The sequence below is a fragment of the Cervus elaphus genome, chromosome 2 (genome assembly GCF_910594005.1).
Source record: "Cervus elaphus chromosome 2, mCerEla1.1, whole genome shotgun sequence".
NCBI lineage: Eukaryota > Metazoa > Chordata > Mammalia > Artiodactyla > Cervidae > Cervus > Cervus elaphus.
The window spans coordinates 27,364,891-27,436,979 of NC_057816.1; positions in this window are offsets into that span (position 1 = coordinate 27,364,891).

The window sequence follows — 72,089 nt, forward strand, 5'->3', positions numbered from 1 at the left end:
AAAAAAAAAAAGAAAGAAAGAAAAAGCAAACAGAAGCCAAATAAACAAAGGGAACCGCTTCAGAAGGGACCGGTGCAACAGATTAAAATCCCTGTAGGTAACACCGACTACACCAGAAGGGGCCTGTAGATATCGAGAAGTGTAAGCTGCAACGAGGAGCTATCTGAAACTGAACTGAACCCACACTGACTGCAACAGCTCCAGAGAAATTCCTAGATATATTTTTACTTTTTTTTTTAATTAAAAATTTTTTTCTTTTATTTTTTCTCTTTTACTTTCTTTTAAAATTCTCTATTACTCCCCCATTACTCATTAACTTTCATTTTCATTTTCATGTATTTTTACTATTTTTTTTAATTAGGAAAAAAATTTTTTTTTCTTGTTTTATTTTCTTTCTCTTATTTTCTTTTAAAACCTCTATTACTCCTCTGTTACTCCTTAATTTTCATTTCCATTTCACTATAACCTTGCAAAAAAAAAAAAGGAGAAGCCCTATTTTTAAACTGAACTTCATATATATTTCTAAAATTTTTTCTGTTTTTGTTTTTGTTTTTAATACTGTATTTTTAAGAGTTTAACCTCTACTCTAGATTTTTAATCTTTGTTTTTCAGTATGTGATATCAATTTTGGACATTTAAGAATCCAATATTCAGTTCCCATTTTTATTCAGGAGTGTGTTGATTACTCTCTCCCACTTTTGACTCTCCGTTTTCTACCTTAGAACACTTCTATTTCCTCCCTTCCCCTTCTCTTCCCAATCCAATTCTGTGAATCTTTGTGGGTGTCTGGGCTACGGAGAACACTTTGGGAACACAGAACTGCGTAGATCTGTCTCTCTCCTCTTGAGTCCCCCCTTTTCTCCTCCTGCTCATCTCTATCTCCCTCCTCCCTCTCCTCTTTTTCATGTAACTCTGTGAACCTCTCTGGGTGTCCCTCATGGTGGAGAATCTTTTCACCATTAACCTAGAAGTTTTATTGTCAGTGCTGTATAGTTGGAGAAGTCTTGAGACTACTGAAAGAATAAAACTGAAATCCAGAGGCAGGAGACTTAAGCCCAAAACCTGAGAACACCAGAAAACTCCTGACTACATGGAACATTAAGTAATAAGAGACCATCCAAAAGCTTCCTTACCTACACTGAAACCAACCATCACCCAAGAGCCGATAAGTTCCAGAGCAAGGCATACCATGCAAATTCTCCAGCAACGCAGGAACATAGCCCTGAGCATCGACATACAGGCTGCCCAAAGTCACACCTAACACATAGACCCATCTCAAAACTCATTACTGGACACTCCATTCCACTCCAGAGAGAAGAAATCCAGTTCCACTCACTAGAACACCGACGCAAACTTCCCTAACCAGGAAATCTTGACAAGCCAATCGTCCAACCCCACCCACTGGGTGAAACCTCCACAATAAAAAGGAACCACAGACCACCAGAATACAGAAAGCCCACTCCAGATACAGCAATCTAAACAAGATGAAAAGGCAGAGAAATACCCAACAAGTAAAGGAACATGAAAAATGCCCACAAAGTCAAACAAAAGAGGAGGAGATAGGGAATCTACCTGAAAAAGAATTTAGAATAATGATAATAAAAATGATCCAAAATCTTGAAAACAAAATGGACTTTCAGATAAATAGCCTGGAGACAAAGATTGAGAAGATGCAAGAAATGTTTAATAAGGACCTAGAAGAAATAAAAAAAGAGTCAATTAAAAATGAATAATGCAATGAATGAGATCAAAAACACTCTGGAGGGATTGAACAGCAGAATAACAGAGACAGAAGAAAGGATAAGTGAGGTAGAAGATAAAATGGTGGAAATAAATGAAGCAGAGAGGAAAAAAGAAAAAAGGATCAAAAGAAATGAGGACAACCTCAGGGACCTCTGGGACAATGTGAAACGCCCCAACATCCGGATCATAGGAGTCCCAGAAGAGGAAGACAAAAAGAAAGGCCATGAGAAAATACTCAAAGAGATAATAGCTGAAAACTTCCCTAAAATGGAGAAGGAAATAGTTACACACGTTCAAAAAACCCAGAGAGTCCCAAACAGGATAAACCCAAGGCAAAACACCCCAAGACACATATTAATCAAGTTAACAAAGATCAAACACAAAGAACAAATATTAAAAGCAGCAAGGGAGAAACAACAAAGAACACACAAAGGGATTCCCATAAGGATAACAGCTGATCTATCAATAGAAACCCTCCAGGCCAGAAGGGAATGGCAGGACGTACTGAAAGTAATGCAAGAGAATAACCTATAACCTAGATTACTGTACCCAGCACGGATCTCATTCAGATATGAAGGAGAATTCAAAAGCCTTACAGACAAGCAAAAGCTGAGAGAATTCAGCACCACCAAACCAGCTCTTCAACAAATGCTAAAGGATCTTCTCTAGACAGGAAACACAGAAAGGTTGTATAAACGTGAACCCAAAACAACAAAGTAAATGGCAACGGGACCACACCTATCAATAATTACCCTAAATGTAAATGGGTTGAATGCCCCAACCAAAAGACAAAGATTGGCTGAATGGATACAAAAACAAGACCCCTATATATGCTGTCTACAAGAGACCCACCTCAAAACAAGGGACACAAACAGACTAAAAGAGATGGGCTGGAAAAAAATATTTCACGCAAACGGAGACCAAAAGAAAGCAGGAGTCGCAATACTCATATCAGATAAAATAGACTTTCAAATAAAGGATGTGAAAAGAGACAAAGAAGGACACTATATAATGATCAAAGGATCAATCCAAGAAGAAGATATAACAATTATAAATATATATGCACCCAACATAGGAGCACCAAGATATGTAAGGCAAACACTAACGAGTATGAAAGAGGAAATTAATAGTAACACAATAATAGTGGGAGACTTTAATACCCCACTCACAACTATGGATAGATCAACTAAACAGATAATTAACAAGGAAACACAAACCTTAAATGACACAATGGACCAGCTAGACCTAATTGATATCTATAGGACATTTCACCCCAAAACCATCAACTTCACCTTTTTCTCAAGTGCACATGGAACCTTCTCCAGGATAGATCACATCCTGGGCCATAAATCTGGTCTTGGTAAATTCAAAAAAATTGAAATCATTCCAATAATCTTTTCTCACCACAGTGCAGTAAGATTAGATCTCAATCACAGGAAAAAAATTATTGAAAATTAAAACATATGGAGGCTAAATAACACGCTTCTGAATAACCAACAAATCATAGAAGAAATCAAGAAAGAAATCAACATATGCATAGAAACGAATGAAAATGAAAGCAAAACAACCCAAAACCTATGGGACACTATAAAAGCAGTGCTAAGGGGAAGGTTCATAGCATTACAGGCTTACATCAAGAAACAAGAAAAAAACCAAATAAATAACCTAACTCTACACCTAAAGCAACTAGAGAAGGAAGAAATGAAGAACCCCAGGGTTAGCAGAAGGAAAGAAATCTTAAAAATCAGGGCAGAAATAAATGCAAAAGAAACTAAAGAGACCATAGCAAAAATCAACAAAGCTAAAAGCTGTTTTTTTGAAAAAATAAACAAAATTGACAAACCATTAGCAAGACTCATTAAGAAACAAAGAGAGAAGAACCAAATTAACAAAATTAGAAATGAAAATGGAGAGATCACAACAGACAACACTGAAATACAAAGGATCATAAGAGACTACTACCAGCAGCTCTATGCCAATAAAATGGACAACTTGGAAGAAATGGACAAATTCTTAGAAAAGTATAACTTTCCAAAACTGAACCAGAAAGAAATAGAATATCTTAACAGACCTATCACAAGCAAGGAAATCGAAACTGTAATCAGAAATCTTCCAGCAAACAAAAGCCCAGGACTAGATGGCTTCACAGCTGAATTCTACTAAAAATTTAGAGAAGAGCTAACACCTATCTTACTCAAACTCTTCCATAAAATTGCAGAAGAAGGTAAACTTCAAAACTCATTCTATGAGGCCACCATCACCCTAATTCCAAAACCAGACAAAGATGCCACAAAAAAAGAAAACTACAGCTCTCCGGGGTGAGGACCAGATGATCTGAGCTGTGCGCCTGGGTCTACACTTCATTTACTTCTTCACATGTGTTCGGTGAAGTTATGGTGGAATCCTGGTCCACGGGTCAAGACAGAAACTTGATATGCCCAAGAATAAAACCAACTTAAAGAAGAAGGGTGCTGTGAACTCTTTGGAGGTGCTTTCCAAACCTCATTCCAGATTTAGGGTCTGAAGATACAAAGGAAATGGCCTTTTCCATATTTCACTTCAAAAGATTTGATTGAGGCTGGATTTTTCCACTGGCCTGGTTGAGAGCTACTATACTTGCCGAGTTCTGAGAGCTTCCTTGATAGGAAAAAGGGCTGTATAGTTGGAGAAGTCCTGAGACTACAGGAAGAATAAAACTGAAATCCAGAGGCAGGAGACTTAAGCCCAAAACCTGAGAACACCAGAAAACTCCTGACTACATGGAACTTTAAGTAATAAGTGACTGTCCAAAAGCCTTCATACCTACCCTGAAACCAACCACCACCCAAGAGCCAATAAGTTTTAGAGCAAGACATACCATACAAATTCTCCAGCAACACAGGAACATAGCCCTGAACGTCAACATACAGGCTGCCCAAGGTCACACCTAACACATAGACCCATCTCAAAACTCATTACTGGGCACTCCATTGCTCTCCAAAGAGAAGAAATCAAGTTCCACGCACCAGAACACTGACGCAAGCTTCCCTAACCAGGAAATCTTGACAAGCCAATCGTCTAACCCCACCCACTGGGTTAATCCTCCACAATAAAAAGGAACCACAGACCTCCAGAATACAGAAAGCCCACTCCAGATACAGCAATCTAAACAAGATGAAAAGGCAGAGAAATACCCAACAAGTAAAGGAACATGAAAAATGCCCACAAAGTCAAACAAAAGAGGAGGAGATAGGGAATCTACCTGAAAAAGAATTTAGAATAATGATAATAAAAATGATCCAAAATCTTGAAAACAAAATGGAGTTACAGATAAATAGCCTGGAGACAAAGATTGAAAAGATTCAAGAAATGTTTAATAAAGACCTAGAAGAAATAAAAAAGAGTCAATTAAAAATGAATAATGCAAAAAAAAAAAAAAAAATGAATAATGCAATGAATGAGATCAAAAACACTTTGGAGGGAACCAAGAGTAGAATAACGGAGGCAGAAGATAGGATAAGTGAGGTAGAAGATAAAATGGTGGAAATAAATGAAGCAGAGAGGAAAAAAGAGAAAAGGATCAAAAGAAATGAGGACAGCCTCAGGGACCTCTGGGACACTGTGAAACGCCCCAACATTCGTATCATAGGAGTTCCAGAAGAAGAAGACAAAAAGAAAGGCCACGAGAAAATACTCGGGGAGATAATAGCTGAAACTTCCCTAAAATGGGGAAGGAAATAGCCACCCAAGTCCAAGAAACCCAGGGAGTCCCAAACAGGATAAACCCAAGGCGAAACACCCCAAGACACATATTAATCAAATTAACAAAGATCAAACACAAAGAACAAATATTAAAAGCAGCAAGGGAGAAACAACAAATAACACACAAAGGGATTCCCATAAGGATAACAGCTGATCTATCAATAGAAACCCTCCAGGCCAGAAGGGAATGGCAGGACGTACTGAAAGTAATGAAAGAGAATAACCTACAACCTAGATTACTGTATCCAGCACGGATCTCATTCAGATATGAAGGAGAATTCAAAAGCCTTACAGACAAGCAAAAGCTGAGAGAATTCAGCACCACCAAACCAGCTCTTCAACAAATGCTAAAGGATCTTCTCTAGACAGGAAACACAGAAAGGTTGTATAAACGTGAACCCAAAACAACAAAGTAAATGGCAACGGGACCACACCTATCAATAATTACCCTAAATGTAAATGGGTTGAATGCCCCAACCAAAAGACAAAGATTGGCTGAATGGATACAAAAACAAGACCCCTATATATGCTGTCTACAAGAGACCCACCTCAAAACAAGAGACACATACAGACTAAAAGTGAAGGGCTGGAAAAAAATATTTCATGCAAACGGAGACCAAAAGAAAGCAGGAGTCGCAATACTCATATCAGATAAAATAGACTTTCAAATAAAGGATGTGAAAAGAGACAAAGAAGGACACTACATAATGATCAAAGGATCAATCCAAGAAGAAGATATAACAATTATAAATATATATGCACCCAACATAGGAGCACCAAGATATGTAAGGCAAACACTAACGAGTATGAAAGAGGAAATTAATAGTAACACAATAATAGTGGGAGACTTTAATACCCCACTCACAACTATGGATAGATCAACTAAACAGAAAATTAACAAGGAAACACAAACCTTAAATGACACAATGGACCAGCTAGACCTAATTGATATCTATAGGACATTTCACCCCAAAACCATCAACTTCACCTTTTTCTCAAGTGCACACGGAACCTTCTCCAGAATAGATCACATCCTGGGCCATAAATCTGGTCTTGGAAAATTCAAAAAATTGAAATCATTCCAGTCATCTTTTCTGACCACAGTGCAGTAAGATTAGATCTCAATCACAGGAAAAAAAATTGTTAAAACTTCAAACATATGGAGGCTAAATAACACGCTTCTGAATAACCAACAACTCATAGAAGAAATCAAAAAAGAAATCAAAATATGCATAGAAATGAATGAAAATGAAAACACAACAACCCAAAACCTATGGGACACTATAAAAGCAGTGCTAAGGGGAAGGTTCATAGCATTACAGGCTTACATCAAGAAACAAGAAAAAAACCAAATAAATAACCTAACTCTACACCTAAAGCAACTAGAGAAGGAAGAAATGAAGAACCCCAGGGTTAGCAGAAGGAAAGAAATCTTAAAAATCAGGGCAGAAATAAATGCAAAAGAAACTAAAGAGACCATAGCAAAAATCAACAAAGCTAAAAGCTGTTTTTTTGAAAAAATAAACAAAATTGACAAACCATTAGCAAGACTCATTAAGAAACAAAGAGAGAAGAACCAAATTAACAAAATTAGAAATGAAAATGGAGAGATCACAACAGACAACACTGAAATACAAAGGATCATAAGAGACTACTACCAGCAGCTCTATGCCAATAAAATGGACAACTTGGAAGAAATGGACAAATTCTTAGAAAAGTATAACTTTCCAAAACTGAACCAGGAAGAAATAGAAGATCTTAACAGACCCATCACAGGCAAGGAAATCGAAACTGTCATCAAAAATCTGCCAGCAAACAAAAGCCCAGGACCAGATGGCTTCACAGCTGAATTCTACCAAAAATTTAGAGAAGAGCTAACACCTATCTTACTCAAACTCTTCCAGAAAATTGCAGATGAAGGTAAGCTGCCAAACTCATTCTATGAGGCCACCATCACCCTAATTCCAAAACCAGACAAAGATGCCACAAAAAAAGAAAACTACAGGCCAATACCACTTATGAACATAGATGCAAAAATCCTTAACAAAATTCTAGCAAACAGAATCCAACAACATATTAAAAAAATCATACATCATGACCAAGTGGGCTTTATCCCAGGAATGCAAGGATTCTTTAATATCCGAAAATCAATCAATGTAATACACCACATTAACAAATTGAAAGATAAAAACCATATGATTATCTCAATAGATGCAGAGAAAGCCTTTGATAAAATTCAACACTCATTTATGATTAAAACTCTCCAAAAAGCAGGAATAGAAGGAACATACCTCAACATAATAAAAGCTATATATGACAAACCCACAGCAAGCATCACCCTCAATGGTGAAAAATTGAAAACATTTCCCCTGAAATCAGGAACAAGACAAGGGTGCCCACTCTCACCACTACTATTCAACATAGTGTTGGAAGTTTTGGCCACAGCAATCAGAGCAGAAAAAGAAGTAAAAGGAATCCAGATAGGAAAAGAAGAAGTGAAACTCTCACTGTTTGCAGATGACATGATCCTCTACATAGAAAGCCCTAAAGACTCTACCAGAAAATTAGTAGAGCTAATCAATGAATATAGTAAAGTTGCAGGATATAAAATTAACACACAGAAATCCCTTGCATTCCTATATACTAACAATGAAAAAACAGAAAGAGAAATTAAAGAAACAATACCATTCACCATTGCAACAAAAAGAATAAAATACTTAGGAGTATATCTACCTAAAGAAACAAAAGACCTATACATAGAAAACTATAAAACACTGATGAAAGAAATCAAAGAGGACACAAACAGATGGAGAAACATACCGTGTTCATGGATTGGAAGAATCAATATTGTCAAAATGGCTATACTACCCAAAGCAATCTATAGATTCAATGCAATCCCTATCAAGCTACCAACGGTATTTTTCACAGAACTAGACCAAAGAATTTCACAATTTGTATGGAAATACAAAAAACCTCGAATAGCCAAAGTAATCTTGGAAACCAGAATGGAACTGGAGGAATCAACCTGCCTGACTTCAGACTCTACTACAAAGCCACAGCCATCAAGACAGTATGGTACTGGCACAAAGACAGAAATATAGATCAATGGAACAGAATAGAAAGCCCAGAGATAAATCCACGAACCTATGGACACCTTATCTTTGACAAAGGAGGCAAGGATATACAATGGAAAAAAGACAACCTCTTTAACAAGTGGTGCTGGGAAAACTGGTCAACCACTTGTAAAAGAATGAAACTAGAACACTTTCTAACACCATACACAAAAATAAACTCAAAATGGATTAAAGATCTAAATGTAAGACCAGAAACTATAAAACTCCTAGAGGAGAATATAGGCAAAACACTCTCCGACATAAATCACAGCAGGATCCCCTATCATACACCTCCCAGAATATTGGAAATAAAAGCAAAAATAAACAAATGGGACCTAATGAAACTTAAAAGGTTTTGCATAACAAAGGAAAGTATAAGCAAGATGAAAAGACAGCCCTCAGATTGGGAGAAAATAATAGCAAACAAAGCAACAGACAAAGGATTAACCTCAAAAATATACAAGCAACTCCTGCAGCTCAATTCCAGAAAAATAAATGACCCAATCAAAAATGGGCCAAAGAACTAAACAGACATTTCTCCAAAGAAGACATACCGATGGCTAACAAACACCTGAAAAGATGCTCAACATCACTCATTATTAGAGAAATGCAAATCAAAACCACAATGAGGTACCATTACACGCCAGGCAGGATGGCTGCTATCCAAAAGTCTACAAGCAATAAATGCTGGAGAGGGTGGGGAGAAAAAGGAACCCTCTTACACTGTTGGTGGGAATGCAAACTAGTACAGCCGCTATGGAGAACAGTGTGGAGCTTTCCTAAAGAACTGGAAATAGAACTGCCATATGACCCAGAAATCCCACTTCTGGGCATACACACCAAGGAAACCAGATCTGAAAGAGACACGTGCACCCCAATGTTCATCACAGCACTGTTTATAACAGCCAGGACATGGAAGCAACCTAGATGCCCATCAGCAGATGAATGGATAAGGAAGCTGTGGTACATATACACCATGGAATATTACTCAGCCATTAAAAAGAATTCATTTGAATCAGTTCTAATGAGATGGATGAAACTGGAGCTCATTATAGAGTGAAGTAAGCCAGAAAGATAAAGACCATTACAGTATACTAACACATATATATGGAATTTAGAAAGGTGGTAACGATAACACTATATGCAAAACAGAAAAAGAGACACAAATGTACAGAACAGACTTTTGGACTCTGTGGGAGAAGGCGAGGGTGGGATGTTTTGAGAGAACAGCATCGAAACATGTAAATTACTAAATCTATGGCTGATTCATATTAATGTATGACAAAACCCACTGAAATGTTGTGAAGTAATTAGCCTTCAACTAATAAAAAAAAAAAAAAAGTGAAACAGATCACCAGCCTCGGTTGGATGCATGAGATAAGTGCTCAGGCCTGGTGCACTGGGAAGACCCAGAGGGATCAGGTAGAGAGGGAGGTGGGAGGGGGGATCAGGATGGGAAATACATGTAAATCCATGGCTGATTCATGTCAATGTATGACAAAAACCACTACAACAATAAAGTAATTATCCTCCAAGTAATAAAAATAAATGGAAAAAAAAAAAAAAAAAACAAAACCCCAAAACCTGTGAGCCACAACTACTGAGCCTGTGCTCTAGAGCCTGGGAGCTCCGACTACCAAGCCCATATGCCACAACTACTGAAGCCCCCACCCCTAGAACCCCTACTCTGCAACAAGAGAAGCCACTGCAATGAGAAGCCCACGCAGAGCAACTAGAGATTAACCCCCATTCATTGCAACTAGAGAAAAGCCAGGAATGAAGGAATGCACACGAATGAGGACCCAGCATGGCCAAAAATAAATAAACAATTTTAAAAGTGAAAGGTGCTAAGTCGTGTCTGACTCTTTGTGACCCCATAAACTGTAGTCCATGGAATTCTTCAGGCCAGAATACTGGAGTGGGTAGCCTATCCCTTCTCCTGCAGATCTTCACCAATCACGAATTGAGCAAGGGTCTTCTGCATTGCAGGCAGACTTCTTTACCAACTGAGCTATCAGGGAAGCTCAAAATGAAAGTGAAAGTTGCTCAGTCACGTCTGATTCTTTGCGACCCCATGAACTGTAGTCCATGGAAGTCCAGTTTAGTGGCCAGGCTAAAACTACGCACAATTTAGCACATCAATTTGTAATAAACAAACTTCTAAAACATTTAAAATCTCTGTAGAAAAATTTGATAACCTTCCCATAATTTTTTTAAAACAATTGTAACCCAAGTTTTCTAGCTCACAATGTCAGATTGACTAGGAATCCCCCTGTAAAAAACATATGGATTTCCTGATTTCTCTAACATTTAGGATTCAAGCAGTTCTGTAAGAAGTTCAGCACACCCTAGTCACCCAGCTTGATGTGCTTTGAAGAACTGGACTTTGTGGTTTGGCCCTATTGCCTTTTGCTTTCTGCAAATGATACTAATATTGTGGGCAACTCTCACAGCTTCACTAAACACCCCAAGTAAAGGAGTTTCCAAGGAGTGAGTGACCAAGACTTTTAATTTTGACACTGCCTCATGCTCGCTAAGTTGTTCTTCCTAGAGCCAATGAGATGGAAGCAGAGTTGCACCAGAACATCAAGGTGCTCAAAGTCATAATAATAATAAATAAAAAAGCCTGTTATATATTTTAATAATAGTTGTTTATACACACCTACATTCCTTTTCCTGCTCAAGTGCACCCAGCCACAGTTGTGCTTGAGGCCGGTAGGAACTGTTTTACACAGAAATAGTGCAGAGATTAAGCTGTCCTTGGGAGTGTTTTTTTTTTTTTTAATGAAGATTTATTTATTTATTTACTGTATTTCACTTTATTAAAATCTGTATGCAGAGTTTTTTACATGAAACATGGAATTCTCTGTACTTCTTATATAAAACTGGGTGGTGATTTTCTTTTCTTTTTTTGAGTTTTTTTTTCCATTTATTTTTATTAGTGGGAGGCTAATCACTTTACAATATTGTGGTGGTTTTTGCCATACATTGACTGGAGCCCATTATACAGAGGGAGTGGTCTTTAGTCAATGAATGATTGATACGAGGGTGAAAAAACTCAACCCCTTAACCTCAGCGTGGGATCCACCTCTGCAGTACAGTTCACACTTTACTCTTCTCCTATGGAAGCTGACACAACTAAATTTCAGTTCAGTCCCCATTTTGCTCATCTTCTCTCACTCTGACTTCCTTGAAGTTTCCTTCAAAAAGCACCATATACACAAAAGAATCATTTGTAACAGAATGCCTATCTCACTCTCTTCTAGGAAACATAACCTAAGATATATATCTTGTTTGAACTAAACTGTGGGCAGAATGAGTCAAGTCTGGCCACCAAAGAGTTTGTTTAGAATTCACATTTTAATGCCTCCTCTTTCCGTACTAGATAACGATTATTATTAATTTCACTTTGTATCCCCTTTTCTCCTATAACATATCAGCAAGGCAACACTGGTATTATACAAGTAGATGCTTGACTATCTGGGATTGGTGTGACAGTTGCTTTAAGCATGCCAATCTCTCTGGCCCTACCAACGGGCCTCTGGGATTCCTAGCCTGCTGCTACCCTAGTGTGTTCAACAGAGTGTACGCTGAAGAGTGGGAAGTTGCTCTTGATCTTTTTCATATTCAGTGAGTTTATGCTTAGAAACAGTAAGCTACATTCACAGCTGTATTTGCTTAAGTAGACCACTCTTCTTGGCTTACAGTTTATGTTTACTTGGAGTGACTAGAAAACCTCATAAGTTCAGTGGTCTAGCCCTTCTTCACCCCATCCATCCTTTGGTGTATAATAGACTTAATTCTCTTTGTATTAAAGCCCAAATATTTCCTATTGCTTATTATTTTATCCGAACAACTGAACTCAAACCACACTCTATTTTAGTAAATCATCTCCTGTTTATCCCAAGTTGAGTCAGGTAACACCGTTTGGAAAGGAAAGCCCATGTCCAAGACCAAGCTGAGCATCTTCTCTTCCCTTGGGGTGAGTCTCTCCCCTGTTCTAAATGTTGTGTGGGTAATTAAGAAGAGTCCACCTCCCTTCCATTACCAGCAGTCTCAGAAGCCAGTCATCTTGCCCAGTTTTTTCCAGCCACTGTTTCACACAGAAAGCACATCAAGTTTCCACACCTACAAAATAAGTGTCCTCAGTTCCCCAGAAACCCATTCTAACGGCCCTGTATTCTCATAAGAGGCATGCACAAAAAGCTCCCACTGAGCACCTTCTACACAAAACAGCCCTCTTCTCTGTTCTCAGTCTAAATCATTTATATGTGTTCTATGCCTTTAAATCCCTTATAGCTCCTGTCATTTTGGTCCTAAGTGGTTTGAGTGCAAAATTCTCTTCTCTTAATTGACTGTGCCTTATGACAGGAAACATATCTTAGCCATATTTATATCCTCAGCACTTAGCAGAGTTTGTCCTCAGCAGATGTTGAATTTATAAATGGATGGACATTTGAGTGAATGAATGGACTTGACCTTTTATTCAAAATAGTTAAAAAATAATTGATGGTTGCCTCTTCCAAATCATAAGCTATTTAGAAATGAGAATTTCCAAATGAAGTGCTATTTTTTTTTTTTTCTAGCATGAAGATCTCAGGTCTTTAGGTAAAGAAACCAATAAGATTGGCAACTTATTCCCATTAAATGCATACACTTCAGAGTTGTTAGCCTTTACCTGGTAAGCGAAGTTAGGAGGAAGAAACACTAAGTTAAGGCCTGGGAAGGCAGCAGTAAATTACTGAGCACTAATCATAAATTACAGCAGCTCTGGGATTTGGAAATTAATGGTGATGGGTGGTTGGGGGGTTTAAACATGATCTGCATCCATTAGTGCAGTGCAGGCTTTTTATTGCCATTTCCCACCCTTCTTCTGAGAAAGCCTATCATTCAGGGACATTATAATTAGATTCCACTGCAAATGATGAGAATAAAAAAGGAGTTTCAGGAATTGCAGCAGCATCCTCTGCATATGATTGTTTATATTATTTTCTTTGGGCACTGTTTTTCCGGTATTATTTACATAATTTTTAAAGTGATATCAGATTCTGCTGCATTTGGGCTCTTGATGTAAGCCAAAAGGGCTGGTGAAGCAATCAATTACTCTTGACATTTCAGACCAGTAATAATTTTACTGGGTAAAATCCAAAAGATTAGAACAAAGATGTGCTTTGTTGTTCACAAATTGAAATGTGATGTAAGTGTTTTCTCCTGAAGTCAAAGTAAAGCCCAAAAGTGGAGCTTCTGATAGTTGCAGTGCTTCTGGAGTCAGATTTTGAAGTCTCTTTTCTATACTGTGGAGTCAGTGTCTCAATTGGAGACTGGAAAAATGAAGCCCTTTATTCTTATTACATATTCAACACTTTTTGTTTCATCTTTATTGTTCCCTTTTTGTATTTTTTAAATTTATGAACATATCTGTCCCATCCATTAACTTATTAGCTCCTGGAATAGCAGAAGTCAAGCCTATTTCACATGTAAACACATTTTAGAGGCCTTGGTTTATTAGCTGTGTAAGAGATGCATCAGATTCTAATTAAAAATGTACAATGTGCATATAAATGCTCAGTTTTGTATATTGCACCTATTCATGTCTTTAAACATAAAGCTCAATATAGAGCATCTACACTTCTTTGTTTTAAGCTTTGTATTGATTTTCTATTGTTGAATAACAAATTATCACAAAGAGTTAGTGACTTAAAACAACATAAAATTATTATCTTACAGTTTCTGTGGCCCAGGCATCAGCCAAAATATCCATTCACTGGATGTTTCTTGAGGATGTCCTAGTAGCAACTAATCAAGTTTTCTGTGCCCACCTATCACAGACCTGAGCTCCCAAACAAATTAGACCCAGGAATTTATTTTGACTGATGTTTCATGGTCAGAAATGCAAACCAAGTTTCAATACAATCATTAATTTTAAAAAACATTAAAAAGCACAATACATTTTTGAGCAATTGCTTTCTTATAGATTCTGTGCAAACATTTTACATACATTATGCCTTTTGCAAGATGAGGAAACTAGGTAGAAAGAGATTTCAGTATTTATCTAAGTCAGACAGCTAGAAATTATTAGAGTGCACATTTAAGTCTGAGACTCTCTGAAACCACACTTCTACTCTAGTGCCACTATTTATCTCTTATTATTTTCCATTTTGCTGAATATCAAAAAAACCTATTCTGTCATTTTGCATAGTCATGCCTAAGATTCTCAGTTATGCAATCAGATTAACTCCTGGCTAACTTGGTAAAGTGGTTGATCCCAGGGTCAGGAAGATCCTTTGGAGTAGTAAATGGCAACCCCCTCCAGTATTCTTGACTGGAAACTCCCATGGACAGAGAAGTCTGGCAGGATACAATCCATGGGATTGCAGAGTCAGACATGTCTGAGCAGGAAAACAAGTTTAGTAAATTAAAGTTGGATGCATTGATTTATACTTACTAGACTTTTCATTCAGGGACAGTATTGGTTATTTCATAAGTTTAAAATATTTGAACTTATTCATATTTTATGCATGCATGGGTGCATTCTAGGTTGCTTCAGTCATGTTCAACTCTTTGGTCATCTGATGCGAACAGCCAACTCATTGGAAAAGATCCTGATGCTGGGAAAGATTGAGGGCAGAAGGAGTAGAGGGCATCAGAGGATGAGATGGCCAGATGGCATCACCGATGCAATGGACATGAATTTGGGCCAATTCCAGGAGATGGTGAGGGACAGGGAGGCCAGATGTGCTGTAATCCATGGGGTCATGAAGAGTTGGACACGACTTAGTGACTGAACAACAATATATAAATAATCAGAACTTGAAATTAGCTAATAATTAAATTTCAATTTGACATTAAAATGCATATTATTTTTTATTTTTATATGTATAAATACATATATGAAGGTGGTTATTGCATATATGTGTGTATATAGCTATATATAACCACTATCATTACCAGCAAATAGAAGCTCTACTGTTTCAGATATGGTGCTCACTTTTACACACATTTTCTGATTTCAACTTCATAAAAACTTTCAAAATAAATGTTAGTAAGGCTCATTTCATTGATGAGGAAACCGAGACCTAGAAATGTCAGATATCTTACTGAAATTCCCATCACTGGTACATATTAGTGCTAGACTTTGAACATTTTGTACTTTTTTCATGTATGTCATGCCATCTTCCCAAATAACATATACTAGTGATTAACGGGCAGGGACCATGTTTTTCACTTCTTCCATATTTTATGCAGTGCTTAGCCTGGTTTGTAAATCCTAGATGACCAAAAAATATTTTCTGACTGAAGCTTAGAGGCTAAAGCGTCATAGAAATTAATTTTAAAGAGAAAGGAAACTAGAGAAGACTACAGAATGTTCCTATCATTTATCGCTACAAAGTGTACCCTGAAAAAATTTGGAGAATTCATTCCTGCAAAGATCATAAACATTACATAGGCAATATCAACTGTCGGTGTTGTCTTGAGGAATGAAAACTAAAATTTGCATTTGGAAAACTCTTTAAAATATTTGATGTATTTTCACAGATGTCTTCAATTAAGAAACAGCTTCTAATAATAAAATAATAGATGTAGCTCCCTACAGTATTATGCTAATGAACAGGAAGGACTGATCACTTTAAACTGAAAAATTTAATAAACATACACTAGTTTAGAAAATCTTAGCCAGCAACAGGGTATAGATCACCTAGTTGCTATAACATTTTGTAAAGAATGGATTTGGAAGTCCGCCTGCTTAGCTAAGTAGGCATATTTGGGTGCGGTGAGCTGTTTCAAGCAAGCCATTTCAATTATGTGAGAGTATAAACTACTTTAGAATTACATTGTAAACAGCATTTTCAATCTTGTTCTGCAATTATACATTGAATGTAGAATCAAATCAGAATATAGAAATCCTAAAGACTTCTGGCAGGAATAAAAAAGGGACCTGATTCTCTAAACAAGGGCACAATTTCCCAGCAGCTGGCTTGGCTTGCCTAGCAGCCACTCAGTTAAATTCTTATTATACAGGAAAGTTCCATAGATAGCAATCGTGAGCAACTCATTGATGGAAAAACCCTGCCACTAAACACATCCACTAGTTATGTCCTTTTTTCGCTCTCTTGGAATTAACACTTTATGCAGAGTAGTGGAGCATGGGAGGCAGCAGTGATGATGTGCTGAAAAGCATGAGTATTAGAATTGATTAGTCTAAGTAAACTGTGGAAAATTCTGAAAGAGATGGGAATACCAGACCACCTGACCTGCCTCCTGAGAAACCTGTATGCAGGTGAGGAAGCAACAGTTAGAACTGGACATGGAACAACAGACTGGTTCCAAATAGGGAAAGGAGTACGTCAAGGCTGTATATTGTCACCCTACTTATTTAACTTATATGCAGAGTACATCACAAGAAACGCTGGGCTGGAGGAAGCACAAGCTGGAATCAAGATTGCTGGGAGAAATATCAATAACCTCAGATATGCAGATGACACCACACTTATGGCAGAAAGTGAAGAAGAACTAAAAAGACTCTTGATAAAAGTGAAAAAGGAGAGTGAAAAAGTTGGCTTAAAGCACAATATTCAGAAAACTAAGATCATGGCACCTGGTCCCATCACTTCATGGCAAATAGATGGGGGGAAACAATGGAAACAGTGGATGAGTTTATTTTTCTGGGCTCCAAAATCACTGCAGATGGTCATTGCAGCCATGAAATTAAAAGATGCTTACTCCTTGGAAGGAAAGTTATGACCAACCTAGACAGCATATTAAAAAGAAGAGACATTACTTTGCCAACAAACGTCTGTCTAGTCAAGGCTATGGTTTTTACAGTGGTCATGTATGGATGTGAGAGTTGGACTATAAAGAAAGCTGAGCGCCAAAGAATTGATGCTTTTGAACTGTGGTGTTGGAGAAGACTCTTGAGAGTCCCTTGGACTGCAAGGAGATCCAACCAGTCCATCCTAAAGGAGATCAGTCCTGGGTGTTCATTGGAAGGACTGAGGAAACTGAAACTCCAATACTTTGGCCACCTGATGCAAAGAGCTGACTCACTGGAAAAGACCCTGATGCTGGGAAAGATTGAGGGCAGGAGCAGAAGGGGACGACGGAGGATGAGATGGTGGACGGCATCACTGACTTGATGGACATGGGTTTGGGTTGAATCCGGGAGTGGGTGATGGACAGGGAGGCCTGGCGAGCTGCAGTTCATGTGGTCGCAAAGAGTCGGACATGACTGAGTGACTGAACTGAGCTGAAAGTCTAAGTCAGAGGTTTGGCACCTGAAGGACCTTAGGCAAAATGACTTAGCATTTGTGAGCATAGCTTTCCCCTGTGTACATGGGGATGATATTACCAGCTACTCCTTAGAATTATAGAAGTATGAAAAGATACAGTATATGTAAAGATCTTATCTCAGTGCTTGGAAGCATAATTCCTCAAAAAATATTCATTTTTCTCAGAGTTGACTTTGCAAATGGTGGTATAAGGAGCTCAAATGAAGTGATAATAACTGGTGAAAAATATTTTTAAAAATTAAAATCTCTGGAAATAGTCCTAAAGACACATAGAACATGAAATATATACACACACACACACACACATATATATATATATACACACACACATATATATATTCAAGTAAGACTATTAAATCATGGTAAAAATAGTGAGAGACTATGTCATTGAACACTCTCCCCCTTCTGCAGCTCAGCAAGAAGGAAGCTCTCCTTTGGGCAGGTTGAACCAAGAACTCTAGGCTCTCTGTCATCCCAGATCTGAGTAAAGAGATGTGGTTTTTATTTGGTAAGTGCATTTCAGTATATTTCAGCTCCTAGTTATGAAGCTAAATAAATGCCAGGCAATTGCCCCCAAGAGATCAGAGACATTTAAGCCTAAGGATGCTGCTGAAAAAAGAGAGAGAGAGCAAGAGAGAGATTTCTAGTGACAAGTAATTAAGAGGAGGCTGGTAGCTCTATGAGAACCGTAAACTAAATCATACACTAACTAGGAGTCTATCAGAGAATCATAGACAGAGACAGCTAAGAAAAGCTCTTCAGGAGTCAGAATAAACTGACAGACTGGCCTCAAAACCTACCCCTGCAATTGGGAGATGGAAGCTGACATATACACACTACTATATGTAGAATAGGTAACTAATAAGAACCTCTGTATAGCACAGGAAACTCTACTACATACTCTGCAATGGCCTATATGGGAAAATGATCTAAAAAAGAGTGGAGATATATAAAACTGGATATATGTATAACTGATTCACTTTGCTATACACCAACACTAGCACAACATTGTAATCAACTATCCTCCAATAAAATTAAAAACAAGCAGACAAAACTAGCACTGCAAAATTATCCTGTTTAATTAGACCAGAATGAGAGCAAATTATGCTCCACCACATTGTTGTAAACAATAAAGCTACTGGCCAACAATTAGTGAAGGCAAAGAACTGGCTGTGATGCCAACAGTGGCAGCCAGTGTGTAAGGGGAAAGATGGGGGGAAGAGATAGCAAAAGAAAATCCTCCTAAAGCTTCTCATCGCAGGCTGTGCCCTGCATGAAGTGATAGCGGAAGTTTCACACTGCAGGGGAGAAGGCTTCACTAAAATAATTTAGCCAAGTCACCGTAACAGCCAAGTCATCATAAATAAATAAATAAACACAAGTCAACAAGAATAACAAGCTTTGGGGGAAGATTAGGATTCAGAATTGCTACAACACATTTCTAGCATATTTAGTTTCCAAGAAATATTTTAAAATATGCAAAGAAACAGGAAAGTTTTATCCATATAAAAGAAGAAAACAGAGGCAACATAAAATGGTTTTGAAAGGGCTATCAGATATAAAACACAAAGCCTTCAAAGAGACTTTAGTAGATGTGTATAAAGTAGCAAAGGTAATCAAGCTTCAGAAAGTAAAGCAAGGTTCAAGGACAAGGATTCCAAAAAGAGAAGATCAATAAAGAGATACATAACAACAAAATGAAAATCTGTTTTAACTGAAAAATACAGTGTTAAAATATCACGAGAGAGGCTCTATAGTAGATGTGACATGTAGCAAGAAAAAATCATATATTCACCCAACAATGGGATACCAATTCTTCTCAAGTATACATGGAATACTCTGAGGGGTAGATTATATATTAAGTTATAAAACAAGCCCCAGTAACACATGTATACTTGAAGAAAGTTTGATAGAGTTTATGAAATGTAAAGAAGAGAGAAAAAATAAAGGACAATGATCACAGATCCAGAATTAAAGAATACAATTAGGAAGAACAAAATATACATAATGAAAGTACCATAAAGAGAGGAGAGAGGAAAAAGGGAGAAGAAAGACTATTTCATGAAATAAATGTCATGTTTAAAGTTTGGAGGGGAAAAAACAAGCAAACAACTCTAACCAAAAAATTTAAATTCAAAAAAACTATCCTTCAGAACCTAGACAGCATATTAAAAAGCAGAGACATTACTTTGCCAACAAAGTTTCATCTAGTCAAAGTTACGGTATTTCCAGTAGTCAGGTATGGATGTGAGAGTTGGACTATAAAGAAAGTTGAGCACCGAAGAATTGATGCTTTTGAACTGTGGTGTTGGAGAAGACTCTTGAGAGTCCCTTGGACTGCAAGGAGATCCAACCAGTCCATCCTAAAGGAGATCAGTCCTGGGTGTTCACTGGGAGGACTGATGCTGAAGCTGAAACTTCAATACTTTGGCCACCTGATGCGAAGAACCAGCTCATTGGAAAAGACCCTGATGCTGGGAAAGATTGAAGGCAGGAGAGGGGGATGACAGAGGATGAGATGGTTGGATGGCATCACCGACTCGATGGACATGAGTCTGAGTCAGCTCAGGGAGTTGGTGAAGGACAGGGAGGCCTGGCGTGCTGCGGTCCATGGGGTCGCAAAGGGTTGGACACAACTGAGAGATTGACCTGAACTGAACTGATCCTTCAGAAATAAAGAGAATATAAAGTCATCCTACCAGTCCTATTTTAGAGAAACACTAAAGAGTTCTTCAGAAAGCAAGTGATCTCAGGCATTAATTTGAATCCAAAGAGCACTGGTAAAGGTAACTCTGTAGGTAATTACAGAAGGCAGTGCAATTGCTGTTTCTTCTCATTCCTCTCACAGCTAATTTAGAAAGCTATTCCATAAATATATGTTTTACAGGTAATTGTATTGTTTGGCCTAAAATGATATATATGCAATCTATTTGACAATAAATCAAAATGGGAGGAGTGGAAACAAAGGTACATGGAAATGGTATCAGATGGTGTGCATGCATGCTAAGTCACTTCAGTCATGTCTGACTCTGTGTATGGACTATAGCCTGCTAGGCTCCTCTGTCCATGGAATTCTCTAGGCAAGAATACTGGAGTGGGTTGCCATGCCCTTCTCCAGTGGGTCTTCTTGATGCAGGGATCAAACCTTGTGTCTCTTGCAACTCCTGCATTGGCAGGTGGGTTCTTTACCACCAGCACCACCTGGAAGCCCTATCAGATGGAGTCTTAAATCTAAACGAAAAAGGAAGAGAGTGAGATGGTAAATGAGAAGATTCACATTAGCAAACAGTAAATGTATACATGTTCTCCTTTCAGCTTCTTTAAAAATATACATTTATATAAAAGCAATAATTATAACATTATATTGCTGAGTTTGTAGGATATAAATGCAATGTGTTTAGCAATCATATCAAAAGAAGGGAGAAGAGGGATTTGAGCTATGTAGGATTTGAGCTATATAGATATTTGTATATCTTACTTGAAGTACATTTTGATAAATTAGGGGAAGTGTGATAGGCAATTAAGCAATCACTAAGAAAAAAGTCCTATAAAAAGGTTTGTCTGGCTTCTTTTACTTAGAAAAATATTTTGAAGATTGGCCTGTACCACTTTGTGTTTTAGTAGTCCACTCCTCTTTAATACATGATGGTATCCCATTGTCTGAATGCACTACAATTTGTTTACCAAGTCTCTTATTTACTTTGAATAACTTTGCTTTACTTTTATTAACTAAGTTTACTGGTTGGTTGACCATTAGGCAAACCTGTCTCTCTGTTAATTGGATCAAAAATGGTGGCTAATAATGTACTATCGAAAATAAACTTATAACTCAATTTAGCAATGCTTAGTCCATGGAAGATAAAGTCTTATAAACTGATATTTTACAAAGGAGTTTCCATTATGAAATAAAGTTTGAAAACTGCAACTATGTCTCTCTTACATGCACACCAACTTATTCCAAGCATTGAGATATCCTGCAGTTAAAGAACCCTGTTTATCATTTGAATCCAGATTTTCAGTTTATTAACATTAGAACTCTGCCACTTTTCAGGTTACATTACAATTTTAGAAATATTGCTCTACATATATTCTGTATTTGTATTTAATATACATATGCACAAAGTAGCACACATTATATTAATACTAAAACACATGTACACGTGTGTTTCACAGGTACACCTGTGAAGATTATTGAGGCAATTACCAGAGTAATTTAATGGAACACTATTCTGCTTCATGTCTAATAGTTCATGGGAAAAATTCCCATGGACTTGTGGAAAGGGAATGCATATGAAATATGCATTTTGAAGTCAATAATTTCATCTTTCAGCAAAATTACAGAGAAGGGTGGAAATTTTTCTTAAAGATATATAAGAATTAATGTAGAAAGTTGGAATTTTTTCCAATGATTCACTCTATCTTGCCTCTTTGTATTTAATTGAATACTTTTTGATGATAAATATACATGCAGACATAGGAAGATCATCTTAAGTAAGATAGGCTGCACATCCCTTAGACATGCTGCTAGTACATGTATAGCATTTCAGTAAAGGACTAGCTTGCCCTGGGATGAGTATTTGCAATAATTTTGATGTGATATTTTGAAAATTCCAGAAGCAGAAAGTACAGATATAGCATGATTTATTATTTCCAGTTACTGAAAAGGTGCAGCATAAACATAAGAGTGTGGAAATTGATAGCTTTGGTGAAAAAAAAATGATTTATGTGTTTAACTATGATATCCATGTCTGGTAGAAGGAAGGCTTGCCCAGGTGGGAGTGGGCAAGCTGAGAAAAGATGGAATAATTAGCTGTTAGAGGAATGAAGGACATTGAGGACTATATAAAGTAGAAGAATAAGTCAGTTTTTCTTAGGAGACCTAGAAGGATAGGAGGCTGTAGTTAAACTTTGAAGAATAAAATATGAGGATTTTGTAGCTACAAGGTGGTTCAAAGATGATGAAGTTTAGAATTTATAGAGTTGAAACAGGATTGTGTCAATGATCAGTGGAGTGAGTCAGACTGTGAGCTGGATGCTAAACAGGTTATTCACAGAGAGTTTTAAAGGCCCTTAAGAAGATGAAAATGCCTGAGTAGGAAAGCAAACGTTAGGCAGCAATGTTAGACACCAATAAGGAGTGTGCAGAGTCATAGAACATGGCAGCATACACCTCAAATGAACAGGATTTTACAAAAGAGAGAATCGTTGTTCTAGAAGTCATGTTGAAGTAGAAGTTATGTGGGACAAGGGAGGAGGCACAGTTTCTCTTGAAATAAGTGTAAAGGGGATGGGGTTTACAGACAGGGAGTCAGATTTTTGTTAGAGCAAAAGGGAGAGTAGACATTCTATCAAAAATTTTATTGATTTATTTTGAAAGCAAAGGTAGAAATATTTAACGGTCTTGGTTTTTCTAATTAGCATCAGGGGAAGGATGACTGCAGACCCAAGCAATATAATAAAAACAATTTTTTAACAAAAGATCTTCAAAAGTAGGAATGTTTTCACTGTAGAGGGTTCCTGAGGGCATAATAGAAATGGATGGAAAGGAGAGGAGGAAAGGAAATTAGTCAGAGAAGAGGAAGTACAGAGAAGCATTGGTATGGGAGTTTAGCGAGGTATGGGTAATGAGTATGAGATAGTACTGTGGTTACGAGCAAAGGCTTTGGAGTTAATCCATCTTGGTTAAGATCCTAGTTCCACTGAGTCACTAGCTGTGTGTCCCTTGGAAAATTGCTAAACTTTCTAAGCCTGTTTTCTTATCTCTCAAATGGGAAAAAATTGTATGAGATAATACATGTACCATTTTTCTATACAGTGCCCCAGATACAGTAAGTGCTTAATTAAATTATGAGTATATATATATATATATATATATATATATATATGTACATTGTGGCTTCAGAAGACCAAGTGTGTCTAGTATGTGAAGCACAGTTAGCTAGCCTAAAGGCTCTGGGTTTCAAGTAGATCTCTGTCACCGGGTTGTATAGATGCAAACTAACACCCACAGAAGAAGGATAAGAAGCTAGAAGAATTTTTGCTTGGTGTTATAAGAACTTTGCTTATTATACTAGCAGTGTAACTACAATTTTGGTGCAGGGTGATATTTTCTCTATTGGAGAATATATATAGAAGTACAAGAGCAAAGAGAAGGCATGACTAATTCTATTGGGTTGGCCAAAAAGTTCATTTGGGTTTTTACATGAGATCTTGTAGAAAAAGCTGAACAATTTGTGGCCAACCCAAAACCTGTGTGGGAAGTCAGGGAGTGCTGTGCAGACATATACTACTGAGATTAAGTCAGATTATAAAGGTGGAGTAGGAATAGAGAGGGAACAGCAGGTGCAAAGACTTTTAGTCATGAAAGGCATAGAATATTCCGCTGAGAACAGTAAGAACATTCATGTGATAAAGCCTTGAGACAGAAGTAGTGAAGGAATAGGAATTGAAGCTGGGAAGTGGGCTGATTCTAAAAACCAAGTAACAAGGAGCCAAAAAATAGCTGAATGAGTCATTTCAGATCAGTAACAAAAATAAGCTGTTTTTGGAAAGACATCCTACACTGGATTCTCCAAAGGAAGAATATTCTTGGAGGGAGAAACAAGGAATTCTGGGGAAACAAAGGCAATGGATGTAATAGGTACAATGAGTTTGTAATAGACAGAATGTCTACAAGCATTCAATGGAGGCTGTCTTCTAGAGAGGAACACAGCTTTCAAGTCACATTCAGATCAGGGCCTCAATTCCATCAACAATTCATCTCACATCGTTTAACTTTCTTTCTATTTTTTTTTTTTTGTTTGTTTAACTTTCAATAATTCTCCCAAATTGTTCACACCAAAGGGTCAATGACACATAAAAATTTACCAGATCCAATCTTTCATTTAAAGGTAAGGAGACAAGTTCAGAAACATTTAGGTGCCCGGATCCAGAATGTGCTGCTGCTTAGTGGCAGAATTATAACTTGAATTCTGGCATTTGGAATAGAAATGAGATGGGAATCCAAGTTCTTGTCCACAGAGCTGAAGAATGGAATCCATGAACAAGCAAACACTCATGGTAGCAAGCAAATAGGATTTATTATAGAGGAGGAAAGTACAAAGCTCTCAGCATAGACACTGAGACCCGGTAAAGAGCACGCCCCCTCCCGCCCCGGCACCAAGGTGGGACTTACAGCAGTTTTTATGTCCTTCCTTAAATCACATTATTTCTAACCAATCAATTTAAAGGTCAAGATACTTGGAGAAGGAAATGGCAACCCACTTCAGTATTCTTGCCAGGAGAATCCCGTGGACAGAGGAGCCTGGTGAGTTATAGTCCATAGGGTCACAAAGAGTCAGACATGACTGAAATGACTTGGCATGGCTTCTCTTGATTCTTGGATTAATTCACTATCCTTTTACATGCCCTCTGGTCATTTTCCCAAGGGCTTATGATTAATGATCACCAGTTGTTTTTCCCTTAAGCATATGGAACAGAATTTAATTACTGCACTTCCCCGGATCTGAGTGCTAATAATTTATCAGACTAAAGACACACTCCAGGAATCCAGGACAATGGGGCAGGATGTTTACTGAAAACAAAACCAAGGTCTCAGAAGCCCTGTCTTCATAAGATCTGTGACTTGAGAAGTTAAAAAAAAAATGCATATTGTGAGAGCTGCAAGGTAAGTTTTATTTGGGGCAAAATGAAGACTGCAGTCTGGGAGACAGCACTCAGATAGCTCTGAGAAACTGCTCCAAAGAGGCATTGAGGGAAGGTCAGTAAGGGGGAGTTCAATGCAATCAAGCTTTCATTTTACAAAAGGTTTTCTGCTAGTTATCAGGAACTGATGTCACCATGAAGAGATTTCGTGCTTTTCTAGATATGAGGAAATCAAAGGCTCGGCATCATTAAATCATTTCCTAAAAATATCTAGCTGTCTAAAGATCTTTAGAAATGCTGGACTGTATGAAGCACAAGCTGGAATCAAGATTGCCAGGAGAAATATCAATAACCTCAGATATGCAGATGACACCACCCTTATGGCAGAAAGTAAAGAGGAACTAAAAAGCCTCTTGATGAAAGTGAAAGAGGAGAGTGAAAAAGTTGACTTAAAGCTCAACATTCAGAAAACTAAGATCATGGCATCTGGTCCCATCACTTCATGACAAATAGATGGGGAAACAGTGGAAACAGTGACAGACTTTATTTTGGGGGGCTCCAAAATCACTGCAGATGGTGACTGCAGCTATGAAATTAAAAGACACTTGTTCCTTGGAAGAAAAGTTATGATCAACCTAGACAGCTTGTTAAAAAGCAGAGACGTTCCTTTGCCAACAAAGGTCCATCTAGTTAAAGCTATGGTTTTTCCAGTAGTCATGTATGAATGTGAGAGTTGGACTATAAAGAAAGCTGAGTGCCAAAGAAATGATGCTTTTGAACTGTGGTGTTGGAGAAGACTCTTGAGAGTCCCTTGGACTGCAAGGAGATCCAACCAGTCCATCCTAAAGGAGATCAGTCCTGGGTGTTCATTGGAAGGACTGATGCTGAAGCTGAAACTCCAATATTTTGGCCACCTGTTGTGAAGAACGGAGTCATTGGAAAAGACCCAGATGCTGGGAAAGATTGAAGGCAGGAATAGAGGGGGACGACAGAGGATAAGATGGTTGGATGGCATCACTGACTCAATGGATATGAGTTTGAGTAAACTCTGGGAGTTGGTGATGGACAGGAAAGTCTGACATGCTGCAGTCCATGGGGTTGAAAAGAGTTGGACAGGACTGAGTGACTGAACTGATATAAATATCTATTCCGCCAGTTTCCCTGGAGTACACAGTGCCTCACTCTCCACCTTGAATTCCCCTCAAGGGTGTTGAAGGTCAGCAGCTGCAGCAGCACAGCAGATGGCAAATGGTCTTGTTGTTGTTGTTCAGTCACTGGCAAATGTTCTTGGAAAGTGGCAACTTGTAGTTGACTTAGGCATGTGTCAAAGGGCTGGGGTGGAGATGATAGGATGGTTGAGAAAGGGGATAAAGGAGAGAGCCTGAAGAACTGTGGAGAAGAGGAATACAGAAATGAGAGAGTAGGAGATATGTTTGTTGCTGAAACTTGGTCTCTATCCACCTATGCCGAATAGAAACATGGAGACCGAAGCTTGGGTGAAGTTGAAAAGGATAGCTTTTATTGCTTTGCTAGGAATAAAGGGCCAAAACGGGCTAATGCCCTCAAGTCTGAGTGACCCACCCTGTAGGGTGTAGTGAGGAGTTCTATAATGTTCACAGAGATCACCAGGATCAGCTCATGGAGAATTCTTGGATTGGTTGGCATTAAGGTGAAGGTTCAAGTATTATCAATCTCCTGGTTTCAACCAGTCTAGAGTTTATGATCTTGTGGTCAGCAGTTTTCATCTGGATGGGGTCTGCCTATAAAAACAACTTAGGGATGTGCGTCAGGCCTTTATCTATATCTTTCAGGGAGCTGTGAGTTCGGCGATTCTGCTATGTGGCAGATTTACAGTCTAAATTGTTACTAGTTTCCCAGCCCAACAGCTATTTTTTGTGTCTACATCTTCACATTTCCCAGTCATTACCTCTTGAGTCAGCAATACACTTCAAAAGAGAAGGACACAGGGCTGTACATGGTTTCATACTGGAGGCCAATGTCCTTTAGCCTCAATAGAGTGTGCCTGTGCGTGCTGTGATTATGCCTTCCTGGTAAAGGTATTTTAGATTTTTCAGCTCAGGTAGTTATATAACTAAGACTCTCACGAGAATTTTCCCATTAGTTGTTTTTTTTTTTTTTTTTTTTTTTAGATTTTTATATGAAGATATTTAACATGGGCCAACAGTAAGAGTCTCCTACAAGTAACTGTGAAAAATTATGACCTCTGAGATTTAAAATGTAGAATCAATGTATAATACCAGAGACCTACAATATATAAAAGCATCTTAAAAAGATGGGAAACCTCAAAGGGCTTGACCCAAGGGATTAGCTTCTCTATAGAGGATGTTTCAATTAGGAAGCAGCTCATTTTCCAGAAACAGCAGAAGAGAAGAGTGGAAGGGGTAAACCTTGACAATGTCTATCTTCCCCCATTCACTGTGAAGAGGTGTCCTGATACAAGATCTCAAGATGCTAGTCCCAATGGCAAACTGATCTCTATTGTGGAAATGGTTTCATGAAGACATCAGAGGTTATGCCTGGTGCTACTGAAAACAAAACAGTACAGCTCACTCACTAACCTGGCCCTCTTCCTTGCTCAGCCAACAAATTCAGATTGTAATTTGACTTCCATGAAGAGTTTGTTTAGTGGAAGATTGAACTGGTCATATTGATGCAAATGTGCTCAGCATTATGACAGTTATATTTCTCATTGTAAATCAATAGGATAGCCTTTGCTTTTCACATCACTCAACCTGAGATTGATTCATGGGAATGCTTTCCAAAAAGACAAATATGTTCTCAATACATTGACAAAATTGTGTCTCTGAGTTGGCAAGGCTGAAGGCCAGACTGTGGACTGCGGTGAATTCTCCAAGCCAAGGACATCTCATGTGCCTTTTGGCAGCCAGCTTTTCTCTTGAGGGCTTTGACCTTTCTGTGTCCTTAGCTTCAAATACTTACTATTTCCTACCCAAAAACATATGCCTAAAGCAGAGAAAAGATTTTAGTTATCTTAACAAGTAAAGATAAAATTCTTTTAGTAGGGTTCTTTTTTTTCCTCCAAGACCAGGAAAATACTAAATAAACATTATATCAAGTATTGAAGGAGCACTACAGAAAAATAAAGGAATTTTTCCTTTTTTAAGCTTTCAGTTACATTTAATAAGCTGTCAAATCACCTTATTTTTACTGTGGTGCATTATGTAGAAGGGAGTTTAGATGCTATAATCTATATTTCAAATGATGCACTAATGATTTTAGTAAATAGCCATATTTTTATTATTGTTTTAGCAAACACTGTATCTAAAAGGTATCCTGTGTTTTAAAGCAGATAAAATGAGCTCATGAATGCTAATACCTATTTTCTTGACAGTAAATTTTTTCTAATGCATTAATTATGACTCCAGATAGACCAATGATTATTTCATATATTCTAATTAGGAATTACTTTATTCAGTCAGCCATACACATCAGTAAACAAGTGGAATAAATTCCCCAGGGAAATGATAAAAAGACAATGATTTCCTTCCCACTACAGCTTGGAGAATTTACCCCACAATCAAGGAGTAATTAGAGAAGAAAATGGAGTTAGAAAATATAGTTGCAGGTGTAAGCACTTGGCAAGTCATGTTGCTTTGCAAGGATGAAATGAAAATGGACATCTTTATTACTTATCCTATACAGGGAAGTGCACTAGTTATTATGATCTCCTTTAAGAAATAAGCAAAAATACAATCAAATTAGTTGTTTTTGTAGGAGAATAAATTGGAATGTAATCATCTCATTTAAATACTAGATTCCCAGAAAGGAGAAAGATGAAACCAACTCAGCACACTTCTAATTATTTATTCCTTTAATACACAGATTTATCCCCTCAAGATCAAGCTTATCTATATTAATTTTTGATGCTACCATATGCAATAGAAGTGTTCATTTCATGTTTTGGTTTAGGATCTTATGAGGAAAATAAGGAGCAGAGGGGGTAGTGGGGAGAGGGAGATTCGTTAGGCTGGCTGATTTAACTACTGTCGGTGTTTGGACATCCCATTTATCATTTTATTTTTAGCTATCAAAGACATTTTCAAAAATCATTGTGTAGAGGGAAATGGTATGGCTTTAAAATACATGCACTTGTTATATATTTTTTTTCTTATCAAGTCAGTGTCACAGGTATAAGCTTCATTCTTCCAGTATAGCTTTTAGACTTGTTTTGAGTTAATTTGTTCACTCACCAGCCACTGTTACACCACATCAGTAAATACAATCTCATAATTAACAATGATCCACATTACTTAAGGTGAAATACTCAGAGGTCCTTTAGTTCACATTAGGGGCTTGGAAGTAGAATATTTTAATTATCTGGAATGCAGTCAACAGCAAATCAAACATTAAAAGACCAAACACTTTTTTTTATAAAATCACAATTCAGCCTCTGGGCTTTTATAATAATTTGTTTTTCTAACCATGGAAAGCCTTTAGAAAAAGTCAGCAAATCATTCTGTTTGTTCTGATGGAGGAATAAAGTCTTGAACTCATGAACAGCTGGTTGAAATAAAGGCTAAAGGTCCCAGCTTATCAAAATTAGTGTCAATCAGTTTAGACAGGTAATCAATAACTGTCCACTTACATTGTTCAGCCAGCCATAGTACACAAAAATAACTCCTGTATCTATTTTAGTTTTACTAATACTTTACTAGGAATAAGTTGTGAGTGAGGAAGTTGATCATTTTAGAAAACACCTTGGAAAAAAATTTACCAAAAGAGTTGTATTTAGTTGTGGTTCTCCTGTTATGCTAACTTGGACTGATAATGAGAGGACGTTTTAAAAAAGAATCTGTTCAAGAGCAAAAACTTTGACAATATTTTTTTGAAATTTTAAAGGCTTTTTTTGTTTAAATCTGTTTGCTAATGGATTATGGGTTTAATACACCATAATAAATGTTTCAAAAGCAGAGATTATTTTTGAAAGATCATAATTCTATTTGTTAAAAAGGTGCATATTTAGGTATAGACCAATCACTTAACATTTAATTCAATAAAGTTGTGAACATAAAAGTTACAGTAGTTCATGGATGATGTATTCAATGGTTATGGCAAATGATGGTATCCATATACCAGTTAGATTATTGCATAGCTCACTTTCTTGTCAATACTAAGCCCTAATTTTCAGATGTATGTTCCTCAAAAGCCATTAGAGGAAACCATCTAGACGTTGAAATTCTCATTTACTCGTGAAAGGTCAACAGGCATATGAAATTCACACACACACCCAAATGAAAAAGAAAAGGAGAGCAATAGATATGTTTATTGTACCCTGAGTGTCTGTGAAAAGTATATACTAGAATAGATGCTAGAAAAGACAGTGGAATATCTAAATCTTCTATTTTAGAGAGCATAGAAAAATTTTCCCAAGACTATCAGCTACTTAAAGGTAAAGTGTAAATTTGAAGGAATGTTTTCAGGTTTCCTGTTCAGTGTTTCATCCCACTGGATCCAGAAACCATATTTTTCTAACCCTATAATGTTTTCATTTTCACTTAAACATTTTCATATACAAATAAAATAATGAAATAGCAAAGTGTTTAAACCTGAAATTAGGTTATCTCAAGCTTCAGGTCACTTTGAAGCAATTGTTTAAGTATGTAGATTTCTCCTCTCAGATAACTTATGTAGAAACAACAAACATTAAAACGTATCTCTAAAAGCAAAATGCTACCTATATTAAAGAAATTCTATCATAACCGCATTTAAAGAATTATCCCAGCAAGCTTTCTGCTTTAGTCATTCAACAATGTTCCTATAAGGGAATAATTAACCATCCTTTCAAAGGGTGAAATCCACTCTCATAAATAGTCTCTGAATGATTTATTTTCTAAATGGTTTAACAGGAGACAAGCTCATGTTTTCCTAGCACATGTAGACATCACCTCAGAAAGAAAATAAAGCAGTCATAAAAATAAAACTTTATTATCTGTATTTTATGTCCAAGTTCTTTTAAAAATAGACACAAGAGATGCTAAATACCAAGAGAGGGCAGAGATCAAGATTTCAAAGTAGAAGGACATGGACCCACCTCCTCCCACAAACACATCAAAACTTCATCTATATAGCGGAACAATTCTCACAGAATACCTACTGAATGCTGACTGAAGATCTCACACAAACCAAAGCTATAGGAAAGATTTCCATGTAACTAGGTAAAGAGGAACAAAAAGTAGAACAAAAGGGGAACAGAAAGGAATAGGGATGGGACCTGCACGCCTGGGAGTGATTGTGAAAAACGAAAGGTTTCTTCACGCTGGGAACCCCCTTTACTGACTGAGAGGTCAGTCAGGACAGAAAGGGAGCTTCAAAAACTCAGAGGAGAGTGCCACAGCTGGCTTGCAGCAGACAGGACAGGGAGAGACAAGGACAGGTAGTCTTTGCCACATCACTGCACTTCCAGCCTGAGACACGTGTTTGCTAATGTGCTTAGAGGCTGGGTGCTAAAAATTGGGCTGGGGAAAAGTTGACCATGTGGGGACAGTCAGAAGCACCTGGAATGTGGTCCAAGACTCAAGGAGTGGTGGGCACAGGACAAAGCTTGGGTCTGCCAGAGGAACCCCAATGTCATCACATGCAAGGGAGGGGTGTGACCACATTGCAGCCTCATTGCAGCTTGCTCACAGGAAGTGCAGCTCAACCACGAGGAAATCTAGGAGCACGCAAGCGTCGGGGTGTTCCCACACGTGGAGGCAGGCCTGAAATCTGAGCCCATTACCAGCATGCTCACAGCTAAAGTGGGGCAGAGGGCAGTGTCGACAGCGACGTACTCACACACTGGGTAGCAGGCAGCGTCACAGAGCGCATGTCCTGGTGGACAGCTCCTAGGGAGAAATTGACAGAGGCTCTTTTCCCTGCAGGAGCACTCTCCTCCTGCCTATCTCACATGACAGCTTAGAAATGAATCTGAGGAGCAGACCCTACCCCTGACAGGACTGTGATAATCACAGAGCAAAGAGGAGACTCTATCCAACACCCACTGTAGGTCCTGGATACTAATATCCGGTAACAACACCAATAACACCCCAGGATACCAACACCAATAACACCCCTGGATACCAACACCAATAACACCCCTCATCAAGGGGAAAACAATCAGTGCAATCTGAGCAAAGATGTGGTATACCAAACCAGCCCTAACTTCAAAAATACTGGATACAGAGTACACACAGTGATGTTCCTACATAAAACACCCATTTAAGACCACAGTAGATAACAGTTTCTCCGAAATTCAGTCAGAGAAATACAAGTAAAATGAAAAAAGCAGAACCCCCATTCACAACTAAAGAGCAAGAGAAATTCCCTGAAAGGACAGTGAAAGAGATCTCTGCAGTCTGCTAGAGTTGAGTTCAAAAAGGAGGTAATAAAAATGCTAAAGGAGTTAAGAAAGTCTTTCTTGTGGAAATGCAGATCACTGTAATAAGGAACTAGAAACTACAGAAAGGAGCCAATCAAAATTAGACAAATCAATTGCCAAGATGAAAATCAAGCAAATGATAAAGACTCTCATCAACTAGGTATAGAGAGAATATAATAAAAGCTATGACAGTTATCTATGACTGACTCAAAGATAACATAAATTCAGTGATAAAAAGCTGAGTATTTTCTAGCTAAAATCTGGAGCAAGACAAGGATTCCCACTCTTAACACTTCTATTCAACATAGTATCAGAAGCGCTAGCCACAGAAAACAGACGAGAAAAAGAAAGGTTTCCAAATTGGAAGGAAGAAGTAAACTTTTCATGATATGTAGATGACATGATACTCTATATGTAGAAAACCTTAAAGTCTCCACACAAAACTATTAGAAATGATAAATGAATTTAGCATGTTAGCAGGATACAAAATCAACATACAGAAATCTATTGCATTTCTTTATACTAGCGATGAATATCAGAATGAAAAATTTTTAAATAATCTCTTTAAAAATCATGGCAAAAAAAATTCCTTGGAATAAACTTCATCAAGGAGATAAAAACTTATTTTCTGACAACTATAAAATATTGATAAAGGAAACTGGACAAAGACATGGAAAGATACCCCATGCTCTTGGACTAAAAGAATTAATATTGTTAAAATTGCCATTTTACTCAAAGCAATATACAGATTTAAAGTGATCCTTAACGAATTATGCATGACATTTTTTAATAGGACTAGAACAAATAATCTTAAAATTTATATGAAGTCACAGAAGATTCAGAATTGCCAAAACAATCCTGAGTAAAAAAGAATAAAACTGAAGACATAATTCTCCCAGACTTAAAACAATACTATAAAGTTACAGTACTCAAAATAGCATGGTATTGGGAAAAAACATACACATGGGTCAATGGAATAGAATTGAGAGCCCAGAAATAAACCAATGCAACTACAGTCAATTAATCTTTGACAAAGGAGGCGATAATGTACAAGTGAAAAAAGACAGTCTCTTCAATAAGCTGCACTGAGGAAGCTGGACAGCTTCATGTAAATTATAAAGGTAGAACACTGCCTCACACTTTACACAAAAATAAACTCAAAATGGCTTAAAGACTTAAACATAGATGTGACACCATAAAACTCCTAGAAGAGAACATACACAAAACATCTTCTGATATAAATTACAGCAATACTTTCTTAGATGTCTCCCAAGGCAAAAGATATAAAAGCAAATGTTTAAAAAATGGGACCTAATCAAACGTATAAGCTTTTGCACAGTAAAGAAAACCATGAACAAAATGAAAAGACAACTACAAAATGGGAGAAAATATTTGCAAATATTTACATAATTTCCAAAATATACAAACAGTTCATACACTCAATATAAAAACAAAGAAACACATCCTAATAAAAAAATTGATAGAAGATCTAAATAGACATATTTCCAGAAAAGATACATAGATAACCAAAAGCCACATGAAAAGATGCTCAAATTTGCTAATTATTAGAGAAATGAAAATCAAAACTATAATCAGATACCACCTCAGACCAGTTAGAATGGCCATAATCAAATGTCTGTAAGCAATAAATGCTGGAGAGGGTATGGAGAAAAGAGAATTCTCCTGCACTGTTGGTAGTATAGAGGTTCCTTAAAAAACTAAAAATAGAGTTACCATATCATCTAGCAATCCCATTCCTGGGCATATATCTTGGAGAAAAATCTAATTCAAAAATATACATGCACCTCAACATTCATAGCTGTGCTATTTATAATGGACAAGACCCGGTAGCAATCTAAGTCTCCATTGATAAGTGAATGGATAAAGAAGATGTGATATATTTATATACATATATTATATATACACACACATATCTATGTACAAACACACACACACACACACACATAATGGAATACTGCTCAGCCAAAAAACTGAAATAATGCCACTTGCAACAGCATGGATGGATCTAGAGATTATCATACTAAGTGAAGTAAGTCACACAGAGAAAAATATCATATGATATCAATTGGACTTCCCTGGTGGCTCAGATGGTAAAAAATTTGTCTGCAATGCCGGAGACCCAGGTTTGATGGCTCAGTCAGGAAGATCCTCTGGAGAAAGGAATGGCAACCCACTCCAGTATCCTTGCCTAGGGAATCCCGTGGACAGAGGAGACTGCAGGATACAGTCTATGGTGTCACAAGGAGTTGGGCATGGCTTAGCAACCAACACACACACACACATGACATCAATTATATGTAGAATCTAAAAAATAATACAAATATGTTTATTTACAAAACAGAAACAGACTCACAGACATAGAAAACAAATGTATGCCTATCAAAGAGGAAAGAGGGGGAGGGATAAATTAGGAGTTTGGGGTTAACAGATACACACTACTATACTTAAACAACCAGGACATACTATAAAGCAGAGGGAATTGTATTCAATATCTTATAAGGACCTGTAATGGAAAAGAATCTGAAAAAAAAAATTGTATATATACATATGTTGGGTTCAGCTGGTAAAGAATCTGTCTGCAATGCAGGAGACCCTGGTTTGATTCCTAGGTCAGGAAGACCTCCTGGAGATGGGATAGGCTACCCACTCCAGTATTCTTAGGCTTCCCTGCTAGCTCAGACAGTAAAGAATCTGCCTGCAAGGCTGGAGAGCTGGGTTTGATCCCTGGGTTGGGAAGATCCCCTGGAGGAGGGCATGGCAACCCACTCTAGTATTTTTGCCTGGAGAATCCCCATGAACAGAGGAGCCTGGTGGGCTACAGTCTATGGGGTGGCAAATAGTCGGATACAACGAAGCACAGCACAGCACAATACAAAATCTGAATACCTGAATATTTTTTGTGATGCAATATCACAATATCTGAGCACTTTGCTGCACACCAGAAACTAACACAACACAGTAAATCAACTATATCTCCCCCCAAAAAATTCCAAGAGATGTGTCTACTGCCACCTAGAAACAAGGGGAAGGCCATTCCTATATTAAAGAAGCAATAGTAGATACTGTCAAGGCATAGATCTTAGTTGAAAATGTGGTCACTAGTCCTGCTACTGGGGTATTAACGTTGGCTTCCCACTGACTACCTGTGGGTGCAAAGGTGATATACTTTCTACTTCAGTTTTCTGGTTATTGATAAAATAGAACCAAAAATGATGCCTCTCATCATCAGGACTTCTACGAGAGTTAAATCTGTTAGAATTATGTAAATAGTACACAGTGAGAACTCAATAAATATATGCTGCTATGACAATTATTAACTTCCTTTCTTCTTTGTACTGGCCTATATTTCATCACTTAGGGAAGTCTGGTCTTAGCAACAGAAGACTAAGACATTTTCCAAAATTAATCTTGATATTTCAAAAAGAAAATTAGGGATTATAAGGGCATTATAAGGGCATTATAAGGGCATTATAAGGGCATTATTTTGGGGCATTTGATGTAGTTGAAAGTAATTTTTTTTTTCATTTTCCAGTCATATTTGTGCCTGTAAATTACATATTAGGATGGATCATCAACATAATAAAATATGATGGTAAAAGAGACAATTCTGAACCTAAATATAAAATTCCTTGGGTAAAATATCAATTCCAAGGTTAAAACTATAGGTTTTTGCTTTGGGCTTAAATAGAGAAACAACAGTTTGAGGCTTCTTTTACTAAACAGAATCTAGTCTCAATTTGGTGACAATTTAATTCTAGTGCTGCATTCATCTAACAGATTCAAAAGCATTTGCAAGCATGTAGTGTATCATTATCCTTGTTTCACAGAGACTCCAAAGCATGGGCAGAAATTAGTGTTTTCGGGCAACTAACCAAGCGTTTCTTGGTCAGGTGATGGGTACTGAGGGTCCTAGGAATTAAGGTGTATCTTAAAAGCCCTCATTTATTGACATTTTCTTAAAAAAAAAAAGAAAGGTTAATTTAAGTAGAAAATGAGTGAGTTATAGAAATTTAACAAAACTTTGTAACACCTAGCTCTATAGTAGTTGCATAGGGAGATAGCAAAGTGATTGAAACAGGATGCTTTCCTCAAAAGGCATGTATTTTGTTAACGAGATAATAACAATGATAATGGCTAACATATTCTAAGCTCTTGTGTGTTTGTTTGAGTGTCTCAGTTTTTGCAACCCCATGGACTGTAGCCTGCCAGTCTTCTCTGTCCATGGGATTTCCCAGGCAAGAATACTGAAGTGAGTTGCCAATTCCTCCTGCAGGGGATCTTCCTGACACAGAGATCAAACCCATATCTCCAGCTTTGGTAGGTGGATTCTTTACCACTGGGCCACCTGGGAAGCCCATTCTGAATGCTTACTAGATGTCAACCATTATACTGAGTTATTTATATGTTGTGCCAATTTATTTTTTACAATCAATCCTAAAGTCAGGTACAAATCTACTCAATTCATAGTAAAAAGAAAACTGAGGATTACAGAGGTTGAGAGATTTTCCCAAGGTTACATGATGATGGTTGCGGGAAGGCTAATAAAATTCATTTGCCTCACCACAGGGAGGAACTCACAGTTGGTGGGACTCATTTTTCCCCAAGAAAAATGCTGACCCTCTTGGGACTTGACACAGTAGTCCTTCAAGAGCTTCACATTTACAACCTCATATCCTCTCTTTTCTCACCTCCTTAAAGATTTTTGTATATAGACCAGTATCTTGGCTTTTGACAGATTCAATAATCTATCCTCTTTTAATGATCTCACCATCTCCTCCATTCAACAATCCATTCCCACAACTCCAGTCACTAACATTGCTTTCATTATGGCAATTCCTAGTATCACATCCGTAATCAACACCTCCTTTCTTTCTAGTCCACTGCCTCTATTCCAGACTCACAACAATTTTTCAAACCCATATAAATGCAGTCTACTGAGCATCCATTTTACCCACCTCTCAGGACTCCTTATGTTCTTACTTCCCTCCTTAACCAGCTTAAATTTCACTGTCCAACTTGACTACCTTTCCCTTTCCCTCTGATGTAGTTGTTTGGCAAAATGTAACTTTGGATCATTCAGTGCCTCATCTACATTGTGTCAGTTCCTAAGACATCAGACTTTTATAAAAGAAAAATATAAAAATACTAATGAGATGTATTTTCTTTTCCCAGCTTTATTGAAATATAATTAGCATATAAATTTGTTAGTTTAAGGTGTGTACCATAATGATTTGATACATGTGCATATTATAAAATGCTTACTGCAAAAAATTTAGTTAACATCTACCACCTCTCATCGTTTCAAATTATTTTCTTTTGGTACACATTTAGAAGACCCAGGCTTTTAACAACTTTCCAACATAAAACAGTATCATTAACTGTAATTACCATGGCGTACAGAACACTTCCAGAATTTATTTATCTCATAACTAGAAGTTTGTGCCTTTTGACCACCTTCACCCATTGCCCTGCACTCTGTCTGCTTCCTCTGGCAATCATCAGTCTGTTCCGTATCAATGAAGATTTTTTGTTGTTGTTTTATTTTGAAATTCTACATGTAAGTGAGATCACAAATATTTATCTGACTTAATTTAGGATAATGCCTTCAAAACTCATCTACATTGTCACAAATGGCAAGATTTCAGTCTTTTCATAGCTGAGTAAAATTCCATTGTGATATATATATACATATATATATATGTATATATATGTAAGAGAATATGCATACATGTAGACGTAAGAGATGCAGGTTCGAACCCTGTGTCTGGAAGATCCCCTGGAGGAGGGCATGGCAATTCACTCTAATATTCTTGTCTGGAGAATCCCATGGACAAAGGAATTTAGAGGGATACATTCCATAGGGCAACAAGTATAGGACTAAGCTACTTAGAATACACATACTTGAAGAATGCAGGGATTAAAAGCACCAACTTCCTTGCACAGCCAAAAATCTGTGGATAACATTACCTTTAGCCCTCTCTACTTGCAGTTTCACATCTGACTTTGTAAGTAGCGATTAATCCTTCAATTTGTTTCTAGCCAAATAAATTCTTGGAGAATTTAAAACATAAATAATATTTTTCCACTTCTCAAAACCATTTGGCTTAAAGCCAACATCCCTTAATTAGCCTACAAAATCTTGCATAACTTGGTGGTCTCTAGTCTTATCATCTGCTACTCTTTCCCTCATTCACTCAGCTCCAATAACAATAAACTTATTTTTGGTCCTTGAATGCCATGCTACATGCTGAGGGTTCTGGACATATTTTGTGGGCAAAGGGAAGTCACTGCATCACTTTATTTCTTCAAACAGGGCTGTGTTTGTTCTCCTGCAGACTGATCAACCCCAACAAACTGAGGCAGCATTTAAAGATTGACAAAGCAGTTCCTATGATCTAAAACTTTTAATTTATTTCACACCAAAAAATTAATATTTCAGTGTATTTCAATGCCAACTAGAATCACTGAACTGAGTTTTGTGGGGTCAAAGTTACACTGAGAAAATTTGATTGCATACAGTAAAAATACATGTGTTTGATTAGTAGTACAGAGAATGAAGCTTCTAGAAATTCATAAAAAATGATAAATGAATACAATGTCAGAAAATGTTTAATGGGGAAGACTGTTAGCTGTATCCTAAAGAGTGACTCGAATATGAAGTGGAAATAAGGATACTCACAGGAGGCAGGATTCTCGGGCAAGGAGACAAGATTTAAGGACAGGGCATCATGAAGAACCAAATTGACTGGGAAAAAAAAAAAAGCTTATTTTAGAAGGTAATATACATGAAATGTTTATACTTGGCTCCTCTAAATTTAATGAATGTAATCCTACATTCTGCAGGGCCTGTACATTCAAACCCACATAGATTTCATAAGATTGTGATGATCTGTGTGTATTTACAGCAACTTTGTCTGATTGTATTTTTTTAGAGTAGAATATATTCACAAAATATGCAAACACTCTTTCAGTAGCCATTTGTTTCTTTTTAAGTAAAACAGCACTCACAGTCAGGTTGTTTAGTTTAAAAATCAGGCAGGTCTTCAGGTAGCGCTTTTCCTACAATGTATTTGATTGGGCTTTGAAGCAGAAATCATATCATATCTGATTACCATCCAACTTGTGGCAGAGCTTTTGTAGAATAAAGAGCCAACAGACAAATATGAACAAAGTCTCATCCTCTTCCATAATGCTCTCAAAAGTCCACTTTCCAATTCACTGTCCCAGGCTAAAAATATAAACAAGCATTCATATTCACAAACATTCTGTCAGTGATTCAGTATCAGCAACCTTCTGCACCATCCATCAGCTTTTTGCTCGATGTCCGCCATTTTTCCATAAACAGTTTTTGGCTGTTTGTGAGCTGGACTAAGTGCCTCTTGTACTTTCAAGATATTGGAAGTGGGTGCAAGCCAAGGAGAAAATAGTTTATCCGAGCACAAGTTTTATTTATGTTCTGACACCAGTACCCTTGCCTTCACCTTTTTCCATGTATAGCCTGATTTCCCAACAGCTCCTCAAAAGGTAAAATCTCTTTAACAGCACAGGGGAAATTGGTCTCTAAAAGCAAATTTGGCCCATTCTTTGCTAAATTATTACAGTTTAAGCCATATTTGCTACAAAGAAGAAAAAATTTCACTGAAGATCCATTTAGAATGTGTAGATTTGGTTTTTCACTTTTGTATTTTAAGCATAAGACCAGATTAAATTTAGAGACAATAATTTGTTTTTTAAATTCTTTTGAGATAAAAACTTCACTCTCTGAACAAGGACAATATCAATTAACAGAGAAATTTTAGAAAATTCTAAATAATAGATAATAGTTTTAGTTAATCAACTACATAGTTTCTAAGTTCCTATTACCAGTCATGATTGTGTTCCTTTTTAACTGTACCAGGCACCTACAAATTGGACATTTAAAGATAATTGCTTATTTTACTGTATTGTATTACATTTGAAAAATGGTCTTTTACATTATTTGATGTATTTTTTTTCAGTATGTCATATTTTTTCAATATGTCTATTTTCATATATTTAACCTTAAATTGCTTTTAAAAATAACCTTAATTTGGTCCTTACTCTAGTTCCAAATCTATTTCACTCAGCTTTCATGAAGACATTTTTCCAAAGTGTTAATGGAATTTTGAGCTTTTTTATTTTCTTTCAGAATTTAACTCCTCACTTTGAAACTTTAGGTGAATAATATGAAGGAGGAAATTGGTGTTACAAAGAGGAAACCTGAAAGGCAGTTTAATAAATATATTTTATGATTCAGTCTTGGAAGAAATGAAAAGAAAAAAGAGACTAGAGAGTTTTCTTGAACAGGAATTTCATTCCTCCCCTGCTAAATCAGAAGAATCTCAAACTTACAGAAGAGAGTGACTGATAAAACTAGATTATGGTGTTACTTATATCTTGTGTTTCTGGCAAAAATTGAATTGAGGTAAAACTAGGCCCATAAAACCCAACAGGTTGGGAAAGATCTTTTAGAATCAATCTTTAAGCATAGTAGGTAGATTGTTCATCAGCTTTGCTAAACTGGGTCAGATAGACAAGAAGAACCAAAACCTGAGAACTTGCTGCTTCAGAGGAGTCAGGAGTCAGCAAAATGATTCACAAATTTAATCAACATATGTCTGATTACTTAATTCTTATTACTAGTAAGGAGATACTAGGTTATATTAGGCTTCCCTTGTGGGTCAGTGATAAAGAATATAACTCTACAATAAGCCATCTTTTCAAGTTAATATGAAAATAATAACTAATATCTCTTTGGAAGTGATCTTTAAGCTAGTTGCTGAAATATTTAATGTTTGTGTGAGCAACATAATGAAGAAAACAGGACACTTCTTAAATAAAAAATGTAATCATATATTTTTAGAGAAACATATTCTTTATTGTATTCTTAAACTTGACACAAAACATCAAATTAAACAGGAGACAATAACCTTACATAAGAGATAAAAACTTACATTTACCAAAAGACTACAAATCATGAAAATGTAAACTAAAAGCTATGATATATTTGTTATTCTTATGACTGTCATAGGATTAATATCCAGGCTGTCTTGCACAAGATGTTCTAGTGATGAATACTTAGGTGATGATGATGACATAAAAACATCTCAAACAGTTCTTGCCATATAGTTACTAGCTTTTCATAGAAAGACATGAACATACACAACAGATAGGTTTATTAACTGTATAGCATGATTATTTACTACATTAAGTAGAAATGGATCATCATAAATGTCTTCATCCTTTTCATCTTCATGTTGAGTATGATAAGGAGGAGGAGAAGGAAGGGTTGATTTTGCTGATTTAGGGTTGGCAGAGGTAGAAGAGATGAAGGTGAAAGGGGAGAGCAGAGGGGCAGGGATACTGGGCAAATTTTATAGAAATACATTGCAATTTCTGTCTGACGGATAAATTTCTCTAAAAGTTTTTTATATGGTCCCAATCCTTTGCTGGGATTAAATTCTCCAACTTTATATTCTCTACCTGCCTTTTGCGTTAGGTTGTCATATAATGACTTCATTTTTTCTCCAATCATATTAGAGTCTACATGTATTCTTTCTTATAACAATCCTGTACCCACATAAAAGCATTGTCAGTATGAGATAGAAAGGTATTTTGCAAAAAGTGCAAGGTTTTCATACTTGCTGGTAGAGCTGCAGAGATGACTTCATAATTTGCTCTTTTAACAATGGTCCTTACACAGGATTCACTTATCTCTTGAAATGGTGGCAACCACAGCTGCAAAAGTCAATCTACAGTACATGTCAAGCAATTCAGCTTTTTCTTGTAATATAATGACTTTGCTTCTTAGGAGCACTCTCGGCATCACTAATGGCACTTTGTATAGGTCTCCTAGTGTTATTCAAGGTTTACGGTATCTCATTAAACATGATGGAAATTAGGTAAGAACAGCAAGAGATTGAGATAACAGGAGAGATCAGGTTTGGCAAGAGATCACGAGAACCTGGAGAGATAAGATTACCAAGATAAGAGACTTACTGAAGAGATGCCAGCTTACTGGGTGATGATTGGCATTTGGGGCCTTTGAAGCTGATGCTCACAACACTCAAGCTCTCTGCAGTAGCAACAGCTGGCTACAACATTATCACAGGACTATGGTGTGTATTACCATTAATTTTAGGCAGTTATGAATTAGTTCTGCATCTTTACCCTTGTTTACTTTTCTCTTGACTGTGAACGGCACCACGTACAATTTTGGTGTGTAAATTTTGATAAATTTTAACATGTTATAAGAAGTTTCTATATATTTTATAGTGGAAAATTATGAGAAAGACTAGTATAGACATATATTTTATGAATTTATGACAGAAAGTTAGTTAGGCTTGCACCAAAAAGATTTTTGAGAAAGGGATTGAGAGCTAGATTGAAAGATTTAAAGACAGAGAGAACATGTAAGGCAATCGAAATTCATTAACTTAGTGCTTTGACAGCAATTTTATGCTTATATTTTGAATAAATAGGTTTATTTTTGCTAGCTAATTTTTTCTCTTTTAACATCTGTATTCACACACTCAGTTATAGCACATACTCCTGAAAATACATGATTGAATGCGTCAAGAGGACTGACCACTTTTCCCAAGTGTACTTGTGTAGCCAGAGTGGACTTGGCTGAGCATTTAATGGAAAATTGGCTTGCGGGTATACTTGGGGGTATCCCTTCCACCACTCAGGGCAAATTTACACTAAATGACTGCATTAGAACTTGGGGAGAAATCTGTGTTGTTTGGAAGGTATTTAGAGTACTACATTATTGTTGCCATTATTTTGGCTGTAAACAAAGCATGATTTGGTGTACAGAAAGCTGGGAGAAATAAGAAACCAGGATGGTCCTGACACAAGAGAGACTGAAAGGAAACATTAGAGCATGTAGTACCTTTGTAGCGAGAAAGTAGTTGTTTTCATGAAAACACCCAAAAATTGGCAGCACTGACAAAGAGCCTCTATCAAAGGGTTTGTAAGACTAGCCTTTGATGAGATGGCCAGAGTAGAAAAGGGTTTCTTATCTTGGATAGCTCAGCACCCATTACCCCCTTCTTCTGATAACAGCACCTGGAATTTAATTTGCAACCACCCTACCATCAATTCACTGTGGGACTTCTCTTATCCCTCAGGAGTAGGGATTTAACCCAGGCCTGACAATATAGAGCATTATAAAAAATTGTTTACAACTTTTTAAAACATGGAAACACAATATGCATACCATAAATCCACCCTTTTCAAAGTGTACAGTTCATTGATTTTCAGCATATTTACAGGAATGGGCAACCATCACCAATATCTAATTACAGATCAATCGCATCATTCCCCAAAGAAACCTTGTACCCACTAGCAGTTGTTCCTCAATGCCATTCACAATCAGCTCTTGGCAACCACTAATCTATTTTCTGTCTCCATGGGTTTTCCTAAATGAACATTTCATGTAAACAGAATCATACAGTACATAACCTTTAATCGTCTATCTCTTTTCACTTAGTGTAAAGTTTTCAAGGTTTACACTAAAGAGTCTCTTGATGAAAGTGAAAGAGGAGAGTGAAAAAGTTGGCTTAAAGCACAAATTCAGGAAACTAAGATCATGGCATCTGGTCACTTCATGGCAAATAGATGGGGAAACAGTGGAAACAGTGGCTGACTTTACTTTTTGGGCTCCAAAATCACTGCAGATGGGGAATGCAGCCATTAAATTAAAAGATACTTACTCCTTGGAAGGAAAGTTATGACCAACCTAGACAGCATATTAAAAAGTAGAGACATTGCTTTGCCAACAAAGGTCTGTCTAGTCAAGGCTATGGTTTTTCCAGTGGTCATGTAAGGATTTGAGAGTTGGACTATAAAGAAAAGCTGAGTGCAGAAGAATTGATGCTTTTGAACTGTGGTGTTGGAGAAGTCTCTTGAGAGTCCCTTGGACTACAAGGAGATCTAACCAGTCCATCCTAAAGGAGATCAGTCCTGGGTGTTCACTGGAAGGACTGATGTTGAAGCTGAAACTCCAATACTTTCACCACCTGATGAGAAGAGCTGACTCATTGGAAAAGACCCTGATGCTGGGAAAGATTGAGGGCAGAAGGAGAAGGGGATGACAGAGGATGAGATGGTTGGGTGGCATCACCAACTCAATGGACATGAGTTTGGGTAAACTCTGGGGGTTGGTGATGGACAGGCAGGCCTGTCATGCTGCAATTCATGGGGTCACAAAGAATCAGACATGACTGAGCAACTGAACTGAACTGAACATGTATGTATGTATGTGTCACTATTTCCTTCTTTTTGTGGCTTTTTTTTTTTCCACTCTATGGTTATAAAACATTTTGTTCATCCATCTGTCAGTTCATCCATATATCAGTTGAGTACATTCTAGATTTTAGCTATTATGAACAATCATGTCAAATTTGTGTGGAAATATGGTATCAGAAGAAGAACCAAAGAGCCTCTTGATGAAAGTGAAAGAGGAGAGTCAAAAACGTGGCTTAAAGCTTAACATTAAAAAAATGAAGATCATGGCATCCGGTCCCATCACTTCATGGCAAATAGATGGTGAAACAATGGAAACAGTGACAGACCTTTTCTTGGACTCCAAAATCACTGCAGATGGTGACTGCCGCCATGAAATTAAAAGATGCTTTCTCCTTGGAAGATAAGCCATGACCAACCTAGATAGCCTATTAAAAAAGCAGAGACATTACTTTGGTGACAAAGGTCCATCTAATCAAAGCTATGTTTTTTCCAGTAGTCATGTATGGATGTGAGAGTTGGACTATAAAGAAAGCTGAGCGCCAAAGAAATGATGCTTTTGAACTGTGGTGTTGGAGAAGACTCTTGAGAGTCCCTTGGACTGCAAGGAGATCCAACCAGTCCATCCTAAAGGAGATCAGTCCTGGTGTTCATTGGAAGGACTGATGCTGAAACTGAAACTTCAGTACTTTGGCCACCTGATGTGAAGAACTGACTCTTTGGAAAAGACCCTGATGCTGGGAAGGATTGAAGGAGGATAAGAAGGGTATGACAGAGGATGAGATGGTTGGATGCCATCACTGACTCAATGGACATGAGTTTGAGCAAGCTCCGGGAGTTGGTGATGGACATGGAAGCCTGGCAGGCTACATGAAGTCCATAGGGTCACAGTCAGACACTTCTGAGTGACTGAACTGAACTAATGATATCAGTTATCTTGGGTACATACTCATACTAAGAGCAGAATCACTGGATCATACAGTAACCTTCAGTTTTTGTTTAATAGGGAAAATAATAGCAGCTCTCTGGGCAAATCTCAAAGGGACTTTGATTTCATTCTCTTCTTTCAGTGGTTCCAAATTGCATTTTATTTTCTTTTATGAATGATTATGGAGTGCTAATTTTCTAGGTTGCTGTGAAGCTCGGAAGAGAAAAATGGGAATAGGATAAGTTAAACCACTACACATCTCACCATTCTTAAGCAATATTGAAATGATTTTCTTGAATAAATACTCCCCAGGTGGCAGAAAACTACTAGTTAACATTTAGAGTTCTGAAAAAAAAAATGATTGCAATCATTTCTGCCAGTATGATCATTGCTTTTATAATGATAGGATTTGGGGAGCCCTTACTGTGCCATTTGTAGCTGACATTCCTATACTTCTAGTTTTTGCACTGATTAACTTGGTCAGAGCATGTGATGTAATATGGTCCTAAGAAAAATGTACTTTTGTAACATGCTGAGGGTTTGGAGCTTGGGATCTGAGAGTAGTAGTTATTTTAGGTGCCCATATCCCTGGAGCCTCTGACTTCACTGCATGCTTGTCAACTTCCAGTTGTGTATATTTGCATATGGTTGCTGCCTCAGAACTTTCTAAAACCATTTACATCTGCTCTAATCTCAGTGGACATCAGCCCGGACATGCTTCTTACAAACAATGACTAATAGTAGTTGACATGCCGTGATAAGTCTCCCTGGTCCTTTAGGTGGTATAATTTTGAGAAGTATGTTTTACATTATTGCCTGAAGTATCCCTTCAGCATTAAAAGCTTTAGTTGCCCAAAGTGGCAGTTAACTTATAATGTACTCCTTATCAGTTCTTTTACCTTCCCTGTCCTGTCCTCCACTTTCCTACTGATATAACCTTCACAGATAAAATCCCTGGAGTTGAATCTTTTTCTCAAGGTCTGTTTCTGGGAAAACCTGACTTAGAAGGAAAGCCTAGAGCAAACTGCAAGCAATATATTCTACAATAAGAGTGCTGACCTGGGAAGAAGCCACCTGGGGGTAAAATCTGTGAATGTAAAGCGGGGTTCTGCAGACCATGCTTAAGCTTCTCCATTAAGTCCTGACTTTCTAGTCACCTTCAATTATTGAGCCAAGATATTCCCTTTTTATTTTTAAATTAATTTGAGTTGTTTTTTCTTTTGAAAGAATTCTGAATAATATGATATGGTGGACTGCAGACTTAAAAAAAAGCATTATATCCTTAGATAAGCAAAGCTAATTTTATGAAAACAATGGAAGTAACAGCACCTTGATCGAGACTTATTTGCCTCTCATAAGCAGGGATTGAAGATATTCAAAAGGTTTAGGATACAAGCTTCCTTGGTTTAAATCAGGTCTTTTCAGGTAGGTACCTAATTGAGATTGGGATGAAAATATGACCCAATTGCTTAGGATTGGTGGATCAGCATGGTGAGCATCTTCAAGCAAGTCTTGATAAGTAAACTGTTAGTTTGATGATCATGCTATTTGCCCAGTCAAGAAAACTATTTTTTTTCCAGATAAACTGATAATGCAGGAATATCCTGAAGCAAACAGTGACACTATTTATTAGTTTAAAATCTACCTATAATAAATAGTTGTCTTGTTGACACATGTATTCTCAGTTCTCAATCCTGATATGTAAGTAATGTCACACAGGTGGTCTTAATTCTCATAAAGATAAGTAGGATTTGTCTCATGGGAGGAAGTATCAGAGATATCAAAGGAATTCTAAACAAAAGACAAGAAAACATAAAGATGATAAAGAATGGATAAAATATCACAAACAAAGTCATAGTGGAATTAATAAAAAATTAGCAAAGAAAGAGAATTTTGGTGAGATAGTAAAGAATCAAACAGGAACTTTGTCCTCTTTTGATAGGAGCCTTGGAAGATTATAAAACACCTCACTCTTTGGGAAATATTTGTGTTTGAAAGTTTTTGTTTTGTTTTGCTTGGAAGGCTTGGTTTTTAAGTGATAACACAAGATAATATATGATCAACTGAAGAAATGTTACTTCAAACTTCTGGGTATTTGATTTTTTTTTTTTTTTTGGTATAATAATATCAAACACTGTGCTTTGAGGATTGATTGGAAAATGTAAATTAAATTACCTGCAAAGAATGATAACAGGAGAGAGAGACTATGAACATCTTGACTTCCATCTCGGCATATATTATGGGAGCCATAGAAAGGGCATTTATTCTGTGGAGCTGAGGAAAGGACAGTCCAAAGTTTGACATTTTTGTCAAACAACACTGCCAAAACTTATGACAAAAAGCTTTGTTCAGTTCAGTCACTCAGTCATTTTGGACTCTTTGCGACCCCTTGGACTGCAGCACGCCAGGCTTCCCTGTCCATCACCATCTCCCGGACCATGCCCAAACTCATGTCCATTGAGTTGGTGATGGCATCAAACCTTCTCATCCTCTATTACCCCTTTCTTTTCCTGCCTTCAATCTTTCCCAGCATCAGGGTCTTTTCCAGTGAGTCAGTTCTTTGCATCAGACTCATTGGAAAAGACCCTGATGCTGGGAAAGATCTTATTTTGTTTTCATATTCCGAGAAACCCCAGCAAGAAAACAATAGCAATCTAATATTCTTAGACTAATCACAGCTTCACATTTAGAATATAGCTTCACTATATTCTTATCCTGACCTAGACACTTAATAGAAAGATGGCTCTGGGAAAACAGCTCATTGTCCCTCAGTCACCTTACATTAAATACAAATTGTGGGAAATGATAATACAACCTCACAAATATGAGGCAAAAAATCAAATGAGTGAAAAAAATAGTGAAACTAACAAAGTCTGGCATAAAACTGGAAAACACTAAATGTCAGGTTTTTTTTTTTGTTTTGTTTTTTGATTTTTGTTTTTAGGCTTCTGTGACAATTTGCAAGGGAAATAAAAGTCTAGACCAACTTGGATGGATACAATGGCTTCATGCTTATTTGTTTATTTCACCTGCAAATCTGCTTTCAGACTCTTTATTCACATTAACACCATAAGGAAAGGTCACAATTCAGGGTTACTTTTCCCAGGGAGACTTACTGCTTAATCAGTATTTGCTTTATCTGGAAGGGAATGATTGTGATTGGACATTTGACCACCAGGCAAAGAAGCCCTCCTGCGTTCTGGGTAAGTGTGAGGAATTCAGGAGCTAACATGGAGGGGATGGGCAATGAACTGGAAGCTGGGAGACACAGGCTCTGCAACCCTCTATACGTATTTAACCATATGTCACAATTTCTTGAAATCTCAATTTTTCCCATCTGTAGGATGGGAGACTTTACAAGTCCCTCATGAGGATGACACAAGATGCTGCTGAGTGAAGTAAAAAGATAGATGAATGCAAACTTCAATATTTTTTCCATATTACTTCCCCCTAGATACTCAAAGTAAAAGTTGAAAGCCACTCAGTCGTGTCTGACTCTTTGTGACCCCAGGACTATACAGTCCATGGAATTCTCCAGGCCTGAATACTGGAGTGGGTTGCCTTTCCCTTCTCCAGGGGATCTTCCCTGGTAGCTCAGACAGTAATGTGTCTGCCTACAATGTGGGAGACCTGGGTTCGATCCCCGGGTCGAGAAGATCCCCTAGAAAAGGAAATGGCAAACCACTCCAGTACTCCTGCCTGGAAAAATACCTGGAAAATCCCATGGACAGAGGAGCCTGGTAGGCTACAGTCCATGGGGTCCCAAACAGTCTGACACGACTGAGTGACTTCACTTTCTTTCTTTCACTTTCTCTAGGGGATCTTCCCAACCCAGAGAGTGAACCCAGGTCTCCCACAAAGAGCTGTAAAGTAAAAGCAAATAAAATGTGAGGCAGCAGTAGTCAGGCGAGCTGATGGTCCCAAAGAAGGATTTTGTAGCGTCTTTCCTACCATGGTTCGTAATAAAACTTACTGAAGATAAGCAATGGTGCCACTGAAAGTATTTCCGGAAGTTTGCACGTTCTCAGTGCATGAGATTTCAGCAATGGAAAGCAGTAGGCAAGAAGGCCTCCCAAGAAATATATAAATATTCTATGTGATATGAAAAGATGAATTTGGAAATTTACTCTTCATCTTGATTTCTTGATTTCTTAGGAAAGGCACTCTATCATAAAAAACAAAATCTTTATTGAGCACCTACTGTGTTCCAGGATATTAGCTGCCCTTTATGGAGAGCCATCTGTGTGCCAGAGAGTATCCTAAACACTTAATGACTTTCATTATCTCTTTTAATCTTTAAAAGAATGTATAAGAGTAATATTAACATACCCTTTTGATATAACTGGAAAATGAGAATCAGAGAAATGAAGTAAGTTATTTAAGGTAGATACTGGTAACTTTTGGCAAAAGTGTGGTTCAAATCTAGGTGCGCACCATTCCAAAGACTGTGCCTTCAAACATAATGCCCTATTGACACACAATGAAATCTTTGGGAGACTTTACTCTTATTCAACTAATTAAGCAAATTCTATAACGTTCTCCAAAATAAACACAAACTGAAAGTTACTTCACTCCAATTTTTAAAATGAACTTGCTTCTTCCAGCAATTTAGGGACCACAATGAGAATGAACATGGGATAAACAGACAATTGTAAATTCTTATCAAGAACGTGTTTTGGAATTTTTATTTTATATTAAATCCTGAGAAGTAAGAATTTAAACACTCTGTTTTACATCTGAAATTGTTGGTCAGAAATCAGATTTTCAGAAAATTTTCTTTGTTCTTCAAATCAAATAATTATTACCTGGGAGTGTAACTTATTTCTTGCAGTCCAGCCTATTCCATTGAAGTATTAGAAAACAGGTCTCTCATTTAGAGTTACCAAAAAGAAATACATTTCTTCTACTCCAACTTTCCATGAGATGGAGCCTGAAAATATCAGAGTTGTTTCAAGTGTTAAAAAGAAAGGGAAAGCATTTTTTTTTTAAAGCAAGTGAGAGAGCATAGGTTTCTGTTCAAAACTCTTTCATCAATAATACTAATGTACTGATATTTGAAATGGAAAACCAATGAATTAAAAATATTCATGTCTAGAAATTACAAGTTGTAATGGCACCAAAAGACTTTATTGTGTGTCCAGGCACACATAGAAGTCACTTTGAAATCTTAATAACTAAAGATCTTAAACTTGGTTCCTTAAAATTCTTCTTCAAAATGAGTATTACAATAGAAAAGATTTTGTATCTTTACCAGAGATAGTTTTGGAGGCCTACAGATCTTTCCCATTGATATCAACGTATCACACTGGCAGGTAGCCGTAACCCAATCTGACTTTCCATTTATCTGACAACATTTTTGTCACAGAAGAGGATCTGAGATGGTGTAAAAGTGTTTGTATCCCAGCAGCAGGCCAAAGCCAGGGGTTGTCTGCCAAGGTTGTAATGCATGTATTCTGTCATGTAGCTGCAGTAGCTGCCTCAAGGAGTATGTCATGGGGAATTCTAAGGATGACGAGGCCAGACTCGACTCTGTGTGGATCCACAGCAGGAAAGCACTGGAACAAATGTGACTGGCTGCCATCAGATGTAGGAGATTCTTTGCATTTGAAGCTGAGCTTTTAATAGTATTGAGGTGAAAAAGTACAGTTGAAGCATTTTTGTGTCATATCTGTAGCATAAGAGGAATATATATCAAAAAGTCTAATTGGGATGGTTGGCTTTTACTTGCTTGTGACTACAAGCACTAAAAATTATTTTAATCTATCAAGTTAGCTAGGTGGTAAGACTCTCTGACAACAACAGTGATGCAACCATTCTGGAGGATAATTTGGCAAAATAGATTAAAAGCCTTGGGCTTCTCAGGTGGCTCAGTGCGTAAAGAGTCTGCCTGCAATGCAAGAGATGCAGAAGATATGTTTTTGATCCCTGGGTCAGGAAGATTCCCTGGAGAAGGGAATGGCTACCTACTCCAGTATTCTTGCCTGGAGAATCCCATGGACGGAGGAATCTGGTGGGCTGAAGTCCATTCTTTTGCAGAGTCACACATGGCTGAAGCAACTAAGCAAGCAAGCATTAAAAGTTTCAAACTGTCTATATGCTTTCTCGAGGCAATTTCAATCCTAAAAATTAATTTTAAGAAGATTGACCTGGAAAATGATTGTTTATGATAATATTAACTATTAGAGTAAAAATTTGAACCAACCCTATTCCTATATAAAGAATTGGTTAAATAAACTACCATATGTCAATAAAGGAAGTATGTGTCAGTTACTTAGTCATGTCCAACTCTTTGTGACCCCATGGACTATAGCCCGCCAGGCTCCTCTGTCCTTGGGGATTCTTCAGGCAGGAATACTGGAGTGGGTTGCCATGCCTTCCTCCAGGGGATCTTCCCAACCCAAGGATCGGACATGCATCTATTATGTCTCCTGCATTGGCAGGCGAGTTATTTACCCACTAAGTCACCTGGGAAGCCCAATAAAGGAAATACCATGCAGCTATTTTGATGATCCCTGTACATTTTGATTCTTAGACATTTGAGGGTTACAGATCATTCTTAGAATCAAATTAACGCCATGGACACTCTCCTTTTCTAAAATGTACCTGAGCTTAACTAAATTCACACCAGGAATTAGATATAAAATGCTAAAAAGGCCATGAATCTCCAAATTCAACATTAACTACCACAAAATTATAAAATGTTCACAATGTTAAATTTTAGAAATCAGAATATGTAGCATATACAAAGCATTATGGACTGTAGCCTACCACACTCCTCTGTCCATGGGATTTTCCAGGCAAGAGTACTGGAGTGGGCAGCCATTTCCTTCTCCAATACAAAGCATTAATCCTTTTTAACTTAAATATAAGGATTTATACATGAATATTACATTTTAAGATCCCTAAAAAAAAAAAAAAATCAATGGCATAGGTCTTCTGCCTACCATCAGATTAAATAGTTGTTATTGTTATCATTCTTTCTATAAATTTTACCAGTTAAGGCTTTTGTTATTGTTGTTTTGTTTTTGCTAAAGAGTGGTTTCCTTAGAGCTCTTCCCTATCCTGTTTTTTTTTTTTTGGCCGCATTGTAGGGCATGTGGTATCTTAGTTCCCTCATCAGGGATCAAAAATAAAGTAAAAGACTGTGTCTCTTAAGCTACGACTTACTCTCCCTGAAAGTCACTCAGGTGTGTCTGACTCTTTGTGAACCCATGGACTACACAGTCCATCTAATTCTCCAGGCCAGAATACTGGAGTGGGTAGCTTATCCCTTCTCCAGATCTTTCCAACCCAGGAATTGAACTGGGGTATCCTGCATTGCAGGTGGATTCTTTACCAACTGAGCTATCAGGGAAGCCCTTTTAATTGAAATATATATATCTATACATGAATATTACATTTTATGATCCCTAAAAAATCTAGTCAATGGCATAGGTTTTCTGCCTACCATTAGCAGGCAGAAATTACATCTAATATTTGAATTATTTTCTCAGAAGTTTACTTTTTCCTTTTTATAAGTTTGTTAAAACAAAGACGAAATCCTCAACTCCCTACCAATTATACATACAGACACAAGACTTAATTACTTTTAATCACAGAGAACATACTTTTAAAAAATCTTATACAGAAACTAATGTTGAATCTCAGTTTGTCAGTTTTCTGCATTTCTCTGTGTGTGTGTGTGTGTGATTGGAAGTTGTTAGCTGTGATCAATAGAAACCAACTCTAGCTAATTTAAGCAGAAGGGGCAATTATTAAATGGAAATGAGCTAGTTAATAGCTTCCAAGATGACAGTGTAAAAAACTTTAAGAGGACTTCCTTGGCAGTCTAGTGGTTAAGACTCCACACTTCCATTGCAGGGGGTATGGGTTTGATCCCTGATGAGGGAATTATGATTCCACAGTGTGGGCAAAAAAAAAAAAAAAAATGGGATAGGGAAGAACCCCATGAAACCACTCTGTAACAAAAACAAAACAGCAATAACAAAAACCTTAACTGGTAAAATTTATAAAAAGAACAATAAGGATATCAACTATTTAATCTTTGGATAATTTCCTCAGGATATAATGCAAATGAATAAATATTTATTGAAAGAAATCTAAATCTCATTTAAAAAAATAGTAAAAGACTGTGGCTCTTGAGCTATGACTTACTCTCCCCACCCCAATTCAGCCTGATGGAAGTTCCTCTCCAGGTCAGTGACACTAAGAAAATAGGTCTCCCACTCTCCCCAGTTTTCATTCATGAACTATGGTACCTCCATGGGAGAGAAAATTTGCCATCATTTCTCATCTCTTCAAGCTCCATTTGCCAAGGCAAAATTGAAGGTTTATGTAGTTGAAAAGTCAGGGATCTCCCCTTTCCACAGCTCTTATTCATAGGGCAGAGGCTTTTATGCCAAGTGTGACAGGCTAAGAATGTGTGTGTGTGTGTGTGTGTGTGTGTGTGTGTGTGTTCAGTCATGTCTGACTCTTTGTGAAACCATGAAAAGGAATTTTCCAGGCAAGAATACTGGAATGGGTTGCCATTTCCTACTCCAAGGGATCTTCCCAACCCAGGGATTGAACCTGCATCTCTGGTGTCTCCTGCATTGGCAGGCAGATTCTTTACCACTGTGCCACCTGGGAAGACTGAGTCCTCAGTTGAACTTACCCCATCGCACTTGTAGGATGGAGGATTCATGCAAGGAAATGCAAGTTAAGGAGACTAAAGGCTGCCACCCCACCCAGTTCCCTGATTGAAAAACAGGAATGTCACTCAGAGAAGCAGTCAATTGAATAATGGTACCAAGATATTGCCTTGGAAAGGCAGGTGATAAGAACACAGGGCTCCAGAGTTTTTCCAATAACTCTATTTAGAACAGGGAATGAGGAAGTTTAAACCTAAAGGCACTCTCAGAAACAACAGATTTTGGTGCAAGTAGTTAACAAAAAATGAATATAGTCTCAAAGAATCATGGGCCATCATTGAGTGCATTATAAATAATGGAAATACCAAAATAAGAAAAAAGAGAGAAGGAAAAAGATCAAAGGTGAGAAAAAAGTCTTACAGAAAAAAGGAAATGACACAATGTGGTAACTAACTAGAATTCATAGGAACAAGTAAAGAGAACCAGAAATGGTAAAATAATAATAATAAAAAAACAAAATATTGCTACAAACTCTGTAAATATGTCTGCTCCAATTTCCTCTCTCAATTTATTTAAAATAATTAACATTATATAAAATAATAAATTATAACAAGGTAATGTAGGGTCTGTAGCACATACAGATATAATGTACTGCAGTAATAGCACAGAATGGAAATAGAGAGAACAGAGCTTTATGGTAGCTATATTTTTTATATCTCTATATCTCTCAAATTAGTATAAATCTGAAGATTAGGATAAGATAAAATGTATATGGTAAGCCCTAAAGCAAATTCTAAGAATATAATTTTAAAATAGTGAAAAAACATTAAAGGAATAAAAATATTACACTAGAAAATATTCACTTGGAAATCAGTAAGAAGGAACAACAGGACAAAATAAGGCTAAACAATAAAAAGCAAATTAAAAGTGTAGAGTAAATTCTAATTTATCAGAAATATATTAAATATAAATTAATTAAACACTACAATTCAAAGGCAGAAGTTGACAGAATTGATAAAAATTGTGTTAACTGTATGCTTTCTGTAAAAGACACATTTTAGATTCAAATATATAAACAGGTTGAATCTACAATAGCAGAAAAAAAATATACAGTGCATGCAGGAACCACAAGAGAGTTGGTGTCAATGTACTAATAGCAGACACATATGGATTTTATGACAACAATTATCACTAGTGACTAAAAAGAGCATTTTATAGAAATAACAGTGGTGAATTTATTAGGATATAGCAATTAACAACATACATAAATTTAATAATAGAGCCCCAAAAGACATGATACAAAATCTGACATAATTGAAGGGGAAAATGGGCAATACAACAATAAATGTTGAGGAATTTAATACTCTAATTTTAATAGTGGATAAAGCAAGTATGGGCTTCCCAGGTGGCATATTGGTAAGAATCCTCCAGCCAGTGCAGGAGATGTGGGTTTGGTCTCTGGACAGGAAGATCCCCTGGAATAGGAAATTGCAACACACTCCAGAATTCTTGTCAGAAAATTTTCATTGACAGAGGAGTCTGGTAGGCTACAATCCATGGGGTCGCAAAGAATCAGACACAACTGAGCAAATGAGCATGCAAATAGATCAAGTATGCAAAGGAACAGCAAGGAAATCGATGACTTGAACAACATTAAAAACTATAAGCAAAGATGGACACAATAAAGAACAGAAATGGTATGGTCCTAACAGAAGCAGAAGATATTAAAGAGAGGTGGCAAGAATACACAAAAGGACTATACAAAAAAGACCTTCATGACCCAGATAATCACAATGGTGTGATCACTCACCAAGAGCCAGACATACTGAAATGCGAAGTCAAGTGGGCCTTAGGAAGATCACTATGAACAAAGCTAGTGGAGGTGATGGAATTGCAGTTGAGCTATTTCAAATCATAAAAGATGATGCTGTGAAAGCGCTGCACTCAAAATATCAGCAAATTTGGAAAACTCAGCAGTAGCCACAGGACTGGAAAATGTAGTTTTCATTCCAATCCCTAAGAAAGGCAATCCCAAAGAATGTTCAAACTACCACACAATTGCACTCATCTCACATGCTAGTAAAGCAATGCTCAAAATTCTCCAAGCCAGGCTTCAACAGTATGTGAATATTCAGATGTTCAGGCTGGATTTAGAAAAGGCAAAGGAGCCAGAGATCAAACAGCCAACATCTGCTGAGTCATCGATAAAGCAAGAGAGTTCCAGAAAAGCATCTACTTCTGCTTTACTGACTATGCCAAAGCCTTTGTGTGGATCACAACAGCTGTGGAAAATTCTTTAAAGAGATGGGAATACCAGACCACCTGACCTGCCTCTTGAGAAATCTGTATGCAGGTCAGGAAGCAACAGTTAGAACTGGACATGGAACAACAGACTGGTTCCAAATTGGGAAAGGAGTATGTCAAGGCTGTATATTATCAGCCTGCTTATTTAACTTATATGCAGAGTACATCATGAGAAACACTGGTCTGGATGAAGCACAAGCTGGAATCAAGATTGCTGGGAGAAATATCAATAATCTCAGATATGCAGATGACACCACCCTTATGGCAGAAAGTGAAGAAGAACTAAAGAGCATGGATGAAAGTGAAAGAGGAGAGTGAAAAAGTTGGCTTAAAGCTCAACATTCAGAAAACTAAGATCATGGCATCCATCTTCATGGCAAATAGATGGAGAAACAATGGAAACTGTGACTGATTTTATTTTGGGGGGCTCTAAAATCACTGCAGATGATGACTGCAGCCATGGAATTAAAAGACACTTGCTTCTTGGAAGAAAAGTTATGACCAACCTAGACAGCATATTAAAAAGCAGAGACATTACTTTGTCAACAAAGTTCCATCTAGTCAAAGCTATGGTTTCTACAGTAGTCATGTATGGATGTGAGATTTGGACTATAAAGAAAGCTGAGTGCCGAAGAACTGATGCTTTTGAACTGTGGTGTTGAAGAAGACTCTTGAGAGTCCCTTGGACTGCAAGGAGATCCAACTAGTCCATCCTAAGAGAAATCAGTCCTGAATATTCATTGGAAGGACTGATGCTGAAGCTGAAACTCCAATATTTTGGCCATCTGATGTGAAGAACTGACTCATTTGAAAAGACCCTCTAGCTGGGAAAGATTGAAGGCAGGAGGAGAAGGGGATGACAGAGGATGAGATGGCTGTATGGCATCACCACCTCAATAGATATGAGCTTGAGTAAACTTCAGGATTTGGTGATGGACAGGGTGGCCTGGCGTGCTGCAGTCCATGGGGTCACAAAGAGTCAGACACGACTGAGCGACTGAACTGAACTGAAAAACTATAAGAGCAGAATACACATTTCTAATAGCATATGGAATATTCTCTAGGCTATATAATTTGTTAGGCCACAAAACAAACTTCAGTAAAATTAAACAGGTTGAAATCATACAAAATGTTTTCTCCAACCACAATAGATTGAAATTGGAAATAATAGAAATTAACCTAAGAAGTTCAGAAATATGTGGTAATCAAGCAACATACTCTTTTTTTTTTTTTTTTTTTGACTTTTTAAAAATTTTATTTTTATTTGTTGGAGGCTAATTACTTTACAATATTGTAGTGGTTTTTGTCATACATTGACAGGAATCAGCCATGGATTTACATGTATTCCCCATCCTGATCCCCCCTCCCACCTCCCTCTCTACCCAATCCCTCTGGGTCTTCCCAGTGCACCAGGCCGGAGCATTTGTCTCATGCATCCCACCTGGGCTGGTGATCTGTTTCACCATAGATAATATACATGTTTTCGATGCTGTTCTCTTGAAACATCCTGCCCTCGCCTTCTCCCATAGAGTCCAAAAGTCTGTTCTGTACATCTGTGTCTCTTTTTCTGTTTTGCATATAGGGTTATCATTACCATCTTTCTAAATTCCATATATATGTGTTAGTGTACTGTAATGGTCTTTATCTTTCTGGCTTACTTCACTCTGTATAATGGGCTCCAGTTTCATCCATCTCATTAGAACTGATTCAAATGAATTCTTTTTAATGGCTGAGTAATATTCCATGGTGTATATGTACCACAGCTTTCTTATCCATTCATCTGCTGATGGGCATCTAGGTTGCTTCCATGTCCTGGCTATGATAAACAGTGCTGCAATGAACATTGGGGTACACGTGTCTCTTTCAATTCTGGTTTCCTCGGTGTGTATGCCCAGGAGTGGAATTGCTGGGTCATATGGCAGTTCTATTTCCAGTTTTTTAAGGAATCTCCACACTGTTCTCCATAGTGGCTGTACTAGTTTGCATTCCCACCAACAGTGTAAGAGGGTTCCCTTTTCTCCACACCCTCTCCAGCATTTATTGCTTATAGACTTTTGGATAGCAGCCATCCTGACTGGCGTGTAATGGTACCTCATTGTGGTTTTGATTTGCATTTCTCTGATAATGAGTGATGTTGAGCATCTTTTCATGTGTTTGTTAGCCATCTGTATTTCTTTTCTGGAGAAATGTCTGTTTAGTTCTTTGGCCCATTTTTTGATTGGGTCATTTATTTTTCTGGAATTGAGCTGCAGGAGTTGCTTGTATATTTTTGAGATTAATCCTTTGTCTGTTTCTTCATTTGCTATTATTTTCTCCCATTCTGAAGGCTGTCTTTTCACCTTGCTTATAGTTTCCTTTCTTGTGCAAAAACTTTTAAGTTTAATTAGGTCCCATTTGTTTATTTTAAGCAACATACTCTTTTAATAACTATGGTCAATTAAGAGGTCATAATATAAATTAGAAAATACTTCAAAATGAATAAAGCTAAGACACAGCATATCAAAACTTATAAGGTGCATTGAAAGCAACCATGCTTCAAAGGCAACGTAGAGCTATAGCAGGCTATAGCTGAATAAAATATTAATCTCAAACCATAACCTTAATATCTCATATTAAGACACTGAATAAAAGAGCAAAGTAAAACTAAAGCAAGCAGATGGAAAGAAATTATAAAGATTTGAGTATAAATGAAAAGAAGTAGAAGATAGAAAACCATAAATTCAACAAACTCGAAGTTATTTTTGGTAAAAATATCAAAACTAAAGCTGTACTGACCAAGAAAAAAAAGAGAAAAGGCTCAGATTACTTAAGAATAAGAGAGGGTTCATCACTATCCATCTTTTAGAAATAAAAGGGAGCATGAGGGAATATTATGAGCTATTTATGCTAACAAACTAGATAACTTAGGTAAAATGGACAAATTCTTAAAAACATAACTGAAATTTATTCAAGGATAAATGAAAATGTGAATAGACCTTTAAGAATAAATAGATTATATTAGTACTCCCCAGGAAAAAAAAATCACAGGCTCAGATAGTTTATCTGGTGATTTCTATCAAATATTTAAAGAAAAATTAACACCGATCCTTGGTGGCTCAGACGGTAAAGCGTCTTCCTACAATGCGGGAAAGCCAGGCTCGATTCCTGGGTCGGGAGGATCCCCTGGAGAAGGAAATGGCAACCCACTCCAGTACTCTTGCCTGGAAAATCCCATGGACAGAGGATCCTTATAGGCTACAGTCCATGACTGAGCGATATAAATTTCACCCTTTAACTTTCTTAACACCAATCCTTAAAAATTCTTCCAAAAATATGGAAAAGGAGAGAACACATCCCAAATCATTCTAGGAGGCTGTATTGCTCTGATCCCAGCACCAGACAAAAGACCTCACAAGAAAACTAAAGACCAATATCTCTCATAAACATATATATATAAATATTCTCAAAGAAATAGTGGATAAAATCCAGGAACATGTATATATAATTATAACCCCAAATTATGTGGGAATTTCTCCAGAATTGCAAATTTGTTTTAACATCTGAATGTCAGTTAATGTAATATACCATATCATAGGATAAAAACTGCATGATTGTCTCAATAGATGCAGAAAAAGAATTTGATAAAATTCAATATACTTTCATCATAAAAACTGTAAACAACCTATAAATTAAAAGGAACTCCCTCAACTTCACAAAAGACACCTACAGAAAACCCATAGCTAAGATCATATTTAATGGTAAATTACAAAATGATCATGAAAAAGGTAAGAATTTCCACTCTTGTCACTTCCTTTCAATATTGTAATGAAATTTTAGGGAGGATAACTAAGCAAGAAAAAGAAATAAAAGACACAAGATTAAAAATATAAAAAGTAAAACCAACTTTGTTTTCAGGCAATATGGTCGTCAAAGGAATCTACTAAAGATAGTATTAGAGTAAATGACTTAAACAAGGTTGCAGGATACAAGATTGATAAGAATATAAGAAAAATTAACGCTATGTGTACACTAGCAACAAATAATCTGAAACTCTTCCAAATACAATAGCATACAAAAGCAAGAAATATTTATGAATAAATTTTACAGAATGAAAAATTACATGCTGAAAACTACAAAACATTGTTGAAAGACATTATACTGTAACTATACAAATGGAAAAATATTCATGTTCCTGAATCAAAAGACATAATGTACTTAAGATGACAATAGTTTTCAAATTGATCTGTAGACTGCACATACTCACTTTTAAAACCCCAGATTATTTTTATTTTTTTGCAGAAATTAAAAAGCTGATTCTAAAGTTTATATGGAAATGTCAGGGACCCAGAACAGCCAAAGCAATCTTGAAAAAGAAAAACATATTTGGAAAAATCATACATATGATTTTAAAACTTGCTACAAAGCTATAGTAATCAAGGGGGTCCTGGCACAAGAATAGAGGTGAAGATCAGTGTTAACAGAATTGTATATCTGAAAAAAAACATTCACAGTTATGGGTAGTTGACTTTTTATAAAGGTATAATATAATTCAACAGGAAAAAAAACAACAACAGGCTTTTCAATAAGTGATGTGGAACAAGTGGATGTCCACATGAAAAATAATGAATTTAGACCCCTACCTGACACCATACACAAGCTGTTTAAGATGAAAACTCTAAGAAGAAAGCATGGATAAATCTTCATGACCACAGATTTGGCAAGGATTTAGTAGACAGGACACCAAAAGAACAAGCAATAAGAGAATAAAATAGATTAATTGGATTTCAACAAAGTTAAAAGTCTTACGCTTCAAATACCTACAGAATGAGAGAAAGCATTCACAGACCATGTATTTGATAAGGAACTTATACAAACGGCCAATAAGCACATGAGCTATGCTCAATATCATTAGTCATTGCTGCTGCTGCTGCGTTGCTTCAGTCATGTCCGACTCTGTGCGACCCCATAGATGGCAGCCCACCAGGCTCCCCCGTCCCTGGGATTCTCCAGACAAGAACACTGGAGTGGGTTGCCATTTCCTTCTCCAATGCATGAAAGTGAAAAGGGAAAGTGAAGTCGCTCAGTCGTGTCCGACTCTTGGCGACCCCATGGACTGCAGCCCACCAGGCTCCTCAGGATAGGAAACTGCAAGATAATCCCATGGTGAGAGAACAATTCATACACATAGGGTGGCTAATGGCCTTTTCTGAAATAGTTCATCAACATTTGAAACTGAAACTTGCTTTGTCAGTGTTATCATCAGTGGAAACTGGAACTGCTGCTCCCACTGTTGTTGACAGAAAGAATGATCTCTCTCTTATCAGTATTTCTAGATGAGCTATACTGAGTGATTGCATCTGATTAACTAAGGTTACGTTACCTCACTACAAACTTTCTGCCAGAGAATCTGGGAAAGCAATAAAGCATCTCCAGCCTAACAATTAGAGACAAGTTCTGCTTTTCATCAAGAATTGAAAGCTAAGGAATTCTTCAAATATAGCAAAAATGTACAGATACTGGAAATTCAGAAAAGATAAAAATGTACACCCTGGTACGCATATGAATGTGGACACTTGCATGTAGAACAAGCCATGCAGACAACTACATGTACATTCATTAAAACATTTAGAATGTTGTAGTTTCAAAATCTCATTTTTCTTCTTCTACTGATCAGTATTTTGTGATTATTTTAATGAATTAAATAAACCTTTTAATAGTAAAACAATCTTAATTATTTTAAAAATAATTACTAAGGTAATATTCATTTTTTAAATAAGTTTTAATTATCTCACCTGGTGGGTTGGAATGCTCTACTTGAATACTATAGACACAGTATATTATTCTATTCTAATAGCTTGTTTTCATTTTAATTAAATTTCTAATATCATTCATTGCACTTAGAAAATGATTGTCTTTTCACCCACGCATTTGTGAAAGCCTCATCTGTAATCATATCTGTCATTCCCAGTTCAATCATATACTCATAAATCTTCCATGGACAGTGTAGTCTGTTTCTAATGAAAGCCTTCAACTTAGTCTAAGAAGCATTCAACTGAGGCACTTTCAAAATCTTCTTTCATTCAAATCGCTGAGGAAGCTCTAAGTACCCTGCTGTCCAAATGACAGTGAAATTAATGATCCAAAGGAAAAGTTAAAACCTCTAAAGTCCTTTCTAGAAACAAAATCAGAGCATGAAATGCAAGGAAAAGCATGCCAGAGAGGTCTCACTATCAAGCCAGAGGTACCTGGGCTTTTCTAAGGAGCCAGTAAATCAATATAATTTCATATTCTCAGAGTTCATTGAAAAGAGTAATTATGTTAGTCAAAATAATAAGGCTGAGGCTAGTATCTGAATCATATGCCAAGTGCAATGATAATGAATATATTGAGGATCCAAAGAAATAGAATAAATTTTTTTTCAAATGAGATGTGATTTTGTGGTAAGGTTGAAAGTACAGACAGTGGAGTTTAACAAATGAAGGTTTATATCTAGACACTTCATATAATGTTGAAAATTGTTACAGGCAGAAACCATTACATGAAAATGGAATGCATTAAAACAAAGACCATCTTATGCCCAAATCAGGCAGACACATCACTTGTTTACATCTATAACTTTACAGGCAAATGGAACAATAAATTCACATAATTTAACAAAATAATTAACTTTGAAGAAGCTACTTCCTCTGAGTTATTCATGCATTAATTAATTCAGTAAATATTTAATTAGCACCTACCATGTACGTGGCAGTCTAGAGATATTTGTATGTATATGACAGCAGAATAAGGAATCGTAGGGAGGAGTGTGTGCATAAACAGACTGTTTACAAGTAGTGTATATTGTTGGGGGAAGGGGGATTGGAGAGCTGCTCTAAAGATGCATATAAAAATAACATACACATATGCACATACATACAGCTTACTTTCTAAAGTGTAAGATGTTCCACTATAATAATTAAGGTTTGGGGGAGTCTAGAAGAGAGTCAGATTCAGTCTCTGAATTAATTTAACAGATTATAACTTCTGCTAAGTATTTTAGCCATTTGATTGATCATTTAGGTCTTTCCTAACCTGAAGATTTTTAAATAGCATGACAATGTTATCAGTCATATTCAAACATGGAATAGGCTTAAGTCATCTCTAAAAAGGAAAATTATTTTCAATTTGACTAGGAAAGACACAAATATATTCTTTATAAAGAGAAACACTTAAAAAATAATTCAGAAAGTCTAAAAAACAAAAAGATGGACAAATGTATATGAGGCAAACAGAAATAGTAAAACAGGCATTGCTCTGTTGATTTCAAAGTAGAATTTACATTAAAAGTATTAAATTCAACAAAGAATACTTTTTAATTATAAAAGCTACAATTCAGAAAATGATATGCTATGAATATATATAGAAAAAGTGACAGCAACTGTCTTAGTAAGGCAAAAACTATAGGGAGTATAGTATATTAAAATACATTATAGTAGAATGATTTTTGACTTCACCCTGTACAAGACATATTAAGTAGCCAGAAAGTAAATATCAAGAACTTGAATAATATAGTCAATAAAGACTGTTTTATGTCTATATATTGAACCGTGTCCTGATAATAGAAAACATAACTTCATCTCAAAATATTTGGAACAGTCACAAAGTTAGTCATATAGGAGGCAAAGAGAAAGCATTAGGAACTTAAACAGAGTAAAAGTAATGTACATTGATCATAACGTAACAAAACTGGAAACATAACAATATATAAACTAAAACCCTTCAACTTAAAAATTAAAAAGTCATGATCTAATAAATAATTCATGGTTGAAAGCAGAATGAAAAATCACAATTATAAAGTGTCTAAAAATTAGTCATAAAACACCTCTATATCAGAATCACAGGGACCTATTTAAAAATTGACCAAAGAAAAATGAAAATAAACCTAAATACTTTTAATAACCATAAAATAATTAAAAAAAAACAGTGAATTAAGTTCCAACTAAAATGCCAGAAAAAAAGAGAAAACATAGCAATTTTTAACAGCATAAATTAAAGGCAAAAATTGTTAAGGTAGAGAAAGAAAAATCAATGAGTGCAATTTAATAAGTCAAAATCCCAGTTTTGGTTAACAAAGTAGACAAAATACTAGTTAATCATGGGAAAAAGAAAAGACATGTGTATATACAATAAGAAATGACAAGAAGAAAATAGCTATTGAAACAGAAGAAACTTTAAAAATTCTTAAGGGACTATTTACAGATCATTGTGGCCATGGTAGACATGTAAACTTCACTACACCAATTTTCACTGAAGATAGAGAGTGTTACTAAGGAATAACAAGTTAACAGGCACAGAGGGACTTTACACTGAATAGTTCCAATAATACATAAATTATTCCAGAGTCTAGAGAATAAAGGACATGTTAAAATTCCTTTTTAACATTAATACCTAAACCTGATATAAACCGCTGAAAGGAAGAAAATTATAAAATGAATATCACATGTAAAACTACAAAAAATATTTCTTTAATAGAACCCAAGATCACAAGAAGAAAATTATATGTCATGATCAAGTAAGATTTTTTTGGAGGAATGCAGTATTTGTTTATTAGTAGTGACTATATTACTATATTGAGGAGGGCATGACAACCCACTCTGGTATTCTTGCCTGGAAAATCCCATGGACAGAGGAGCCTGGTGAGGTACAGTTCATAGGGTCACAAAGAGCTGGACATGACTGAAGTGACTTAGCATCATACATGCATGCATGCATATTACTATACTATACTAACAGATCTAAGGAGAAAAAAATATACATTACTGTTTTCACAAACACACTCTCACTTGTAATTTTTTAAAACCCATTTTGAGTTTATTTTTGTGTATGGTGTTAGAAAGTGTTCTAGTTTCATTTTTTTACAAGTGGTTGACCAGTTTTCCCAGCACCACTTGTTAAAGAGGTTGTCTTTTTTCCATTGTATATTCTTGCCTCCTTTGTCGAAGATAAGGTGTCTGTAGGTACATGGATTTATCTCTGGGCTTTCTATTTTGACCCATTGATCTATATTTCTGTCTTTGTGCCAGTATTATACTGTTTTGATGATTGTGGCTTTGTAGTAGAGACTGAAGTCAGGCAGGTTGATTCCTCCAGTTCCATTCTTCTTTCTCAAGATTGCTTTGCCTATTCGAGGTTTTTTGTATTTCCATACAAATTGTGAAATTCTTTGTTCTAGTTTTGTGAAGAATACCATTGGTAGTTTGATAGGGATTGCAATGAATCTGTAGATTGCTTTGGGTAGTATACTCATTTTGACAACATTGATTCTTCCAATCCATGAACACAGTATATTTCTCCACCTATTTGTGTTCTCTTTGATTTCTTTCATCAGTGTTTTATAGTTTTCTATGTATAGGTCTTTTGTTTCTTTAGGTAGATATACTCCTAAGTATTTTATTCTTTTTGTTGCAATGGTGAATGGTATTGTTTCCTTAATTTCTCTTTCTGTTTTCTCATTGTTAGTGTATAGGAATGCAAGGGATTTCCATGTGTTAATTTTATATCCTGCAACTTTACTATATTCATTGATTAGCTCTAGTAATTTTCTGGTGGAATCTTTAGTGTTTTCTATGTAGAGCATCGTGTCATCTGCAAACAGTGAGAGTTTCACTTCTTCTTTTCCTATCTGGATTCCTTTTATTTCTTTTTCTGCTCTGATTGCTGTGGTCAAAACTTCAACACTTTCTAACACCATACACAAAAATAAACTCAAAATGGATTAAAGATCTAAATGTAAGACCAGAAACTATAAAACTCCTAGAGGAGAACATAGGCAAAACACTCTCCGACATAAATTACAGCAGGATCCTCTATGACCCACCTTGCATAATATTTGAAATAAAAGCAAAAATAAACAAATGGGACCTAATGAAACTTAAAAGCTTTTGCACAACAAAGGAAACTCTAAGCAAGGTGAAAAGACAGTCTTCAGAATGGGAGAAAATAATAGCAAATGAAGAAACAGACAAAGGATTAATCTCAAAAATATACAAGCAATTCTGGCAGCTCAACTCCAGAAAAATAAATGACCCAATCAAAAAATGGGCCAAAGAATTAAACAGACATTTCTCCAAAGAAGACATACAGATGGCTAACAAACACACGAAAAGATGCTCAACATCACTCATTATCGGAGAAATGCAAATCAAAACCACAATGAGGTACCATTACACACCAGTCAGAATGGCTGCTGTCCAAAAGTCTACAAGCAATAAATGCTGGAGAGGGTGTGGAGAAAAGGGAACCCTCTTACACTGTTGGTGGGAATGCAAACTAGTACAGCCACTATGGAGAACAGTGTGGAGATTCCTTAAAAAACTGGAAATAGAACTGCCATTTGACCCAGCAATCCCACTCCTGGGCATAAACACTGAGGAAACCAGAATTGAAAGAGACACGTGTACCCCAATGTTCATTGCAGCACTGTTTATCATAGCCAGGACATGGAAGCAACCTAGATGCCCATCAGCAGATGAATGGATAAGGAAGATGTGGTACATATACTCTGTGGAATATTACTCAGCCGTTAAAAAGAATTCATTTGAACCAGTTCTAATGAGATGGATGAAACTGGAGCCCATTATACAGAGTGAAGTAAGCCAGAAAGATAAAGACCAATACAGTATACTAACACATATATATGGAATTTAAAAAGATGGTAATGATAACCCTATATGCAAAACAGAAAAAGAGACACAGATATACAGAACAGACTTTTAGACTCTGTGGGAGAAGGCGAGGGTGGGATGTTCAGAGAGAACAGCACTGAAACAAGTATAATATTAAGTGTGAAACAGATCGCCAGCCCAGGTTGGATGCATGAGACAAGTGCTCAGGGCTGGTGCACTGGGAAGACCCAGAGGGATTGGGTAGAGAGGGAGGTGGGAGGGGGGATCAGGATGGGGAACACATGTAAATCCATGGCTGATTCATGTCAATGTATGGCAAAAACCACTACAATAAATAAATAAATAAATAAAATAAGATAAAACCTATCTGAATGGAATTGTATTTTATGGACATTGGATGTTATTCAGAATATAATGAGAAGTCAATGGCAAATATTCAAGCAAGACAGTAACATTATCTGATTTATGTTTCAAAGATATATCATTCTGGTTCGGTTTTATTAAATCCTAAAGACTTGCAGAGACATTACTTTGCCAACAAGGTCCGTCTAGTCAGAGCTATGATTTTTCCAGTGGTCATGTATGGATGTGAGAGTTGGACTATAAAGACAGCTGAGCACCGAAGAATTGATGCTTTTGAACTGTGGTGGAGAAGACTCTTGAGAGTCCCTTGAACTGTAAGGAGATCCAACCAGTCCATCCTAAATGAAACTAGTCCTGAATATTCATTGGAAAGACTAATGCTGAAGCTGAAACTCCAATACTTTGGCCACCTGATGCGAAGAACTGACTCATTTGAAAAGACCCTGATGCTGGGAAAGACTGAAAGCGGGAGGAGAAGGGGACGACAGAGGATGAGATGGTTGGATGGCATCACCGACTCAATGGACATGAGTTTGAGTATACTCTGGGAGTTGGCAATGGACAGGGAGACCTAGAGTGCTGCAGTCCATGGGGTCACAAAGAGTCAGACACGACTGAGCAACTGAACTGAACTAAACTGAAAGACTTGCCAGAATTGGAATCAACATTCCAGAAAAGAAGAAGAAAAGATGATCTTTCAGGAAACAGTCTTAAAAGATCCTAGCCTATTTTCAAGCCAGGGGTTGCAAAAAAAGGGACCACAAATCCTAGGGAAGTTAGTTAAAAATTGTGAACTATTTAATGCACAGTTTCTTTTATATAAAAGTACCTATTGCATGATTTTTTTTTAATCAGACAGTTCAATTCAATGTGTTATTATAGCCTTTCTATAATAGAAAAGAACCCTTACAACTGTGTTAAATACAAACACCAAAAAATGGCTCTTTTCATCCAATTGGTATTAAACTGTTTTTAAAAGTGTTAATCTAGCCAGCCACAATTAAATTTTATTGATTTACATTTTTAATTACACATTGCATGACTGAAAGTTAATCTAATCTGATGATGTTTATCCATTGAGTAAATATTGGGAAGTAATTAGAAGATTAGACTTTCTCTTCAGTAGTGGCAGGCAGGGAAGAGGGATCATTCCTTTACTATATACTATTATAAATGTGTAATTGCCATACGAGACTATAAAGATTGAGCAGCATTTGTTAGTAAACATACAGATCAGGCCCTGTCTGTGTTTTCATCAGAAATCCTGAACTTAAAGCTGAAACTTGACACACTGAAGAATATAGAAGAAAACATCTGATAGGAATTGAGAACTGGTGTAGGTAAACCTAAAAAAACACGACTGGTATTTGCTGCTAAGTCAGAAAATCCTTTTTAATTAGAGGCATTGCCTTCCTTACCCTTTTTTCTGGTAATCATTAAGTCAGCTGAACTTGTTATTCGGCTCATATTTTTAAGCTCCTTATGTACATGTTCACAGGAAAACATGGTGCAAATGGCTCTCAACCTGCTTCAAGGGGATACGTTTCCTCTTGATTGAATTCAGCTACCCTCCCCTGAGAATAGGCTGAGAGACCCATTTTTCTTATTCTCTCAGCTGTGACACAACATTTTTTTTTTTTTAATCCAAGAATGTAATCATGTTGTTTCTTCACTTAAAATCCTTTAAAACTCTACCAATTGCATAATAAAGTACACACTTTGTTGTTTCCAAAATCCTGAACCTCACAGTAACTTTTCCAACCCCACTGAAACTCTCCCTCTGACTATTCTCAATTCTGTATTTTGGGATACATTTCCCCCTTCACCGGAAATAACATCCTCTTATTTACCTCTTGGGTGACATTCTATTCATCCATAGAAACTCAACTCAAATGTTATTACTGTCTTTGCCCAGAAATATCTGGCATATACATCACTTCTGTATATCCATAGCACTTGATGCCATATCTTGACTACAGGATTTAAAATGTTACATTATTGTTTATAAGTTTGTTTCTACCCAATATAGTTAGCTCTTGGTGTTAGGAGTTAAGTCTTCATTTTAAGTTTATTTATGTTTTTGTTTGAAAGTGAAAGTGAAAGTCACTCAGTTGTGTCCAATTCTTTGTGACCCCATGGATTATACAATCCATGGAATTCTCCAGGCCAGAATACTGGAGTGGGTAGCCTTTCTTTTCTACAGGGACTCTTCCCAACCCAGGGATCAAACCCAGGTCTCCCGCATTGCAGGTGGATTCTTTACCAGCTGAGCCACAAGGGAAGCCCAAGAATACTGGAGTGGGTAGCCTATCCCTTCTCCAGTGGGTCTTCCCAACCCAGGAATTGAACCAGGGTCTCCTGCATTGAAGGCGGATTCTTTACCAACTAAGCTGTCAGGGAATTTGTTGAGTGTCTACTGTGTACCAAGTCATGGATGATGGAGAGGGATGAAGGAGCCAGCCAGTGAGAATACGCAAGAGGAAGAAGGAGTCAGCGGATACAGAAAAAAGGTTGGCCTGTGTGAGAAGAACTCAAGAAGAACCCAATGAGACTAGAGCAGAGTGAGGGACGGGGAAAATGGTAATATAACTAAATGCATGTCTGTTTTTATACACCTTGTGCTGAGCCCAACAAAGAGAATAATTCATCAAATGTAATTTCCAAAATAAATATTGCTAACAAGATAAATCTTAATCAACCATCAGGGTGTTTAGCATAATTTTAAGAAATTATGGGGTACTATAAAATCATACATTTCATCACAAATGGGAAAATAAGGCCTAGTCAGACCCTGAGTCTTATTCTTGTTGACCTAAACAAATAGATTGCAAGACATTTCTCCAACAAAGTTTGGTTTATTTGAGATCAGTGGAGAATTGCAATTCTGAGTGCAACCACAGTGAGCTATGTGCAAGCTCCCCTATGCCGCCCCTCACCACAAGTTTTTGTAAAGGGGAAAAGGAAAATGAAAGGGTTATAGGAAACAAGGAGTCTATGGTTTTTCATTGGCTGAGTCCTTGCCAAAAAAATCTTCCCTCTTCCTGTTGATCTCTGCTATTGTTACAGCACACGAGGGCTCCCTCCCTCTATCTATCTATCCATCTATCTATCCATTTATATTAGATTTTTACACAAGAATCATTTGCAAAAGGGGGTATGTGACTCAAAAAAGTTAGAAAACTGTTGTTCCTAGAAATATTTAGTTACTGACTAAACCCCAATGTCTGTTCAAGTCACATTAACATCTACTACATTCTCCTGGGCAAACTATTATAGGCCAGAGCAAGCACATAATTACCTCAAAAGTATTATTCCTGAAACTCTTCCTTTGCTTTTCTTAATGTGGGATTCCAACTGGTTACTGATTTTCTAGATACAGCCTTAATATTCAATGACTCATTTCTGTCTTGCCTTGACCTTTGGACTTTGCATTCTTCACCATTTCCCTGGCTATTACCTTTGACTTCTCTCCCCAGCTCATTTGCTTTTCCCCCAAGTTATATTGCTTTGGGTCATATCTTCTAAACACTTCTTTTAATTTGGTGGTATAGCCCTCTAATGTTTGTATAACCCAGAGACAGTGCTTCCACCAAGCCTATCCCATTACTTCAATGAAAATGTCCATAAATGGACTTTGTTGGTGGTTCAGTGGTTGGGAGTTCACTACCAGCAAGGTGCACATGGGTTTGATCCCTGTTCTAGGAAGATTCCACATGACTTGGGGCATCTGGGCCCATGCACCACAATTGCTGAAGCCCAGGTGCCTCTGCAACAAGGGAAGCCACCACAATTAGAAGGCTGTGCACTGCAACTAGAGAGTAGCCCCCACTCTCTGCAATTAGAGAAAGCCCATGCACAGCAACAGTGACCCAGTGAAACCAAAATCAATCAATAAGTAAATGAAAATGGCCAGAAAGAGTCACTCTACAGACCTCCAAAACAACATTAAATGCAGCAACATTTGCATTATAGGGGTCCCAGAAGGAGAAGAAAGAAAGGACCTGAG